The sequence below is a fragment of the Physeter macrocephalus genome, chromosome 4, assembly GCF_002837175.3.
Source record: "Physeter macrocephalus isolate SW-GA chromosome 4, ASM283717v5, whole genome shotgun sequence".
In the NCBI taxonomy this organism is placed as follows: Eukaryota; Metazoa; Chordata; class Mammalia; order Artiodactyla; family Physeteridae; genus Physeter; species Physeter macrocephalus.
In genome coordinates, this window is record NC_041217.1 from 144,510,850 (window position 1) to 144,568,820 (window position 57,971).

At 47.3% G+C, this 57,971-nt stretch overlaps 2 protein-coding genes across 2 annotated transcripts in view; one reads left to right on the forward strand and one right to left on the reverse strand.

The window, feature by feature from the left end:
- Positions 1-13,160: 13,160 nt before the first annotated feature.
- Positions 13,161-32,646, reverse strand: SLC5A9 (solute carrier family 5 member 9). The gene is given in 15 exon segments (XM_055083971.1): positions 13,161-13,369; positions 13,956-14,115; positions 16,708-16,923; positions 18,275-18,443; positions 19,983-20,133; positions 22,671-22,778; positions 23,676-23,811; positions 24,009-24,214; positions 24,542-24,622; positions 25,436-25,541; positions 26,701-26,898; positions 27,126-27,149; positions 27,151-27,270; positions 30,145-30,216; positions 32,485-32,646. Coding segments are annotated over 15 exon segments (2,118 nt in total).
- A 5,900-nt stretch (positions 32,647-38,546) lies between these two features.
- LOC102995597 (selection and upkeep of intraepithelial T-cells protein 8-like) overlaps positions 38,547-57,971 on the forward strand; it is a 48,681-nt gene continuing 29,256 nt past the window's right edge. The window contains 2 exon segments of the mRNA XM_024119962.1: positions 38,547-38,901; positions 39,720-39,812. Coding sequence (XP_023975730.1) covers positions 38,547-38,901; positions 39,720-39,812 — 448 coding nt within the window.

Here is a 57,971-nt window from a genome sequence, read left to right on the forward strand (position 1 = left end):
AAAAAAATATATATATATATATATATATATATAATAAATATATAATACAAGTAAATATATGAAGGAGATGTTTGGGTGGGTTCTTTAGAAGCATGGAAGAGGGAAGCAACCACGTCCTTAATGAGTGAAGGAAGGCATCACAAAGGAATCAGTCTCTCATCTTGATCTTAATGGACGATTTTATCAGAAGAGGAGAGGCAGGGCATCGGAGGTGGCATGGGCATGAAAGAAGCACAGCATCTTCAGGGAACTGCAAGGAGTTCACTGTGGTTAGAGTACAAGAGTGTAGGGTGAAATGGGGGCCCAAGATAAGGGGGAAATGTATGTTGAAATTATATCAAGGCACTTCTTCGTATGCCTTTCTATAGAATTTGAATTCTGTCCTCAAACCAAAAAAAAATATTTAGGGGCTTCGTTCTCATAATATCATTAGCAGATATATTTGACACCCCAAGGGTCATATTAAGACCAAAGGTAAGAGTTTTGTAGCCTGTGTTTCTCCAGCCATTTTTCATCTTTCAGCATATTTATTGAGCACTTGCATGTCAAACACTTTGGGTGACATAAAAAATACTTCTTAAATGTTCTCACGGAATTTTCAGTCTAATTTAACAGATGACATAAATACTTGAAAAGACCACAGCAAAGAGATAGGAATCTATAATTACTGAAGAGTCAGTGAGTAATAAAGTTTCAAAAGATGGAGAGAACTAGTCATTTGTCTGAAAAGGCTTCATGAATACAGAGGAAGGCTATGAGTTCAGTCTGCAGCATGGGTTGGGTTAGAATAGCTAGGAAAAGAGAAAAGTACTTTAAGTGGAAAAAAATTGAGCAGTGGCATAAAGGTGTGGAGATAAGGGTTCACGAAGTGTGTTTGAGGACAGCAAGTTGATCACTTGCCTGGGTAGAGTTTCACGAAGGGAAGGAGCATTGACGATAAGTAAATACAGCTTCAAAATGAAATGAAACCTTTAGAAAACCTCGTAAGAAAGGCTATTCCTGAATTTGCTTTTGATCCAACTTAAAGATATCAAATAAAACTCAAACCACAGCTGAACTTTAAAAAATAAATATTTTGTAATAGAAGAGTATTTCCTGGCATTAAGATGCTTTCAAACACTAAAATCATTGCCAGAGATTTTCCAGCTTAAACTCAGCTGTTCAAATGCATTGGAAAGAGCTTTAGATACCTTTTTATGTTTGGTTTAGACTTTTTTTTTTTTCAAGGAAAAAACAGAAAAGTGTAGCCATTGGCCCTGTGTACACAAAGAGCATAATTGTCACGTCTTTGTCTGCTAGATATCTGCATTTCGTTCATTGTTTGCCCATAGCCAGTGAACCTTAAGGATAAGTCTTTCTTGCCTTGGACCAAGAACAAAACTATAGATAAGTTCCACAAGTCAGACATCAAAGATTAATATAAAAACATTTTCCAATAAACTTATAATCATTGTTTTTATATCAATTTTTCTAGGAAAATATTGCAACTTTAATTGGACTTTTCAAATGTTATTATTTTCTGATCTTAAAAAGCAATACTGCATAAAAATTGGAAGATTTAGGGCTTCCCTGGTGGCGCAGTGCTTGAGAGTCCGCCTGCTGATGCAGGGGACACGGGTTTGTGTCCCGGTCCGGGAGGATCCCGCATGCCGCGGAGCGGCCGGGCCCGTGAGCCGTGGCCACTGAGCCTGCGCGTCTGGAGCCTATGCTCCGCGACGGGAGAGGCCACAGTGGTGAGGGGCCCGCGTACTGAAAAAAAAAAAAAAAAAAAAATTGGAAGATTTATAAAGTACTCATATGAAAGTATCAGTAAAAACTTGAGATAACTTGCAATATTTTTGTATGTTTTATTGCAGTATTCTGTGCATTTCTACAAAGTCATTTGTTTCTTTAAACAGATTTCATATCTTACTAGTTTAATGGTAACACATACACATTTCTTCATTTTTCTAAAATGATGCATAAATGTATGTTTAATAGTTATCTAATATTGCACTGATGTGCTGTGAATTAATTTAATCATTCCTCTGTGGTTGGACATTTCAGCTGTTTCCTAAGTGTGTGTGTCTATTATGTATTTAAACCAAGAAGAAACATGTTTGCACCAAAGGTAGGTTATATGATCTACTTATGCAATGTGCAAGCAGAAAATGGGTGACAGAAGGATTGTTCTTCCTTTCTTGTTTGTTTGTACGAGAATTCTCTATTGTTTACATACATTTTCGCCTCTGTGTCATTTTCAGAAGCTTTATTTTTCTCACTTACTTTTTGGTTTGGATAAGACTTAAATATAAAATCCATCTGCGAAGCATATTGTATATTCACATTGAAGGCTAAAAACCCATTTTTAATTAAAACTTTATTCAGCACTCGTGGTTCACTTTGTCCTGTTTTTATTATGAAACACTTCAGCCTTCTTCCTAAAACACATATGTCTTGTACATTTCAAGATGTTCCTTGTTACTCATGCAGAACTAGTTTCTTTATGCTGTCAGCTCATGCCATATGTTCTGGCTGTTCATTTTGCTTCCTTTTCTGGTATTTGTGTGGGCAGCATCTTGTATGTAATGCAAGTTAGTTTTATTCCCGTCTCTTTCACAAAACTTGTCAGAAGGTAAACTAGCAAACTGGAAACACCAAATATTCTCTGACATGTTAGGTTATACATGATGCTAAAGGATGTAGCCTTTCTTAAGTTCCTAATGTTTATAAGATATGAAAAGAAAATGTGTCCAGTGAGATCTGAAGTCTTGCCAGATGGGAATAATTACAATTAAGATACTACTGATGCTGCTTGGCAATAGCATACATTATATAGACTGCGATTCTTCAGTATTGATTTTTTTAAACCAAATGTGAAGATTGGGTGGAGGGGGCAGGAAGCATAAAAATCAGATTATTTTTCAGCCACACACCATCATGCTCTCATCTGAAAGTCTCTTTGCAGGATTGTCCGCACCATATAAGTGGTTTTTGAGATGACTGGTGTTACACTGCAAAGTAGGTGTAGTCAGAGATGAACTAAGGTAAAAAACAGTGATGTTTCAAGTTGAATCTGAATTGGAAAAGGGATTATCTCTGATGGCATTAGAAAGTTCTCTTTGCCTTTAAAGAAAACTATTAGTCAGGATAGGCTTTACATTCTCCGTAGTACAAAGTCCTCAAAGTGAAAACCTCTACTTTGAAAACTCAGAAACCACTCTAATGAGTGGTTTGTGAATATCTGAATTTTTCCAATAGTTCTTTTATACTTTAATTATAATATTCTTCTAACTATTGACTGGAACAGCTTCTAAATTTTTCACATTATTTCCTAACCTCGGCAAAACAAAGGATCCTGGATATATTTCAATGCATTCTTGACGATTTTGGCTTCCCAATCTGAACATCAGTTATTGTATCAGCCAATGTAAATGCAGGGCTATGAAGGCAGAGGAGAGCCATTTGTGCCAGCAGTGACCGCCTCCACACTATTCTGACTCTGTTTTGTTTAGTTTTTAGCATTTATGCTGCTTTGGTGTTAGTCCTTCCCTTGTTGACACTTTGTCTCATTATTTCAGAATTACTTTCCTCCTCAGATTTTCTGTTTATGATGTAGAGTGGGCTTGGGGACCAGGTTACCAGTTTGATATGATTGTATAAAACAAGAATGAAAATGTCCTGTTCGGGAGCTTTTAGGTACTGATCTTATGTCATCAACTTTGACTATTACGAGGAGTTGTTTGCTTCTTGCTCCATCCACACATGGATGAACTGCTGTGTCCAGAGTATAGGTGTTAGTGTAAATGTTAACAGTCTCTCCAAATCCGGTTGAATGTCTAAGGATAAAACTACTTTGGCCTAATGTTCTAATTTCACATAAATTTTAATATGAGAGAAGCATAAGTGCATTTAGACTACACTGAGGTTCCTTCATATGATGATTTACTATATCATACACCTTCCACCCTCAGATGGATTAGAATTCATGTTTTTAACTATGGTAGCACACAACCTATGATGCAAGATTTATCGAGTCCTAAGGAGAAAAGGACAGACAAGTGGGTTACACGTCAACAAGGAAGATACTATAGTAAGTATAAACAAGTCCAGTTGTGAACTCTAGAGGCTAAAGGAAGAGTTAAGAGAGAGGTGGGGGGTGGCGGGTGGGTAAAGGGACAAGAGAAAATGCTCCTTTCTTGTCTCAAGGAACAAGATAAATAACTCAGTGCTACAAATACTAGAGTTGCATTCATTAAACATTTTTGGATGCTCTTACTACCCTATCTTGGAAAACCAGAAAATATTCAGGTACAGAGTACTCTGGGGACAAAGGGAAGGTGTCATTCATTCTGCTACAGGAAAAGGGGGTCCAGGAAATTTTTACAGACACTTTCTGTGGACCCTAATGGATGCATGGGATCTTGGGAGGCAGAGATGTGCAAAAGGACAGTATAGGCAAAGGGAACAGCTAGGACAAAGAGGAAGTCGGATAACAGAGATGACACTGTCTCTTTTGCCACAATGAGCTCTTGTATCTTCTAGCAGAGGACAAGGTACAGTGTAATGTAGTAAGTAAGAGCCCTGGCTTAGCTAAATCAGCCTAGTTTGGAGTCCTATCAGTATCATACACCAATTGTGTGAGTTGGCGGCAAGGTGCTGAATCATTCTGTGCTTCCATGCCTCACTTCCTCATCAGAAAAAGAGAAGATGAACCTATCCCCAGGGCTGCCATGTTGTACAACTGCGGGTGGCATCATTCACATTGTACCCAGAGGCCCTACCTGTCTCAGGTGGGTAGGGGAATTAAACAAAGACAATACATATATAACATTTAGCATAGTCAATGCTCAATAAACATTTGCTACTGTTAATCAGGCAGCTACAATTTTAAAGAATGAATGCATTTGAAATCCCTTTTTTTATAAGGGTATATATATATATATATCTATATATATATCCTTGTTAATCAATCTATGTGTTCCTGAGATTATTTTAAATACAATGCAAGATTTACTTTGCTAAATTTACTGGGCTTTAAAATGTATTGTGAAAGAAGTAACCAAAGACCAAAGCAAAACAAAACCCCCCAAATTAAATCCCTCTAAGAGGTTTTGAATGAACATTTTTTTTTTTTTGTCTTCAGTCTTGGTTCAATTGATTCATATGCCAGATGCAGGAACGTCTCAACTATATTGATTTTTATTAATAAAACCTATAATCTGTGACGATCCAGTGTTTCCACTGGGGACTTTTTCTAGTGCAATTTTGTGACCCTGAAGTTTAAAGAGGTTTATTTTTTCTTCCTTCTTTATATCCAGGAGCAAGGCTGTTTAGAATGTTGATTGGAACATCTGATTCAGAACATGGAACAGCCATGAATTTGCCTGAAGATTCAGAAACATGGCTGGGGGACAATGATTCTTACCAGACTTCAAATGTCAGCAAACACTTCAGGGTTGCAGGAGAGAAAATAAAACACATTAAGGTTTAATGGCTTTTGCTATGGGGAGTCTTTGGGGCAGCCAGGATGGAATTATTTGCTGAACACATGATGGTTTTTTTGTTACTTGTCCAACTGGATTAATTGAAGCCTGCTAACACCATCTTATAAAAGAGAAAACAGCCATTAGCCAATCACCAGTACATGTGGAGAATCCAGAGTTAGGGGCTGCCTTCAGGGATCTAGTCAGCGTAGTTTGGGATTATAGTGAGTACCATAGTAGGTAAAGTCAAAGGAGCTGGGTTAGTCATTTGGACCTCTGTCTCAGGTGAGGTTCACGCTCTGACACTGGAGTTTAACGTGCAGGGTGTTTATGAGGGAGTGCCCTGGATCCATACCAGAGGAAGGGAGAGTTGGTTGAGCTGTGACGTAGACCTGATAGCAGCCTTGGCCAACCCCACCGCGGGGCTCTGGAACAAAATGACCCATCAGAGTTGTCTCACGTTAGGCTGACATGGCTGAAATAGCTGTGCCTTTATACTTATTAGTCACTGGGTACAGGCTGCCCTTGGAAGGGTGGGACCCCGGGCAAGGTGGCTGTGCAGCTGAGGCCATCCCTGCTGGGGCTGCCTGCCCCCAGAACTGCTAGCAGCTGGGCAAGAAGCCCTGTCCTTGTCTCTCCCCTCCACCTCCACGTTCTATTATAACATCTGTGAACCAACCAGTTCCCGGAAGCCTAACTGCACAAAGAGAGGTTCCACCCCCTCCCTTTCCCAGTTTCCCTCACAAAATATAGTCTCAAGTAACTCACAGTCTTAAAATTATTTTACACCGCTAGGCAGTACTATCACCCCCAACACAGAAGCCCAGATCTAATACTAGTTCTATGAGTTAGGTTACATTTTTCCCCAGCAAGAATTTTAAGGAAGTTTTAAGCCCTGATCTCTTCACCAAGCTCCAGATCCACAGATACAAAAAGTTCTTTGGCAATTCCTGTGGGCTATCCTGCAGATACCTCAACGTCACTGTTCTCAAATCTAAACCCATCATTTTACTATACTTGCTTTAGGATATCCATCCACCAATCCTTATTATTTTAATTGTGGTAAGATATATAACATAATTTTAACCATTTGTAAGTGTACCATTCAGCGGCATTTTATACATTCACATACTGTGTGTACCCATCACCACTATCTATGCCGACTTTTTCATCATCCCCAACATAAACTCTGTACCCATTAAACGATATCTCCCCATTCCTGCCTCTCCGCCAACCCTGTAACCACTATTCTATCTATGTGGTGTCTCTGTGAATTTGCTTATTCTATGTACCTCATAAAGTGGAATCATACAACATTTGTCTTTCTGTGTCTGGCTTATGTCACCAAGTATAATGTTTTCAAGGCCCATCCAGGTTATAGCATACATCAAAATGTCATACTTTTTATGGCTGAATAGTGTTTTAGGGTATGTGTATACCACATTTTGTTTGTCCATTCATCTGTCGATGGACTTTTCCTTATTTCTTCTCAGTGATACTGCAATAACCTCATAAATTTCCCTCCCTTAGCAGCCTCTGACCCTTTAAGTTATTCTCTTTCTGTGGCCATAATGCTCTTTCTAACACAAATAATAAGATGCTCCTTGGATCTATTCATTGCCTTTACTTGCCCTGCCTGACCCTATCCCATTCTTGGCTACACCACGTGCCCAATTCATAGTGACATTCTGTGTCCTCAGGATCACATCTACCTATTTCTCTGAGCTGATCTGCTTTATTCTCTTACACACCAGATGCTTCAGTCACACCGTGTACCTCAGTCTACCCCAAATACGCCATGCCCTTTGCCCTCCTTGTCTTGCTTTGTGCTGTGTCTTCTGCTTGGAATAGAATTTATTCCATTTCTCCACACGGAAATCTCTATTCGCCCTTCAAAATCCAAGTTCATTGTCATGTCTGTGAAGCCCTCCTCTACCAGGCAATTGGTTGCTCCTTTCTCTGTTTTTTCAAAGTACTTGATTCCTACCTCTAATCTCAGTCCTTATTGCAATGGACTGCAATAATTTACTTAACTTGTCTGCCTTTTTTATTAGATTGACCTCTGTTGGGACTGTAGACTTTTTGCACATTTATTTCACGTACCCAGAACCTAGAGTGGCATTTCGAAAGAATGCTGCCTGTGTGAGTAGCGCGAGGGGCAGAGGCCTGAAGGTGGAGACGGAATTCTGGTTTCAAGGACCAACGCAGCTGCTGCGCGGCAGGCCTCGGCCACATCACTTCACCTCTCTGAGTTGTTTCTTCAGTTGTAAACAGTTCAGCATCCTAGAGTGGGATTGAGGGCTAAATGAGACGATTGAAATGTAAGTGCTCTTTACAAAATAGTTATGAGGGTTTTTTAAATGACCTATTTTATGTCTTCATGTACTCCCCATCCCAGATAAATGTGAACTCCTGCAGGATGTTCCCAGTTTTGCGAATTATTTGTTTAAGAGTAAATCACAACTAGTGGGGGTGTAATTTTAGAGTAAACGATTCATTTAACATTGTTTGGTTTGTGGTATAAATGGTGGAAATTCAGGGATGCAAAGCTTAGGCAGCAAAAGGAAGAACTTTCTTATCGTCGGCGTCACCTGACGGTAGACGCTCTGTCTCTGCGAGCAGTCTGTTTCTCTTCATTGGAGGCGGGCAAGCAGATGCGGGCTAACCTTGCCTGTCAGGGAAGCTGTCAGAGATATTCTGACCTGGACTGAGGAGGGAAAGAGGCTAAACTAGCTGACTCCTGAGGGTCCTTCCCATTCTGGATGTATATTATCCTAAACTTTACATACAAACTATCCTGAGAGATGGACCAGGGATTTTGTATTCTATTCTGGGGAAGATATAATGGTGGTTTTTTTCCTTTCCTCTTTAAGTGAAAGTTGTAGAGTTTATGTGAGATCACAGTAACAAAAAAATCTGACATTTCTACTTTGTGAGTCCTGGCTAAAGCTGAGATTTGATCTTGAAATATGAAAGTAAACTGTAACTACCTCAATTAAGGTCTCTAGGATTTATATTTATATCAGCTTTTAAAGTTCTCCCAACTTTTCACCCTGGAGAAAAGAAGAAATTACAGTCATTTTACTTAGGGCTGGAAGTCTAGAAAGACACTTAGGTTGATGGAAAACTGACACTGTCTTGCCTGGGCTTCTGGCAGTTTCCACCCCCTTCTAACTGATGTGAACTCTCACACGCAGGGACATAGTTACTAGTCTCACATATTAAGTTGAGTGCTTTTGGAATCTAAGCTCAATTGCAAATCACTTGAAGAAACATTTCTTCGTGGTATTTTTAACACCTATTTGTTTTTAAACATCGTCCTTTCACGGTCCAAAGCTGCTTCTTAATGTTATTATTGCTCATGACAAACCCATTTCAATTCTCTGAAAACTGCTTTTCAGTTTTTCTCTTTGTGCTGTTTCCACTCAAGTGTGCCGGCTCGTGACTTGCTTTCCCTGTACCCCGTCTGCTGCCGCTCACCCCTCTGCACCCCGCCCCGAGGAGACCCCTGTGAAACTGAATCAGAAGCACACAACGTCAGCATTAGAAGGCTCCCAAGATTTCAACTCAACTAATTCAAACCCTTGCACCTCCCTTATTAAGGACAAAGAAGCTGAGGTATGGGACGTCCCAAAGCAAGTAGCAAAATTAAGCCAGGACGTGAGGGCCTTCTAGCCCCTAAAGACTCTCTTAGTTTGGTCTCCCTGGAAGTAGTACATGAAACCAAGCTCAAGTAGTGTATTTAGGAGGTGATCCCAGGAAACACAGCAGGGGGAGTGGGGAAATGGGACAGGGAAGGGAAGGCAACTTTTGGGGATGTGGTAATGAGCACGTTAACTCTGTGGGCACCTGGGGCTCAATCCCCCTGAGAACCTCTGGAGACGGTTTAAAACAAGTCTCAGAGTTGTCCCACTGGAGGGGCAAAGAACTAGTGGTTCCACAGTTACCCACCAACTCTTGTTTGTCGTTGGTTGAAGCCTGCTGCCAGGTTCTTAATTCCCCAGCACTTCCAGCCTGTTCTATGCAGGGGGTCAAGCATTTTTCTGCAGCTGGGAAAGCCCTCAGCAGAGTTGCAGGGTCTTTCAGTGGAAGTCACCCAGCACACATGTCTAAGGGGATATGCGTGGGGCAGTGACACCCTCTGCTGCACCGGCCAAATGCTCATTCTCTCCTGTCCCCGGTCAATAAGCGTTGACTGCCTTAGAGGTGAGAAGCTGAAACAAAAGCTGATTTATAAGGAGAAATGAAATGTTCAGGTTGGTATTCTCAAATGAGTAAATATTATCCCTATTTTACAGAACCCAGCATGCACTTTTGCATGTTCCCCACTTTGTACATGCTGTCCCTCTACCTTGTATGACTTCCTAGAAAACTCCTATTCATCCTACAAACTCCAGCTCCAATAAGAACTTTCTGTTATATCCTTTCCTGATGGCTCAGGAAGAATTAATTGCTCTCCCACTTTGCTCTGACGGCATGTCGTGCCAGCTCTAACATGACTGTGCCATGCCCATCTCACCTACTACTAATAGTGGTAATAATAGCTAATGTTTATTGACTTTAATTTTGTTCCAGGCACTGTTTTAAATAATTTATGTGAATTAACTCATTTAATCCTTTCAACAACTCTATGAAGTAGCTACAATCACCATCTCCATTTTGTAGAACGGAAACTAGGACAGAGATTAGCAACTTTCCCAGTATCATGTAGTTAGCAAGTGGCATAGCTGGGATTTGGTTCCAGAAGGTCAGGCTTCCAGGTCCCTGCTCTTAACTACTGCACAGAATAATCTCTCTTTCACTGGAATAGAGAAGGGGGACCAAGGACTGAACCCTGGGGGTATTTCTGGCAGTTTGGGTAGGGCCTCAGGCCAGGCTAGGAAACATTATCTACAGAGAATCTTAAACAGGTAGGTGACACAAGATTTGCGTTTTACAAAGATCACTCTCAGCACCCTGCATAGGGTGAATTGGAGGAGGACAGATTGAGAACAGAGATAACAGTATTTTGACTGGTGCAATAATCCAGGAAGAGATGATGAAGTCCCAAGTTTAGCAGGGATCCTGCTCCCTGGTCTAACCCCACTCACCTCCCCAGCCACTCCCCAGCATGGCAGGGCTACTACTACTGCACCTGGCCAGGGGCCAAGTGGGGGCAGAAATGCAGCCTGGGCGGCTCCGGCTACCACCATGAGCCCTGGTGAGAAGTCACAGATACAGAAAGGAAGGGTGGTGCCTTTTGCTTGCTTGCACAGAGAAGCCATGTAGACTAGCAGTGGCCCTGCCCAATCTTCCCTCCGATACAGACATTTTAAACAACTTTCTGTTTCCTACTTATGTCATGATTTTCCCCACCTCTGTTTTGAATGTTTGATTTCCTCTGCTAAGGATGCTCTTTCACTCATTCATTAATTCATTCCTTCACTTATTCACAACACATTTTTTTTTAGCACCCCACATGGGCCAGGCACCTTTCTAGGTGGTGGGGACTTTACAGTCTAGGGGATGAGATAAATGTTAATGTAATAATTATACAAATATGTCACTCTGACACTTTCTTTGGAGGTAAAGTCAGGGGACCATGAGACTAGATGTTGAGTGCTGGAGACTTATCCACTGTGGGATGCAGGTGGCCAAGGTAAGGTGGAAACTGGGACGACATAGCTTCCCTTTGCAGAGACATGACTTTTATGCTGAGATGTGAGGAAGGAGTAGGAATTAACCAGGCAAAGAGGGTAGGGAAGGAGAGCGGCCACCCTTCCTGAAGTCCTCCTATGTTTAACAGCGTGCTCATGAATCTTTGGGTTAAAGCAGATAGGTCTAGAGCCCGGAGGAGACTCAGCATAACGAAGGGAGGGGGAGCTGAGGGGCGGCACCCGACAGAGAAAGGGACAGAAGGACCCAGTGAGGGAAGCTGCAGGGAGAGGGGGCGGGGCACCGCGGCGAGGAGCGGGGGGGGGCGGGGCACTGCGAGACCCGTGGAAAGTTCTCAGAGCAGACCGCTGAGGAGCTCCGGGAAATAGGGGTGTTCGACACTTCATCTTAAATTGGGCTTCTGTGGTTTACAATCCTTCCCCTCCCCAGACCTTCAGAAGACTCGGCTGCACACAAATGCCTTATGTAGATAGTTTGGGGGAAATAGCTGAGTTCCCATGAAGGGTCACTGGGAAACAGTGAGGACTGCACAGCCATGTGAGGTGACACAGAACAAGAAAAGGTCAGTGGACACAGAAATGTGGAGGGGACAGCAGCAATAGGAGGTATTCATAGACTCAGATGTATTTAAACCCTCAAAACAAGAGTTTTATTTGTATTCAATTACGATGAGTGATTAGCATAAAGTGATGATCAAAGGCAGCATTAAAGAGGATCCCATGAGAGTAGGGACAGCCTAGACAGGAAGATAGAAAAAGGAAGGGACAGTCTCACGGATGACTTTGGCAATGCGACGAAGCTGTGGTTTTGTTCTAGACATCTGAGACTCAGCGTGTAAACTCCATCTGAAGGAGATTCCTCCCCACCGCTGGTTCCCAAGCTCACCACCCAGCCAGCTGCAGTGCAAAGCCTACCAGGACTTTGGAGAATTACCAATTCAACGTTTACTGTTACTAAAGCAACACCTGTTACTTTCTGGGTACAAAGTCATTTGGGATGCGGTCCTTGGTCCCTACCCCTCGGAGTGCTCAGTCTGGTCCGGGAGGCAAACCTCACAGCGCAGTGATCAGTGCTGCCGCAGAAGCAGGTCCAGAGGCTGTGCGAGCAGGAATGGGACTTTGATCCAGCTGTGGGCATCCGGCAGATTCCTGGAGGAGGGACACCCAGGCAAGGTCATGGTGTTTTCCAGAGTAGCCAGATGCCTGGCAGGCAGAGAGAAGGGGCACAGGCGCAGCTGTGGGGCCTCCTAGGCTGTCCGTGCTGCCCCTCCGCAGGGTTTGCTCATGGCACCGAGCAGCCCGTCTTGATTGCCCTTGTCTCCAACAAGTCACGTCTTTCCAGCTGGCCTCTGAGTTCCTCAAGGCCTGGAGACTTGGTGCATGTTTGGATGTGAGGGTAGGAAGAGGCAGATTTGAGTGGTGCCAAGGAGAAACAGTGGTGCCCAAATGCCATCTGCCACCATGTTTACCCTCCACCCTGGTCCCTCGCTCCTTCGGGTCTGACAGCCACCAGTGCGGAGCCACCAGTGAAAGTATAAGGCCTTCCTGGGGAGATTCTCGCTGGAAATAGGTGATCGGGGATTGGGAGACAGAGAGTAAAGGAGGGAGAAGGGGGACAAGCAAGGGAAAAGGGTGAGCAAAGATGCATGAGGATTTTTGCAACTTTCTTGCCACTCTTTTTCTTGTATCTTCCACGTTTTCGACCTCATGATACATGTAGAGTAAAAGCTCCTGGACAGACTCACCGGAGGGCAGAAATAGTGTTTTTGAGGTAGGAGTGAAAGGTACTGTAGTGGAGAAGAGTTGGAGTCAGGCGACCCGATGCGAGTCCTACTGTGTGGCCTGAGCAGACCCAGGGCCCTCTCTGGGCCTCCTGGCTCCACCCGTCAGTGTACTGGCTGGATGGGGTGCTCTTTAGGGGCTCCTGCAGTCTCAGCCTCTGGGGGCTCAGTGTGGACAGCGAGGTGGGAAGGGAGCCTGTCTCCGGCCGTCCAGGCCTGGCTGTGTTTAACCTGCCTTGGCTGATACCAGGCCTGCAGAGTCACGCAAAATAGCCCCAGAGGAAGATGTTGACGGCCAGCAGGAGGACGGCGTTGATGTTGCAGACGCTTCTCCAGAGCGGCTCCTCCTCGATGCTGGTCAGTTTCTGCTCCAGCGCGGCCTTCTCCGCGGGGCTCAGCGCTTGCTCCGGGGCCCGCGAGAGACCGCACAGCCAGCCCCAGAGCAGCTGTCCCCAGGACCTGCGTGGGGCTGAGGGACAGAAGTCAGAGGGGAGGAAGGCAGGGGAGCGGCAGGGTGAGCTTGGAGAAAGGAGATGATGAGAGCGCAGGGCCGGGACGGAGATGGTGAGAAACCCAAGAAAGGAATGAGGCGCACGGAAGGGTGCAGAGGCAGGGGGAACAGTCGGCTTAGCCTGGGTGCAAGGTGCAGGCTGGGCGCTGGGCTGGGGCGCCACGCTGAACCCCCAAACCGTCATCTAGCGGAAACATCCCCGTGTTGCAGGGAGAGGGGTGTTAAGGGGCGAGGATAACGAACACAGTTCAACCCAGTTCAGAGCGCACGTCCCGCCTGAGGACCGACCGTCTCAACATGAGTCAGCGTACTTCACAGTGATATAAACCGAATCCTTGCACTATGCTTTATCGGTAATGAGCGCAATGTTTCAGCTCTCATCTGCCTAACTCGCTTAATAGCCATCTGGGAAGGGAGGAGGGGTGATATTTTGGGGACTCCCTTACAGACCCCATCCCCAGTGACCCCCCCAGATGGGGTCTTCGGGACCCATGACCTGGTGTCCGTCCCCACTGCTTGCTCCCCCCATGTGCCCTCAGCCTACCTGCAGGCTGTTCCTGGCCGTGCCTGGGCTCCTCTGTCCCTCCGGCCCCTGTAGGACCCTCCCCAGATGGCACGTCCGCTGGCCCTGCTGTGCTCTCCCGCGCCTCCCTCTTGAGCTCAGAGTGAGGACAGTGCCGTGTCCACCACGTCAGGCGAGCGAGCTGGAGGAGAGCAAACAGCCTCGGCTCAGGGACCTTCGGAAGGAAGTGGGGCTGTAGAAAGAGAGGACTCCCCTTCCCGGGAGGCCGGCAGAGCAGCGAGGAGAACAAGGAAGGAGCGCAGGGCTGGAGGATGAGGCCTGCCTCTGAGGCCTGACTGCCCCGTCCTCGGAAAATCTGAACTCCCTGCCCCTGTTCCATACAGGGCTCGTGCCGGGGGCCGAAAACACGGCGGGTCAGGCTGGGCCCCTGACCTCCCGCAGCTCACGGGCAGAAGCAAGGCCGGACACAGGGAGGCAGGAGGCCCACAGCAGCAGCTCCCGAGGTCAGGCTGAGGAGCTGAGACTACGTGAAACTGGTAGGCACTGGAGAGTCACCGCACGCGGGAAGCAAAGGGAAGAGGCTAAGTTCTGGGCTTTAGGAAGATCTCTCGGAGTGAACTGATGAGATCCAGCCTGGAGACAGTTGCAAAAGTGAAACCAGAAAAAATGAGCATTTGAGGTCACGGGGCGGGGGGTGGGGTTGGGGGGCAGTCCCAAGGTTGAGGAGTGAGATCTGCAGGCCGTGGTGACTGACTGGAAGCAGCCGCCGTGGCTCTCAGGGCTGCCCTGGACCTTCAGATGGGTAGGGGTGCCCCTCATGGAGCTCGAGCCGGCAGGAGGAAGACTGGGCTTGGTGATGGCGGGAGTGAGGGGGGGGGCCGAAAGCCTGGGGGCGGGGGAGTGGTCATTCACACACACACACACACACACACACACACACACACACACACAGCAGGAGCTTGAAGAGCCTGTAGGACCTCAGAGTGGAGACGGGTCCCTACGGAACAATGATATTTAAGGGGCAGGAAGAAAATCCCATGAAGATGACAGAGGAGCAGCCAGAAGGGTCGAAAAACATACAGTGAGCAGAAGAGAGGTCTCCAAGGTGCAGGATGTGGGCAGTAGCGTGTGGTTCTCTTCAGAATTCGCTTAAGATGAAGATGGAGAAGTGACCAGTAGCAAGGCTGTTGGGACGTTGGTGTGAGCGATGCCTGAGTGCACTGGGACACCAGGCCGACTCAGTGGATTGAGGAGTAGATGAGAGGGAAGTGGAGGCTGGCGATGGACACCACTCTTCACAGAGTTTGCTGTTGAGGGTCAGAGAGGGAGACAATTGTACCTGGAGGAGAACAGGAGCCAGGGAGGGGATTTTTAACTGGGAAGGATTTCAGTGTGGGAATGAGACAGCAGATAATGGGGGCGCTGAAGGATCAAGCAGTGGGGGGAGATCATTTCAGGAGTGAGCCCCTGGGGAAGTCAGTCTCTTGGCTCACCTGTGAATACGCTGCTTGTTTGTAGGAATTCATGACACTAAGGGTATAGGTCATTTTGTGAACGCTAAAGGTAAGGAGTATTATTAATTATTTCCACCCAGTGTTTCAAGGACCAACTTCTGGCATGGGTTCTCTTACGGGATGAATACGGTTCCCCCCAGATTCATATGTTGAAGTCTTACCCCACCCCACTTCAGAGTGTAACTGTACTCGGAGAGAGGGTTTTTAAAGAGGTGATTAAGGTTAAATGAGGTCTGATGAGTGGGCCCTAAGGACACCAATATGACTGGTGCCCTTAGAAGAGGAGATTTGGACACAGACAGGCACAGGGGAAAGACCACGTGAAGACAGAGAGAAGATGGCCATCTATGAGCCAAGGAGAGAGGCCTCAGAGGAAGCAACCTGACCAACCCCTTGACTTCTGGCCTCCAGACCTGCGAGGAAATAAAATCCTGTCATTTAAGCCACTCACCCTGTTGTACTTTGTTATGGCAGCCGGAGCAAACTAATACCCTTCTGCTCTAAAGAAAAAAGCTTTCAAAAGACTGAGCATCAGGGCTTCCCTGGTGGCGCAGTGGTTGAGAGTCCGCCTGCCGATGCAGGAGACGCGGGTTCGTGCGCTGAGGAGCGGCTGGGCCCGTGAGCCATGGCCGCTGAGCCTGCGCGTCCGGAGCCTGTGCTCCGCAACGGGAGAGGCCGCAACAGTGAGAGGCCCGCGTACCGCAAAAAACAAAACAAAACAAAAAGACTGATCATCAGTGTCTGAGGACTGGTAAATCCATCAGCATGGGAGCAGTGAGGGCTTCAATTCGAGCTCTTACTCTGCTAGACTGTTTCTTTTCTCATAAACCTGTTTCTTCAAGGTCCAACTCAAGTGACATTGTCGGGGACCCTCCCCTTCCCCCTAGGGGTGACTACCTCTCCTTCCGCCCTCGGCCACTCCCTTTGAGCTTGGTCCTTCTGCACTTTCTCTTGGGAGAGTAACTGTTGGTGTTGGGGTCTTCCTCCTTCCCCTCCCCATCCCTGCTCCCCATGGGCAGTTGCTGGCAGGGACCATTCATCTTTGTAAGCCCAGTTCAGTGCCTGGCACAGAGTAGGTGCCCGCTGAGTAATTTTCCAATTGAATGAATTACTTTCACCTGGGAATTAACAGCCCAAGGAGCTCACCATCCCCAGCCATCTGTGATCGTAACTCAGTGGAGTGAAAGTCGATGGTGGAATACCAGGCACTGCGGGTAGGGGAACACTTGGGGGAGCCTCGTTCTGAACACTCCACTTGCCTTTTCCTCAGGGATGGGGGTTGTGCAGAGGCTGACAGTAACGATGACGATGGCCGTGAGCCCACAGAGGAGGAGTGCAAAGTAGAGGTAGTGGAAGTCTCTCAGCATGGCCGGCCTCGGGTCTGCCTCCCCACAGGCTGGGGCGGGGTACGAGAACTCCAGGATCATGCGCGGAAGCCCCACCCCCAGGCCAAATATGAGGCCCCAAAAGGCTCCCTGTGGAGAGAGGGCAGTCCAGGGGTGGGATCCAGTGGGGAAACCGAGGAAGCTAAAAGCCACGGTTTGGTTTGTCACCGTGTTTGCAAGTCTGCCTGAGTAAGTTCCACATGAATGCCTGCCGAGGCTTTGTCTTAACCTAAAGGCAGGCAGAGCAGTTTATTGGAAAAAGCATGGGTTCCAGAGTCAGACTAGGCTCCACTGCAGAACAATGACTGAAGCAGTGAGTCGACCTCACTCACATGCAATGATAAGCAAATTAATAAGTACTAAGGGTAGGTGCTTAATATTCAACTAGAATGGAATTTGCTTTTGTAATCAGCAGGGAAAGCCGGGATCTTCCTCCCCAGCTTTCTGTTATGATAAATCAGAAATCAGAATTAGAACTCTTCCTTTTTTATTTTTAAAGAAAAGCTCTGGCACCTCCTATATCTTCTCTGTTGGACCCTAACCTATACCTGTTCCCCATGTGTAAGGGTCAGAAGGCTTATATTTTCAAAAATTCTGGAATGAATAGAAACCTCCAGAATTCAACCGAGTCCTGGTATGCACTCTAGTTATCAGCAGGGGGGACTCGAGCTCTGCAAACAGTAGACCCAGCAGAGGCCTGGCTTAACTACTCCAGTGGGGGAGGGGTTTCTACGGTCTCCCTTATGATGACCCTGGGCTCTCACGTGGCCCCTGTGCAATCATGTCCATGATGCTCCTTACCTCCCCAAGGTACAGCCAGCAATTCGGACCTGTCTTTTCTAGGCCATCCTGGGGAGTGACCACGGTTACCCTCCTGGTACCTCCCAGGGTCTGTTAGATTTCAGTGCAGTTTCATGAACGGCACATGTGCAGGCACCCCTGTAAGCTCACCCTTTGTTTCATCATCCTCTTTGCTGTTATCTTGCCGACACGTAGAACCCTACCGTGTTAGAGAGCCTCCCGTCTGCTTGGGCTTTTACACACGCTGTTCCTCATGTCTGGAAGACTCTTTCCTCTCCCATTAATCCTTCAGATCTCAGCTCAGAAGTCACTTTGTGACCCCCTCCCAGGCGTCCCATAGGTTAGGTGTTCCTGCTCTTTGCTCTCATGGCAGCTATCATACTTTGCTATTATTGCATATCGAGACCTCTTTCCTCCCACTGGCCCAGTGATGGCAGACCTATGTGAACTTTGTAAACCATTGCATCCCTGGAGCCTCCATAGTGGGAATGATTAATGTTTGCTGAGTGAATGAGTAAATCTAGACCCGATGCTATGGCTGGGGAGACGGAAGCCTGGAGGGGGCAGTCCAGGTTATGGACAGACTAGCTCTCCTGACCCTCTGGTGTTCTGGGAGAGACAGGTACGCTGCTGTACTCACAGGCTCTGTGACCCTCTTGCAGAAGATGGCCAGCAGGAAGAGGGCAGTGATGGGCGGGGCCAGGTAGCTGGTGACAGACTGGATGTAGTCGAAGAGCTGCCCGCTGTTGGAGCTTTGGATGATGGGGACCCAGAGGATGCTGATGACGACCAGGAACACCACAAACACTCTGCCAGGAGAGAACAGGGCACTGTGAAGAGCGCTCAGCGCGGCATGGCAGGGGGGCAGGTGAAGGTGATGTACGGGAACCAGGAAGGGAGAAAGGAGGGGAACGCATGGTCGCTATGTCAGAGAAGACAGGATCACAAATGTAAAGATTCCAGAAAGTTAGACTCTTAAAATCCCAGAATATCAGAATTACAGAATCCAAAAAACCCAAAATTTTTCAATTAGATCCCTTTGAAGGGGTGTAGCCCATCTGCTTTCAGGAAGAAATCCATTCCTTTCCCCTTCACCGCCCACCTGAGTAAATTGGCCTCTGGTTGAAAAACTTTTCTTGGGTGTGTTGGGTGCAATGATGCATATTGCCAGGAGATGGCGCCCAAACCTCACTGACTGATGAAATCGGGGGCAGTAAGACTTGGCAGGTGAGCAAAGAGATAAAAGGATTCTGCACACCTGTCCTCTTCTCTCCTTTCCCTCCCATTTTCTCTCTCTCAGGCCACACTAGAGCAGCAGCCAAACGGCAGGAGCTACCGGCCGTTCACACCCCTCTTATCCCCCACCTCTTTGTACAATCTGTCCTGCGCTCAGATCCTTTGATGGGCGGTCCCTGTGCATAGGGCTGGAACGCACAGATGAGCGGGCCATAGGGATCCATGGCAGCCGTGGACAGAAGGCATCGTGACGGAAGGAACAGTGAATGCAAAGGCAGGGAGATGGAAAAGAGCAAGTTATCTAAACTCAAGTAGAGAATGAACACGTTAGTCCAGAAACCTGAGTTGTAGAGCCTTAAATTATGAAGCAAAGATTTCAGAAAGGGCCTCTTAACTTTTTGTAAAGTATAAATGCCCAACCCAGGGAGAAAAAGAAAAAATAGCCACCAAGTTATATTTTGAAAGGCATAAAATGAATACCTATGAGATAAAGTTCAAAATTTTCAGCTGAGTGTTCAAAGCCCTGCATCCTTTGGAGACAACCTTCCTATGAACACCTCCATCGATGTGGGCCCCTCACTGCATTACATGTTTCTGCTTTTCTCATTAAACTGTGTGCACCCTCAAGGCAGGACCATATAAGTCGCCCCTGTGTCACCAGCACAAAGGTAAGATGCAGGATGCGTGCTCGGGGTGAGACTGAGGGAGTAAATAGTCTTTCTGTTATCCTGGGATGACATCCAGAGCTGGTCTGGATGACACTGGGGGCGAGCTGCTTGCTAACTTCTTTCCATCTATACAGTTCATCTTTCACTAATTCGGTGCTTTGTCAGCTTCTCTCATTTACCCTCTTGATCAGTTCCAACATAAAGTTGAACAGGCAGGGAAGAGATTTTTTTCTCCTTATTCTGGAGCGAGGGGAGTGGTCCAGAGCTGGGGAGGAACTCACCTGAGGTCATGTAGAAAGTTGGCGCTAGGAACCTGGGTCTCTGACTGCCAGTGCAGGGCCCAGACCCAGCCGCATCTCCTTGGGGTAACCCAGGGCGGGGAGGAGAGGGGAGAGGGGTTTTGCCTACAGGGAGGGGGTGCTCCGGAAGGATGGGCCAGCGCACCTGCCCACCACCATCAGCTCCTGCTCTGTTGCCTGTCTGCGGAAGCGCTGCCACACGTCAATGGCAAACAGGGTACTGCTGCTGTTGAAGATGGAGGTGAGTGAGCTCATGAGGGCGGCCATGATCACTGCGATCATCAGGCCCCGCAGACCTGGGGAGAGATGAGGTCTCTGTGGACAGCCGGCCCGTTAAGGCCAGCTCGGCCAGCAACCATGGAGGCTGCCAGCATCCAGCAGAATCAGGAGTTTAGGGGAGGGGAAGGGATGGGGACGGTGTTGAATGAGGTGCCCAACCAGGAATCCTGGAGACCCATAGCACTAGAGGCCAGGTTCTGGCCACACTCTACCTCTGCCGCCCCCTGTGGCCTTGGCCGAGCCATCTGTCCTCCCTGAGCCTCAGTTTCCTCATCTGCACTATTGAGGGATGTGAGACTAGCTGATCTTTAAGGTTCTCTGCAGACTGGACATCTCGGTCTGGGATTTAAACCTGGTAGACACTTGGTTAGTGGGCCCTGGTAGGGAGGAGGGTGACTATTAATTATTGAGTGGTTTTTTTCAGTGTTTTGTACCTTTTTCATTGACGCTATGATACCAGGCTAAAAGCCCAGCTAGGGAGGCAGAAGCCCTGGAACTTTTTGAAGGTTTTATTTTAATTAATTAATTATTTATTTTAATTTTTAATACAAATTTTAAAGGTTACTTTCCATTTTCAGTTACTACAACACGTTGGCCATATTCCCCATTTTGTACAGTATATCTTTGAGCCTATCTTACACCCAATAATTTGTGCCTCTCAGTGCCCCACCCCAATGTCCTCCCCCTCCAGGAACCACTAGTTCCTTCCCTATATCTGAGTCCGCTTCTTTTTTTGTTATATTCACTAGTTTGTTGGGTTTTTTAGAGTCCACATATAAGTGATATTATACAGTATTTGTCTTTCTCTATCTGACTTATTTCATTCAACATAATGCCCTCCAAGTCCATCCACATTGCTGCAAATAGCAAAATTTCATTCTTTTTTACAGCTGAGTAATATTCCATTGTGTATATATACACCATCTTTATTCATTCATCTGTTGATGGACACTTAGGTTACTTCCATATCTTGGCAATTATAAATAGTGCTGCTATAAACATTGGGGTGCGTGTATCTTTTTGAATTAGTATTTTGGGGGTTTTTTGGATATATACTCACAGAAGTGGCATTGCTGGGTCTTATGGTAGTTATACTTTTAGTTTTTTGAGAAACCTCCATACTGTTTTCCACAGGCAGAAGCCATGGGTTTGATTCCCGGTTCTGCAAGGAACTAGCTGTGTGATCTTTGGACCAGTTCTGACCGTTTCTGGGCCTGTTTTCAACCTATAACAAGGGAGGGTGGGGCCCACTGATATCTCAAGTCTCTATGATTCTGATGAGGAAGCATCTAGAAACACGACTCCCTGGCCAGCCCCACCTCAGTCCTCTTTCCCCTCAGTCCAAATATTTAACCACCTCCTACATGCCTCCCTGGATGACTCAAAGTGTCCCAAATCTAGGCTAGCATCTTCGTCTGGGGCCCCTGCTTCTTCCTTTGGTTAATGATATGTTTCTGGTCTCTAACAAGACCCCTCTAGGTTATTCTGGACACCTTCCTCTGCCTTCCTCCCACCCCACCTGCCTCAGCCAGTTCCTCTGTGGCTGCTCTGGCATAGCTGGGCCTCCACCCCCATCTCCACTATTTCTTGGATTCATTTCTTGTTCTACTGGAGGGAGGGAATAACTCAACTTCCCTCCATAAACCTGCCTTTCTTTCTATGTCCCCAGTCTCAATATCATTGTAAACTCAAGACCTGCAAAGCCCTGTTTGGATCCCTCTGTCTTCCTTGTCCCTCAAATACAAGCAGTCATCAAGTCCTGTCAATTCTATCTCACAAATATCATCTAAACCCTTTCTGTCCATCCCTAAAGACACTGACCTGGTCCAAGCCACCACGACTGCCTTGGCCACTGAAAATCCCTGAGGATCTATCTCCCTGCCTCCCCCTAAGCTGAACCCTCCGTGCAGAGTGATCCTCTTCTAAAGCACACATCCAGTCACTCACGTTGGCCTGAAGCCCCCGGTGACCCTCCGCTGCCCTCAGAGTAAAGGTCACGCTGCACAGCGGGGCATGGCCACCAAGTCCTCCCCACAAAGACGGTCTTCATTCCTGCTGCATCTGAGCCCACACTGGCGACTTTCAGTTCAGATTTCACACTCTCTCATCCCTGGGCCTTTGCACATGCGGGCCCTCATCCCCGGAACGACATTTCCCACGCCCCTCCGCCTTTATCTGCCTAAGACGTTCCCCGGCGCTCAGGTCCATTGCCTCTCCTCTGGGAAACCTTCCTGCACGTTCCTCCAAACTGGGTCAGGTGCCTCCTTAGGGCTCCCGCAGCCCCACCGTGTCCCCACACTGGTCACATTGTATTGTGCCTTCTGCTTGGGTACCCTGCAGACTGCACTGAGCCCGAAGAGTAGTGCCCTACAGATGCTTGTGAAAAGTGTGTGTGTGTGTGTGTGTGTGTGTGTTAGGAACGGGGGTGCGGAGGTGAATGTTTTCATTTTCTCTTCCTATCCACGACCACCCTAATGCAATCCCTCTTGGGCAGTGGGGGTTGGATGAGGCTGGAAAGCTGGTGTGCAGCGTGGTATGGGGGGATGGGACTTACCCACGGGCATGAGAGCCATGACCAGCTTGGGGTAGGCAATGTTGGAACATCCCACGCGGGCCCCGCAGATCCTTTGGCAGACGTCAGGGTCCACGCAGCCCACTTCATCTGCAGAAGAAGTGATGGCAGTCAGAGCTAAATCATCCCGTGCCTTCTCTGGCTGGCCCAATACCTGCTTTCTGACCCCATAGGGAAAGGGTTCACTGGTGACTGGTGGAGTCAGCGGCTAGAGGGTCAAAGGGCAGGTGGATGTTGGGTCCTGTGATTTAGGAGTGTCTGGTAGACTTCTCAACCACATACTACCCTGCAAAACCTGATAGACTCCTTTGGGTTTCAGGCCTTATATCTTTTTTTTTTTTTTTTTTTTTGTGGCAGGCGGACGCGCAACCACTGCGCCACCAGGGAAGCCCCAGGCCTTATATCTTAATAAAAGGCAAATATCCTTGCAAGGCACTACGAATGCCTCAATTGGTCTTTCCCTTATAGAGAGAAAGCAGGATGTTAAAATGACATTCAGATACAAATTTCTCCTACTGATATACATACTGCATGTTTGGCCCACAAAGCCTAACGAACTTACTATGTGTTAATTTTTTTTAATATAAATTTATTTATTTTTGGCTGCGTTGGGTCTTCGTTGCTGCGCGCAGGCTTTCTTTTTAGTGGCGGGTGAGCAGGGGCTAATCTTCGTTGCGGTGCGCGAGCTTCTCATTGTGGTGGCTTCTCCTGTTGTGGGGCACGGGCTCTAGGCGCGTGGGCTTCGGTAGTTGTGGCACGTGGGCTCAGTAGCTGTGGCACGCGGGCTCAGTAGTTGTGGCGCACAGGCTTAGTTGCTCCGTGGCATGTGGGATCTTCCCGGACCAGGGCTCGAACCCGTGTCCCCTGCATTGGCAGGCGGATTCTTAACCACTGCGCCGCCAGGGAAGCCCTTACTATGTGTTCTTAATAGAAAGTGTGTGGCCCTTGCTCTGGTCCAGCTTTGCCCGGAGGGAGACTAGCTCTTACCTGGGTACAGGGCCCGGCTGATCATGCCAGGCATGACGATGAAGAACATGGGAAGTATCTTCAGGTAGCCCCCCAGCACGGAGCCCCCCTTGGCGTGGGACAGACTCTTGGCGGAGAGAGACCGCTGCACGATGACCTGAAAAGACAGCAGTGCAGGAGCGCCAGTCGGGCCTGCTCGGGTTCCGCTCAGCTCCAGCGAGCCCCAGCATGGGGACTGTGCCCCATACCTGTTCCCGAACCAGTCCCAGCCCTCTGTGCATCCACATGCCCAGTTTGCCCGCAGGAGCCACCCCAGTTTGTGGTGGGCTGGACCAAGCTTGGTTAGGGCATCACCTGGTCGGTGCACCAGCACCATGTGGCCAGCACCGTGAGCCCGAAAATGAGGCCTGGCCAAGGGATGTCCCCGCTCACAGGGTCCCGGAGCATGTGGAAGGCGTCGGGCTGGGGGAGGTGACAGGTGGTGTTGGGGACTGTGACATTAGGGATGGCTTGCCTGTACCTCTGCTCCAGGCCCGGGTACCAGCCCACCTCTTGAAAGCCTGCAGGGAGACACCACTGCGAGTGAAACAGCCCTGAGGCCCCACTGGGTCTGCCACATGCCCCAGCTCCCTGGATCCCAGTCCTATGTGGGACCCCTGAGCTTGGAACTCGTATGGGACTTGGGAATGAGAGATGGAGTGGCACTCAGGCTCAAGGCCCCTGGTTTGGAGTAGAGAGACTCCTGCTCTTTGGGAGCCCTGGGCCTGGAGGGGGGACATGGCTCTGTGCTCTGCAAAGTTCTGATCAGACGGTGATGGTGACAGCCAGAGAGAGATCAGAGAGGAGTTTACAGGGGAGGGTGGGATGTATTCTGGACTCTTCCTTACCCAGAAACATGAGGACCAGGGCTCCCCCCACCATGATCACCGTCTGCAGAGTGTCTGTGTAGATCACGGCCATGAGGCCCCCTGGGGACCAAGGAGAGGGGCTCATCAGCATGAGCAGGGGGTTTCTCTCAGGGCGCCCGCCCTGTGCTGGGCCACACTGGGGAGACCAGAGGACACACGGAGCCCTCAGCGGATGGACTCTGGCCGCTGCCTTCCCCGCCCCTCGTGCTCCATGGGCTCGCCCAGAAGGTAGGGGCTGGTACAGTCACAGGCCCTCAGGTCCCTCTCTTTCTGTCCCGACAGTCTCTGGCTGTTGTTTGGTAATATCCCAAGTCTTTTCCTTTACTGTGCTGTTAGCTTCACCAGGAGGCCTGCCTCCTTCCCCACCCCAATGCCCATTTAAACTCCCCCATCTTTCCAGGCCACCTCAGCCAGGAGTAAGTCTGCTGGAACCTGTGTCCCGGGAGCCCAGGCCTGTGTGAGGGGCTCTGGAGGAGACGGGAGAAGGCATGCTTGTGGCTCTTGTCTGGAGCAGCCTGTGGTGAGTCTAGCCCAGGTGACAGTGCCCCGACCTCCACCCTATTCCCTGCTGTCGGTCTTCCTCTGTATCTCCTTCTCTGGCTCTCTCGGGCTGTCTCTGTTTCCTCCTGTTTATGCCCTTCCTGTCTCCCCTTTTCTCTGTTGCGCTGAGTCTTTCCGCCTTTTCCTCTGCTTCTGCATCTCTGTCTGCCTCCCTCTTTGTTCCCTCCAGTTTCTCTTTCTCACTCTCCCGGTCAGTTTTCACTCTGTTCCTCCCTGGACCTCTGTGTCCCTGCCATCCGGCGCTTCCCTCTCCACCTGTCCCTGTCTCTGCTCCAGGCACCTGCACCCGACGTGACCTCCCCTCGGCCCTACCTGTGATGGTATAGACGGCTGTCACCACCAGCAGGATCACAGTGGAGAGGTAAAGGTTCCAGCCCAAGGCCATCTGGATGAAGAGGGCTCCAGAGAAGATGTCAGTCTGCAGAGACAGCGACCCAGGAGTCCAGGTCACCCAAGGCCCTCTGTGTGGTCACCGGGGTATGTCACCTTCCTACCCAGCAATACAGGTGCTGTCGGCCCTCATGGTGAGATGAAAATGAGCCTTACGTGCCATGCTCAAGAGGATGGGCTTGGCCTACAAACACTGAGGAGCCGTGGAGACTGTAAAGCAGAGGAGCACCGCAGACAACTCTGAGCCTGAGAACCGTGTGATCTGGCAGCACTGCCAAGGTCATGCGCTGGCGGGAAAGGGATGAAGTGGCACACGGAGGAATTGAGACAGGAGCTGGGGTCGGGCGGTGGGGGGAAGAGGCCACTGGGGGAGAGGGTGGGGACCTAGGGGGTCCCTGACTGCTCCCCGAAGGAGCACCGGCCCACTCAGCTGCCAGATGGGCCCGTGGCTGACCTGACGGGCAGGCGCCCCAGTGCAGATGACACAGGTCCTGGATACCCACAGGTTTGAGTTTATTGGAGGACTTGTGGTCGCAGCCTTTGCCTGAGCTGATTTAGGGTTATTTACAAGCATTGATGGAACAAGAGGCTGTACTTTTTCCAGCCCTGGACCTGGCAAACCTGAATGATTCAGTTCCTTTCAGGGCATGCTTGCTGGTCCCTTTGCATGAGTGTTTTGTGACCCATGACAAGGGCTACTACATGACAGAGCCTCAGGAGGCCTCAACTGGGCCACAGAACCCAAACGTTAGTTCCAGCCCCAGAGCTAGTGCTCTGTGTGGACCTGGGCAAATCGTTTGACCTGGGTTTGTCTTCTGAGTTTAGGTCAACAGAGGAAGAATAGGCCCTTTCAAATGGTAACATTCTAGGCAATTAATGCTCGGTGCTGAATGAAGAATCAATTAATGGGAAGATAAATGAGTAAATGAATTCTAGATTGTGAGTTCTTTGGATAGAGGGACTCTCATTCCCTCAACAAACATTTCTCATTCATCTCTAATTACCCTGCTGCTGAAGGGGGAGCACGTGAGGAAGGGGTGTGGATTTATCCTCCCTTTCTATTGTCCTTCCTCTTCTAACCATCCATGCATCCATCCATCCATCCATCCATCCATCCAGCAACAAGCCGTGCCCTCTCCTAAGCATTTTCGGAGAGACATGATGGCCACACGGGAGCAGGTACTCACTGAAATCTTGGTGAAGATGTAGAGGATGAGAGAAAGGACAGACATATACACCTGGATCCTCTGGCCCCCGAATCGCTTCTTCAGGTACTGCGGCATTGTGACCACACCGGCTGCGATGTACACGGGGACAAAGATCCAGCCGAGGGCCAGAAGCAGCCAGGTTGCCTGGGAGAGTGGGGAGAAAAAGGGATCCATGTTCTAGATGCAGATGGAGGGGTGGTCTGTGCAGAGGAGAGCCCTGGGCAGGGAGGTAAGGGACCAGAGGCCTGATCTCAGTCCTGTGTGACCTCTGATGAGGTCCTCCAGGCTTTGGTTTCCTCATCTGTAAAATGGGTTCTCGATTCACCATGCAGCTTCCCCAAGCACCTCTGAGGTTCCTCTTAGCACTAAGGCTGGGGATGGGGTGGGGTGGGGTGGATTAAGACCCCCTTTATCCATGAGAATCCTCCAGGCCAACTTCCTTACGTTCCACTCAAAGCCACCCACAGCAAGGCCTCCAGCGGCCCCTGTCCCAGCCAGGCCGATGAACAAACCGCTGCCCACATTGCTGGACATCAGAGATGCTCCGATCTGCAAGGCACAAGTGGGGCCAAGGGTCAGCGGTCAGTTTCCATTTGAATCGATCTGTAGTCAGAAGTATGAGCTTCAGGATCTGGGAAAGAGGCAGAGAGAGAGCAGAACCTGAACTCAGGAAACATGAGATCAGAGGGAGGAGATGCAGTGGGGCAGCAATGAGAAGAGGAATGGAACTGCTATTTATTAGGCACTTACTGTATGCCAGGCAATGTGCTAGGCATTTTATAGGCACTAATACACTTAATCTCCACAAATATTTCGAGGGATGGGTATTAATCTTTCCACTTTCCAGAGGAAGGAGTTAATGTTAGGAGAAATGAAGTCACTGGCTCCAGGCCACCCAGTGAGTGAGAGGCAAAGTGGGAAAGAAGAGAAGCCATGGGAAGCAGGGTCCATGTAGGGAGGATAAAGCTCTGCTCTGGGGCCATGGATCTAAGGGTCTCCAGAGAGAAGGAAGCTGAAGGGAGAAGGGGAGTCCCCCACGAGAGGGATGGGGGAGGCCCTCTGCCACCCGGTTCCAGCAGGTGCCAGGCCAGGGCCAAGCAGCGGGAGGAGCCATGGGGTTGAGCACAGCCCAGGCCAGCCCCCCAGTTAATTTTTCTCCAGGAGGCAGCCAACTACTCTGAGGCAATAGGAGGCGATGCCAGCTAGATAGATGATGTCCACAGTCATAGCACTCAGTACTTGAACGGCATGGCCAAGTGTCTGCTTCTGTTCTAAATATATTAACTCACCAACTCCTCACGACAACCCCATGAGGAAAGTTCTGCTATTAGCCCCATTCTACTCGGGGAAACTGAGGCACAGGCAAATAACTTGCTCAAGTTCCAGAACTGATAAGTGACAGTCGAAATGAGGATTTCGACTCTGGCCATCTGCCTCCTGTAATCACTGCTTGATGGGTGCTGGGCCTTAGTAAACATTCATTAGTGTTACCTGTTATTGTGAGATGGGAGCCTTCATTGGGAGGGGGGAGGGGCTGGGAGCTGGAGGGGAAGAGCCAGTCTTGTACCCTGTGTCACCTTAATAAAACGGCGGTGCTGGGCAGTAGAAAGTGAGAAGAAGGGAAAGCACCGAGACATTCAGAGAAGAGGCGGCACAGTGCAAAGGCACAGAGATAACAATCGGCCTGATATTGCTGAGGACTTTGAGCCACCCCTCCGCCCCCGCGCGCACACGACACATACACACACACACTCCCTCCCTCTCTTAGGTGGTCCTGGGGATGCTGCAGGCTGGGCTGGATCACTCAGTCACAGCAGAGAGCACGGGGCCTCCTCCTGTGGAAGAAGAGGCTCCCCAGGCTGCTCTCGAGGACCCTGCCCAGGGCTCCCAGTGCATCGCTCAAGGAGCCATCAGCGAGGTCGGCAGGGGACCCCACGGGCCCCTCTGAGGCGGGGATGCCGCTGCCCCTTCTCCTCTCGGGCCACAGGGAGGGGAATGAGGCACCTCTCAGGACTGGCTGAGTAGGGAAGCGTGCAAAGCTGTTGGACGATCATCGCAGACCCCAGACACACACGTTCCAGCGGGGCTGTGGGGCTGAGATTCCCTCAGCCACAGCTGGTTCTGCCCCGGCCTTGGGCTGAAGCTGCTCTCGGTGCAGGCGGCTCAGCTCACAGCCCCGTCCCCCTGAGGAGGGCGCCACCACATCCTCTTTCCCACGTGCACGTGCCCACGTCCCGCTCCGTCACCATCTCTGGGGCACCCCCTCCTGCTCGGAGGCCTCGGGTTTCCTCACACCCCAGAGCTCTGCTCTCCGCAGGACTGAACGTGCAGGCCGGCCCCCTACTGGTTCTCCTGGATGGACCAGAGGAGACCTGACCTGGCCCAATTCTGTGCCTCCCAATGACTCGTTTCCAGGGCTGTGATTTGGGGGTGGGGTGGGGGGACCAGATGATCAGAAAGGCCTCCGAGGGGTTTTCATTCTTCTGATGAGGGCTGTCTGACGGCACCAGCGACCCTGTCCCCGTCCCTGTGAGCTGCCAGGCCCACAGCCACCCGCATCCCTGGACATTCTGTCACGCTCCTTTGGTCCTCACCTCTCCCTGTCCCAGACACCTGAACCTTCCAGAGAACCCTGCAGGCTTCCTGGGTTCCTCTGCTGTTTGGTGAGTCTGTCGCCAGCGGTGGGCAGGGAGGGTGGCGAGAACAAAGACAGGGGCGTGCAGAGGGCCGGTGGTGTGTGGGTGCGTGTGCGCACTCACACGCCACGTGTGAGGTGTGCGTGCCTGGGCTGGTACGCAGCTTCAGTGGCCCCTGGGGCTGAGGACTCCGCTGTTAATTTGGAAGCAGGCCTCACCTCCCTCCGTCCTATTTCAGGAAGAGGAAGTTAGCTTTGAGGACCAAAAGGAACAAGTGGGGAGGCCTGATGGAAGGGACTGGGGTTCAAAAGATCAGTTCCTGTGGTGGGTGGGATTTTACCTCTAGGATTTCCCTCATTTAAATGCTCTTCAGTATTTATGTGTCACTTTCCCAAGAAAATCTTTCCTAATCCCACTTCCACTGTCTGCAGGTTAGAGGCCTCCCCCGGACATCCACAGGCCCCATGCTCCCCTCCAGCTCGGCAGCCGTCGAGTTGTTTATGAGTCTGTCTGCCCCGCTCAGCCCTGAGCTCCTCTGGGACGGGAACACTCTGAGTGGCTCTGTAGGTCCAGTGTCCGGCCTGGGACCCACACTTAGGAGGCGCCCAGGGCACGCAGGTCCCAGCTGTGGGTTTGCAAGCTCTCTCAGGTTGCCTGGTGCCTCTGGACCAGAGAGAAGGAGCCCAGAGCCAGGAACCCCCTTGGGGGCTGTAGCCTTGGTCCAGGCAGGAGTAGGTGAGGTGGGAGCTGGGGGATGAGGGGAGGGGCAGGAGGAAGGTCGACTCACTGGCCACCAGCTTATGGACCTTCCTGCCAGGAAGTAGCCGCCAATGGTCCCTCGGCTGGCACGGATGGACGACTGGAAAGGAAATGGCAAGAGTGAGGATTTCCCGAGCCTCCCCCAGGCTCTGCCCTCTGCCCCAGATTCCCTGCCCCTCGAGGCAGGCACGGTAGGGACACAGGGGGTGGGAACTGAGGCTGAAGCATTCGCCATCTTTAAGCTACGTGGCTTTGGGGGCGTCAGCTCCCCTCTCTGGGCCTTCCTGCTCATCGCCCAGGGCTGGTGTGAAGAACAAAGGAGCTAATGGGGTGTGTGTGTGTGTGTGTGTGTGTGTGTGTGTGTGTGTGTGTGTGTGAGAGAGAGACGCCCTCATGAATGTATGGCGCTGTTCTTGTGCACAGATTATTGCCATTGTGCACTCTTGTGTCCTATCCTGCTTCCCCGCCCCCGTCCAAACGTTGCTTCAGGAAATGAGTTGGGGTCTCATCCTCAGGCTACCGTGGCAGGGAGACTGGGCCTTCCTGCTCATCGCCCAGGGCTGGTGTGAAGAACAAAGGAGCTAATGGGGTGTGTGTGTGTGTGTGTGTGTGTGTGTGTGTGTGTGTGTGTGTGTGTGAGAGAGAGACGCCCTCATGAATGTATGGCGCTGTTCTTGTGCACAGATTATTGCCATTGTGCACTCTTGTGTCCTATCCTGCTTCCCCGCCCCCGTCCAAACGTTGCTTCAGGAAATGAGTTGGGGTCTCATCCTCAGGCTACCGTGGCAGGGAGACTGCCTTGTCCCCTCCGCCCAGCCAGACTCCCACTCGGGAGGCTGGGAGGATGCAAAGCACTCGGGCCCCAGACAGAGGCAGGACTCTTCTGGGGGGCGTCTCCTGCTCCGGCCTGATGTCAGATCACACCACTGAGGTCCACCCATGACCCTGGAGCAAACCCTCTCCTTCACTGGGAGGTGGTCAGTAGTGACCTGTTTGAGGAATTACTCTGAAGACTGAAAGGGGGTAGGGAATGAAAGAACTTTCTCTCGGATGCAGGGGGTGAGTACAGGGCGGCGGGTTGGGGAAGATAAATTTAAAGCCCTTTTTGGATGCTGAAGCCAGGCATCTGATTGGGTCTGCAGACAAGAGAAATACCTGAAGGAGGGGAAGGGAGAGGGAAATTGAAAGAAGCTTCTCTTGCCCCAAGAGAAAGTGACAGATTAGTCACTAGGCCGTGACTGGTGTGCAGGGCTTGCTGCTTGTCAAGCCTTTGCTTGGACTTTCCTGTGTCACCTCTGGTCCTTGGGGAGGACAGATGAACAGAAATAATTTACGTTACAGGTGAGGAAATGGAGGTCCCCTAATGGGAAGCAACTTGTCCAAAGTCACAGGGGAGTTTCTGCTTTTCACGGCTGTCCACCTCCAGGGAGCCAGCGAGCCTCTGTTTGCCCATCTCTTCCTCACACACCCTGGGAAGCAGGGACAGTTCATCCCACTTTACAGATGAGGAGACTGAGGCCCAGAGATGGTTCTTGACCTTGCCACAGCCTCAAAAGTGACCACCTGGGGCTCAAATCACTCTCTGCCTCACAGTGGAGTCTAAAGGTGCTGGCATTTCCCGCAAATGCTGCAGAGATAACAGCGGTCATTTATTGCTGCAGGCTGTGTGTTGGGCGCTGTGCCAGATCCTTAAATGTGTCACACTCCTAAATGGTCAGGGCCACTTTACCTCATAGACCTTTATACTCTCATTGTCCAGATAAGAAAACTAAGGCTCCGTATGGTCCCAGGGCCATGCGGCCCTACCTGTTGGAGTTGACATCTGAACTCAGAGCTCCCTGACCTTCAAGCCTGGCGCCCGTCCAGGGCATTGAGGCTCTGGTGAGCAGTGGAGAATAGAAGCATGTTGGGATCTGCCTGGCTCCCTTCCCGTGAGACACGCACCCCGGCTCCTTTAGAAAGCACGGCTCCTTGCCAAGGCACCATCTGGTGGAAGGTGTGATGGGTCCAGGAACCGAACATTCGCATAGCTGGGGATGCTGGCGTGTGGAAGAGGGCAGGAATGGTATGCGGGGAGGCCAGGGATGCATGGGACCACAGGAGCAGATGCACAGGGACAGGGAGTCGGGCGGGAGATTGGGGCTCGCTGTGTGAGCTCTGGCAGCTCACAGCCCTCTCTGGGCCTCAGTTGCCCATCTCTAAAAGGAGGGGTTGGAGAGGATGATCCCTTAAGGTCCTTCCACATCAGCCTCTGTGCTTCCTGGACACGCCTCCCATCTGCCCACCCCTGCCCCCAGCTCCATGACCAGCCACTGATGAGAGCCTGCCTTCGCCTCCCCTGCCCACCCCCAACCTCCGGGCTACTCACCCAGACCCCCACGCCAATGACGAAGACAAAGTAGACGACCAGGACCGCGATGTCGTAGGCATGCAGGCTGACTCCAGGACCCAGTGCTGAGCGTGGAACTGTCGCAGTGCTGGCCCCATTTCCCGAAGCTCCAGGCCCCATTGCTGCCAGCTCCATGCTCATCTGCCAGTCAGTCACCACCAGGCTGGACTTTGAGGCGCTCCTGGTTTCATTCCTTTCCTTTAATGATTAAACAGCCCCAAGCGCCACTGGCCAATGAGAAAGCTCTGAGCCCCCTTGGCACATAAAGTCCTGGCCCCCCTTTTCCCCTTACTGCCAGCTCCACCTTCTGCAGGCCTCTGTCCCTTTCCCTGAGCCCGCTACACACACACTTGCACACTCACACACACATGCACGCTCCCACCCCGGAGAGGAACAGGAACAGGAAGAGCAGAGAGAAAGGAGCAGAGTCTTGGCAGCCTGGACTGGGAGGGGCTTCAGAATCAAGGTGCTCGAGCTCCTGCTTGTGCGGAGGAGAAACCGAGGCCCAGGGAGGAGAGGGATGCAGGGAAGTAAAGGCAGAGCTGGGCCTGGAGTCGGGGTTTCTTAATGGTCAGATCCATGCACTTCCCTTGTGCCCAGTGGAAGGGACACGGGAGAAGGGGGTCTGCTCTGACCCGCGCAAAGGGCCCCTGTGTCACGTGCTCCCACCCCCTACCCACCCAGCCGTCACTTGCCCTTTTTTTACAACGTAGGAAACTGAGGCCTGGGCAGAGACATGGTTTATTCCAAGCTACAGAGCAAGGCTAGAATTCACATCTGCCGGGTCCACACTCCTGCCCTGTGCTGTGATAAAGGAGTGCTCCCCGAAAGGACAGAGGGCATCCTGGGCCCAGGGAAGACCATCCTCCCTGAGATGCAGATTCCCTGAGTCAGGGAGGAGGGAGACGGGAGACGGGGGTTCAGGCCTGGCCTGAGACCCGAGCAGCCTGCTTTTAAGTTCCACTTGCACATCTCGCCCAACAGCAGGCTGACCGTGGGCAGGTTGCTAAGTGACTCTGAGCCCGGTGTCCTCCTGAGCGTGGCCTCAAGTGCCATGGAGGTTGGCATGAGGTTGGGATGCACTCCTGAGACCCTCTGCAAACCCTGAGAGACTGCACGCTCTTGGGGTTCACACCGAGAAATGGACACCAACCACCGAGGGGCCGAGGCACCAGCCACACAGGCGTGCTCATACTGTCCTTCTAAAATTGCTGAAGTTGGGACATTTCAGTCTTGTGAGCATCTGCTCTGCATCCGGCTGCACACACACAGGCCAGGGGTCCAGGCAGGGCAGCAGGTCAGGGGGCCCTGCTGGCTGCCACTCCCCACCCCACCCAGCCCCCTATGAGGATTCCAGGCTTAGGTGTGGGGGGCCAGGCCCTCTCCCCTCCCCTTTTGGAGAAAGGGAAGTGAAACATAGGCTCTGGGACCCCTCTCCCCCGGACCCCTGGTTCCCATGACCCAGAACATCAGGCGCAGGCCATGCTGAGCTCCAGAGGAAGGCCAGGGTAATCCCAGCTTGCGGGGGGCTCAGCGGGGTCCAGCGCCCATTAGCATCAGATGCCAGAAAGGCAGAGATGTATCAGCTCCAAGTCTTTACAGAGGAAGTGTCCTTCATGCTCAGATTTAAAGATGAAGGAGAGTTTTTCAGATCAGCCAAAGGGGCAAGAGAAGTGGGAACAGCAATAGCCTCATTGGGAAAATGGGAAGGACCAGGAGCCTTAGAAGGTTGGCACCGTATTCTCTGGGGGTGAGCTGTGTGGAGGGGCCGTGGCTGCGAAGCTGGCCACATCCTTGGGTGTTAATCAGGGAGAGAGGGAAAGGCCTGAGCTCAGGGTCCTAGACCACAGTGAGGGCTCCTGGACTGATCACTCCTCCAGAGAAGGGAAGGTGAGTGTAGGCGGGGAGATGACCTGAGCCTGCCCTTCCTCCTACACCCACCTCCCAAAGGGCCCACCCTGGCCCTCAGGGCTCTGCTGTCCACGTGCCCTGCACCCCCAACCGCCCGTCGCAGACGCCCAAGGCTGAGCCCCAAACCCCTGAACATTTTACCCAACCCCAAACCAACAGGTTTGGGCTCACTTCAGCCACTCCCCAAGGCATCTGTGACCCATCTGTTAGCTCCTCAGGCAACATGGCCCTCCAGAGCCTAGAGAGTGCCAGGAGGGGGGCAAAAGGCTGTGAAACCACCCAAAAAGATATCGTAAAGCCTCTGCTCAAAGCTCAAGACTTTGCTGTCTCGCTGAGCCCGAGCCCCGAGCCCCCAACCTGGAACCCAGCTACTTTATAGCAGAGCTTTGGCATTTGTACTCCGGCTCACAGCAAAGAGGAAACAACAATTTAGCGGGAGAGGGGCTGCCCGAGGTGGGCAGAGCTGCACAGCGACAGCCGGGAGAACAGCTACTGATGGCCGCACGGTGCACCAGACGTCGCTAAAACCAGGCAAAGCAGAAAGGACGCCACAAAACACAGGCCAAACTGGGGTGAACAGACCTAGAAAATAGGGCAAATCAACCCTCAACCAAGGGCATTCTTCGACGGCAGCTGAGGATTCACTCTCATGTTGATAAACCAGAGTCACCCACCACGGGTTTCAAGGCATAGATTATGGATCCAGGCAGGAAGAGTTTCATTCAAAACGGTTTAACATTTTAGGCAGGTGTTGGCATTCAAGGAAGCAGCCTCATTTAGCCAGGAAATCCTCTCAGAGAACCCCCGAGATGGAAGGGTGTGTCATTCTTACCAGAGGTGGGTATCCTGGGAGGCCCGGGGCACCAGCACACGTGCAGTGCTTCCCAGCCCGGGAGCCCTCTGCACAACGCAGGTCACCATTCACCCACCCCTGTCCTCTCAGCTGAAGAGTCCCCAGCAAAGTCCAGTGGAGGAGGTTGGGCCTGGCTTCTAGGGCAGGGGGTGCTTTGAGCTAGGCCTTAAAAAATGTGTAACAGAAGTGTAACCGGCCAGCAAAATGGAAGTTCCCATTGAGGCACCAAGACACAACACACATAAAAATTGCGAAGTGAGGGGCCGATCTGCATAGGAAATACTGGACTGACAATTCTAAAGGCTCTATGAGGAAGATATAAAAGGATTTTGTGAATATTTCTTTGGATAAATCTTTGTTGTGTTTTCCCAACAAGAAGGGGAAAGGGTGTAGGGGGTTGCTTGCCACTTGCCCCAAGATTTTGGAGAGAGGGGCTTTGGCAGGGAAACTTGGAGAGTTTGGCAAGCGTCCCTGCAGTTGGGGTCACTGAGGATGGGGTCTGCCTCAGGCTGAATCCCATAGAGGGCAGGAGCCTGTGGCCGGCCACTCTTCCACATGGGGGTGGACGGGAGTTGTCGGTGTGGGATTGGCTGGCACCCGGGGGGTTGGGCAAAGAATGCGTGGATGTTTTCCTGGTGTGTGTGTGTGTGTGTGTACTAGGTGTGGGCCACGTGCATGATGCTGGCACAGAGGTTTAGGCAGAGACAGGAACCTAGTTGAAAGGGTAGAGAGGACAGGGTCCAGGCTGTTGTTACTGAACAGGAAACATGCAGACCTTTATGGCTTCCACTCCCTGGGGCCCCTGCCCTGACTGTGATGCCGAGGTCCAGGATCCTCCATGTCGGGGGCCCCCAGCACTTGGCAGTCCTTCCACTCAGCTGCCAGTACCTGCAAATACTCATCCCTGACACGGAGCCATGAGTGAGAAGCAGTCCTGGGTCTTTTCCAATCCCAAAGGGACTGACTCTGTAACCAGGATAGACATGGGTGAAACCTTTGGCTGAGGGAATGAAGCTCTAAAGATGAGATCTTGAACATGAGGATGAAATGCTGACAATACATAGGGGGACCTCAGTCCCCGGAGTGCACCCATCCATGCCATGGATGGGTGTGACTGGCACACACACACACGCAGGCACACACACACGACTAGTAGCTTACCTAGGAAGCGCTGTGGGGTAGTGATGATGAACACACAGAACTTTGAGCCAGGCAAGCCCAGGCTCATGTAGGCGCCTACGCTCACCAGCAGGGTGATGGGGGCAAAGCATTTTCCATTTCTCAGGCCCTTTTTTCTCTTCTATAAAAGGGAGACAATAACTATCTCAGAGGTAGTTAGGAAGATGGGATAAAATAGTGGCTGTGAAAATGTTCTATACAATGTAAATTACAATGAACCCAGGAGGCATCACTGTTCCCTGAGCCCCCAGGAGGAGTCCAGCGTCCGTGAAGTGGCAGAGCCATGACCTGGAGTCGGAATTTGAGTCCCGGTTCCCCTGCTGCTTACTAGCTACGCTGTGATGGGAAAATCATTTAACCCACCAAGGCCAAGATTCTGCATCTGTAAAATAAGGCAATAATACATACCTCTTGAAGAGTTGGGATTATTAAGTGAGATAAAGTATATGCAATGAGATGTTGAAATGGGACATTTTCTGTCTCAGTTTTGGCTGAGGTCGAATGGGTGAGGACAATATAACAGGTGCCTAGTACCCTGACCCCAATTCTAAAAGTGAGTCAGGACACTCAGGGAGCCATGCCACAGAGGCCGTGGCAATGGCTAAGCCCAGGGCCCCTGCTGCCCCAGCTGACCCCGTAGGTATTGAACACTCGCCCTGAAATCTCACTTGCCTGGCTGCTCTCGGCCAGTGACTGAGTCCAGCTGACGCCGTGCATGCCCTTTCCTGCAGGACATGTGGCTCACATAACAGGCATTTTTGGCTGGAGGACACTCCTTGGACCAGCCGAAATTTTCATAGAACTGCACTAGAGCCCCGTGGCAATTGCTTTGCAAGAAGTTGTTGGAGTGACCTGGCGACCCCTCTTCTTCCCCATCTGCAGGGTGAGGAGGCAGCCCCTTTCACCCTCTAGTGAAGCCAAGAGAGAAGAGTGTCAGAGGGCCTATGGCAGAATTTTATGTGTGTCCAAGGGCCTGGTGACTTAAGGAAAACAATGGTCTAGGCTGGGGACATCTCAAAAGGGGGAGTGACACCAGCAGAGGGTTAGGCCAAGGTCTGGAGCATGGAAGCTGGACAGCGCCCGTCGGGAGGCTGCAGAGAGGGTTCCTGCTCCAGCACACGAGACTAGGGTGTTTAAGGCCCTGGTTTCACTGCCCTTGCCCTTCCTGCTGCTGTTGGGGGGCCACTGACCAAGAGATAATTTCTTGCCTCCCCTCCTCTCCTCTGGCTGCTCTTTGCTGCCTTTCCTGGTGCCCAGGCTGGGGGCCGTGTGCTCCCCTTCACAGCAGTGACCACACTGGGCTGTTCCTGGCTGTGTCCGCAGCTAGGGCGGCAGTGGCTCTGACGGGTCCCTGTGAGCTAAGACCCCGAGCAGCCTGGGGGCTCCCCGAGGATTCAGGGAAAGGACCGCGGGAGGGTGGTGAGTGCCTGACATCGGCTGTCTTCTCTGCAGACATCACTTTTATGAGGAACCGGAGCTCAATCCAAGAGCAAACAGCAGATCACAAGTGGCAGAAGGCAGCAGTGGCGCAGAGGAAGCAGGTGTGGCCCGGGAGCCGGAGAGCTTTGCTTCTGCCACCGGCACGTTGGTGACCCCAAACGCATGGATGCACGTGGCACACATCACTGCGAGCGCCGTTCCTCACCTGTGAAACGAGATGTCTGGACTAGCTTGTCATGACCTTGGAGCGCTAAAGTGCCGCAAAGCGAATTATTGACCTGGTCTCCTCTAGCCTTTCGGATCTAAGAGTCCTGGGAGAAGTGGGATCCAGCTGGAGCTGTGATTGAAAAGTGGGAGAACAGTGAGGGCTCGGGTCCATAGCTTTAGGCCAGGCACCCCTGGACCCCGCCTGGCCCTGGTACTCATGAGTTGTGCTCTCAGCCTCCTTGTCCTTGTATGTGGAGTGGGGATAACGAAGTTGACCTCACAGAGGCATCCTGAGGTATAAAGCCTGAGGCGTGTGTGCGAGGCACGGAGCCCTCGGCCGGCGCAGGGCTGCTCTATCACGAGCGCTGTCGCTGGCACTGTGCTCTGTGTGGCGAGATGGCTCTGTGGGACTCTGCCCTGGTGTTCACCTAGAGCGGTCAGGTCCCTGGAGATGTCCTTGGTCCTGACAAATTCCAGAGCCCCAAGAGGCCCCAAGTGGGGTCGAGGGGTGGCTTCATGCCTGAGCCACTGCCACCCACCTTGCCACGTCCTCCTCAGAAAGCAGAGCCTGCAGCCACCCAAGCAAGGCTCTGGAGCGCTCGCCAGCGAACATCCGGATCTTGCTGGGGAGAGACTAAACAGGCGGCGAGTTCTCTGCCGCCTCACGCGGGAAACAGGCCAAGGAGATTCAGAGGATCCTGGGATTAGCAACTGGAGGCAGAGCCTGGGACCTGGGCTCATATGCTCCTCTTCCGCCGGCCCGTCCCCGCCCCCGCCATGTCCTTTTCTGGATTCTGGGTTACTTGGTACCCACGGTTGCCTTTCCCCCACTCCATTGTAACTCCTACCAACTGTGCTATAATTGCTTGTCCGTTGCCCCTGCTCGTGGGGGACTCCTGGAAAGCAGGGGCTTTATCGGGTTCACTTCTGTCTCTAGCACATGGCACAGGGCCTGGCACACCGTAGATCCTCACTACATTTTCATCAAATAAATGAATGAATGCATGTTACATCAGTTTCCTCCTTTCCCATGCAAGCTCTTCCTAAACTCAAAAGCTCAAAACCATGCCAGTTGTCACTAGCCATACCACATATATCAGCTAGGGTTAAGTTTGGCTGTGATATACTTGCAACTTAAAAGTTGCTTAAATAAGAAAGTTTTTTTTCACATTCATGTCTAGAGATACACAAAACCGGACCGGTAAGGTGGTTCATAATTTTTTAAGAGATCTCAACTCCTTTTTTCTTGCTGTTCTACCGTCTTCCATCTCATTGTTTAAAATGGAATTCCAGCCATTGCCTCTATACTCCAGTGTACATTTCCTGGAAATGGCACACGACACTTCTGCTAATATCCTGTTGCCCAGAACTTAGTCATGTGATCACACCTAGCTACAGGGAAAGACAGGAAATGCTATCATGCTTTGGGGTGTGCCTGTGCCCTGTCAAGATTCTGGGTTTTTTACTCATTAACAGAGAAGAATGGATTCTGGGGGGACATTAGGAGCCCCAGCCATGCCACACTTTATAGTCTAAATGGCACACCCTTCTCTTACTATCTTCACCCACTAGCCCTGCGTGGCACTTGGGAATAAGAGGCATTATCCCCACTTCACAATTGAAGGAACAGAGGCTCTGAGAAGTCAGCAAGTTTTCCGAGGCCACAGAGTGAGTTATGGCAGGGCCGAGATGGGCACTCAAGGTTGCCAGCTACAAGGTTAGTGCTCTTTCCTCTTCATCATCTTGCCCCAGGGCTTCTTGGAAATGGTAGAGCTTGGGCTCCTTCCTCACAATTCCCTCAAGAAGCATCCAGCAGACACCTGCTGTGTGTGCAGAAAGCACCGGGTACTCGGAGAGAAACCAGATCCAATCCCTCTTGAGGACCTCATGGGCTGTCTTTACACAAGTCTTAGAATATAGTGTGATGGCTGGAGGGTTGCTAGCACAGACAGCTCTCTGACCCCAGAGCCCGGGCAGCCAATCCTTCAAGGTGTGTGACGTTCCATTTCAGGTTCTTCCAGCCTCCGATTTTCTGTCTGGAACCAGAGATGGGGTTGGAGAATTCGGGCTGAGTTCGAACCTCAGACGAAGGACATTGGTGTTTATGTTTGATGGGATGTGGTAGCACAGCTAAAAGTGTAGGCTCTGAGATAAGAAAGCATTACTTCTTTTTTCATGGAAAGCAAGTTACGATCCTATTTTTCCTGTGGCAAAACTGAGGCTCATTGAGTTCCAGCGTCTGTCCAAGGCAAGTATGTATCGGAGCGAGACTTGAGCGCAGTCTCCTGATGTCTAAGCTGGACCTCCTCCTGCACGGGGTTCTGGGGGGCTCTCCAGACCACTCCCACTGCTCCAGACCCTGGCTGGGGCCCACTACCTTCCAGGCTAGACCAGGCCCCTCGACCTGGATTTTATTCTGCAGCTACAAGCCTGGTCACCTGTGAGGAGCTGTCGGCATCGTGTCTCAACAACTGGAGAGAGGGAGTCTCACCAAGGGAGAGATTTGCCCCTTGTAAGGTGTGTAATGCTTTCTCTGTTAGCCTCCACTGCGTGAAGCCAAGACTCTGCTCTGGCTAGTCTGTGACACTCATCCCTCCTCTCCTTTCTCTGCAGGAATTATCTCTGGAAGTTTACCAACTTCTGTAGGGCTCCTGGCTCCTCTGTATCCTGATGGCGGCAAATGGGATGGGAAAAAAATTGCCTTTGTATCATGCAGCAAATGGAGGTATACCATATCTCAGTGGCCTCCTCGAGCCTGTTAGGTTTCAGGAAAACCATCTGGCTTGTCTTAGGATAGCTTTCTAAGCAGTCACTGACCCCAATAAGGCATTGATCAATAATGATCAATTAATGATCAATCAATCGATCATCAATTAGTTTTTGCTTTTTAAAAGTATTTATTTATTTACTTTTGGCAGCGTTGGGTCTTCGTTGTTGCACGCGGGCTTTCTCTGGTTGTGGTGAGCGGGGGCTACTCTTCGTTGTGGTGCATGGGCTTCTCACTGAGGTGGCTTCTCTTGTTGCGGGTTTCAGTAGTTGTGGCTCGCGGGCTCTAGAGCACAGCCTCAGTAGTTGTGGCGCACAGGCTTAGTTGCTCCGCGGCATGTGGGATCTTCCCGGACCAGGGCTCGAACACCTGTCCCCTGCACTGGCAGGTGGATTCTTAACCACTGCGCCACCAGGGAAGTCCATCAATTAGTTTTAAATTATCAGCATTCACCAAGTTTATACTGTCTATCCAACCCTGTGCTTGGCCTGTGACTGGCAGAAATAAAGCGGAGCCTGGATGCCTTCCTTTAAGGGAATTCAGCTGAGAGATTAGAGGTGGAAACAGAGAAAAGAATGAGGGACTTGAAGTAAGACAGAGGTAGGTTTGAATGACAACACTTCAACTTATTAAGTGTGTGACTGTAGGCAAGTGCTCAGGATACCTGGCTTGCTTGTTGTGAATATTAAAGGAGAGAATAGAAAACACTTTGCTCACTACTGGATCCATGGGAAATGCTCTGTTGGTGGTTAAGTGGCAAAAGCAGGCTGAATGCACACAACTATAACTGTTTAAACTGAGATAGGAATTCAGAGAAGGGAGATATTCATGTGTGAATTATCTTTTAAGACCTAGACTTGTAGAGCAGGTAATTTGGACCCTGGCGGGTCTGGGACTGGGGCCCTGAAAGAGCCTACTTTTCAGAATGTGCAGTACAATGGATGGCCACAGGGGGGAGACATAGGACAAATTTTAGCATCTTCCATTTCACCGTCCCTCTGGGCAGAGAATCCAGTAGGTGACTATCCTTTCTTCACTCCCTCCACACCCATGTTATAATCAGAGGTAAACCTCCACACACAATATCTGTAGATAGATGAGAGATTCACGGGGCTTTTCAATTGCAGTAATATGTCAAAAGTTCTCTGAGACATTCCTGGCACATAGGAGCCAGTGTGTCAGAAAAGTCTTTCAATCTTGCTCTGATTTTCTTTTTTTCACATTCTCTGATCAAGTCTCCCAATATATCTCTGAAATATGCAAATATCTATAGCTTTCTGTATCTCTCTGAAACTTGGGACACCAATTATCTCGCTAAAATATTCTGAAACTCCTTGAAATGCTGACTTTCTATAAATCTCTAAAATTATAAAACTCTATGTGGATGTCTTTTTCTGACCCTCTCTACCCTTTGACAGCACACATTCTCTCTGAATCTCAGAGACTCTCAGTCCATCTGTCTCCAACAGCTTGTTATCATTTTGCAAGTGGATATCGGACAAAGACAGATGCAATCTGTGCTAAACCTCAGGAATTTGCACCTCCTAGCTCCGGGCTGCAACTGTCTTGGTTCCGAAGAAGGTGGAGATCAAAGCCCTTCCCACAGGAAGTTTCAGCTAGAACTGGAGCCAGAGAAAAGAGCCAGGCATTTGGAGTCAGTCAAACCTGGGCTTGATTCTCTATTCCTCATCTTACTGTGTGACCTTGGCAAATTGCTTTTCCCTCTCCAAGTCTCTCTTTTCTAATCTAGTAAAAATAATCCTGCAGCCTTCGAGATTGTTATGAGGACTAGCGGCTGTATGAGGTAGTCAAGGGTAAAATGCCTGGTGAATGCCCATGACTATCCTGACTTTAAGTGAGATGTGAGTCCGGAGGATGGAGAGATTCATGTGTGTGTTTCATTAGCCCTTGACATGGAAAGGAAGTATTCAGAGTCTGCTGCATTTAAGAAGTCGCTTTGTGTAAGCCCACATTATTGCTTCCTTTACAGATTCTGTGGGGCTGTGGACCTGCAAGAATTAGTCATACTTCCCCCCCCCAACTTTATTGATGTATAATTGACAAATAAACTTGTACTATATTTAAAGTGTACAGCGCAATGATTTCATATAAGTATACATTGTGAAATTTGTCCCACAATCAAGTTAATTAACACATCTATCACCTCACATAGTTACCCTTTTGTTTTGGTGAGAACGCTTAATATCTACTCTCTTAGCAAACTTCAGGTATGCAACACAGTATTATTAGCTATAGTCATCATACTTTATGTTAGACACTCAGAACTCATGCATCTTACAACTGAAAGTGTAGCCTTGACAAACCTGTCTCCATTTCCTCCATCCCCCAGTCTCTGGGAACCGCCATTCTATTCTCTATTTCTATGAGTTCAACTTATTTTTGGTTCCACGTACAAGTGATAGCATGTGGTACTTGTCTTTCTCTGTATGGATTATTACACTGAACATAATGCCCTTCAAGTTCATCCTTGTTGTCACAAATGGTAGGAGTCCCTTCTTTCTTGAAGAACAATATTCCCGTGTGTGTGTGTGTGTGTGTGTGTGTGTCTGTGTGGGGGGGTGTATCTATATATCACATTTTCTTTACCCATTCATCCACTGGTGGACACTTAGGTTGTTTCCATATCTTGGCTATTGTGAATAATGCTGCAGGGGACACAAGAGTGCAGATATCTTTTTGAGATACTGATTTTGTTTCCTTCAGATATATACCCAAAGTAGGATTGCTAGGTCACATGGGAGCTCTAATTTTAATTTTTTGAGGTACCTCAACACTGTTTTCCATAATGGTTGTACCAATTTACATTCCCACTAATGGTGTATATCCTCAACATCTTCAACAACACCATCTCATGTCTTTTTGATAATAGACATCCCATCAGGTGTAATGTGATATCTCATTGTGGTTTTGATTTGCATTTCTCCGATCAGTGGTGTTGAGGATCTTTTCATAAACCTGTTGGCCTTTGTATGTCTTTTTTGGAAAAATGTCTATTCAGGTACTTTGCTCATTTTGGGGGGGAGGAGGGAAGGAAATGTCTATTGAGGTCTTTTGCCCATTTTTAAATTGGGCTTTTGTGGGATTTTGGGGTTTTTTTGTTTTGTTTTTTTTTGTTTTTTGCTATTGAGTTGTAAGGTTTCCTTATGCATTTTGGATATTAACCCTTTAATGGATATAATAGTTTTGATATAGTCCTGATTATTTATTTTTGCTTTCATTGCCTATGCTTTTGGCAACAAGATTCAAAAATTGCCAAGACAAATGTCAAGGAGATTGTCTCTGTTTTCTTCTAGAGCTTTACAATTTTAAATCTTTCCTTTAAGGCTTTAACCAATTTTGAATTGATTTGGGAGGGGCATGATGTAAGATAAGGCTCCAATTTCACACTTTGGCATGTGAATATCCAATTTTCCAAACACCGTCTGTGGAAGAGACTATCCTTTCCCCACTTGTGTTCTTGGTGTTTGTCAAAAATTAATTGACTGTATATGTGTGGGTTTATTTCTGGGCTCCCTATTCTGTTCCATTGATTTGTGTGTCTGTTTTAATGCCAATACCACACTGTTTTCATTCCTATAGCTTTATAGTATGGTTTGAAATCAGGACGTGTGATACCTCCAGTTTTGTTCTTCTTACCCAAGAACAAAACTTTAACTATTTGGGCTCTTTTGTGGTTCCATATGAATTTTAGGATTTTTTAAATTTCTGTGAAAAATGCCATTAGAATTTTTATAGAAATTGCATTTAATCTAGAGACTGCTTTGGGTAGTATGGACATTTTAACAATATTAATTCTTCCAATCTATTAACATGGCATATTTTCCCATTTGTGTCTTCTTCAATTTCTTCTGTCAACGTTTTATAGTTTCCAGTGTACAGATCTTTCACGTCCTTGGTTAAGTTTATTCCTAAGTATTTTATTCTTTTTGATACTATTATAAATGGGATTTTTTTCTTAATTTATTTTTTCAGATAGTTCGTTTTTAGTGTAGAGAAATGCAACAAAGTTTTGTATGTTGACTTTGTAACCTGAAACTCTACAAAATGCATCTATTATTCTAATAATTTTTTGGTGGCATCTTTAGGGTTTTCCATATATAAGATCATGTTATCTGCAAACAGAGGCATTTTACTTCTTCCTTTCTGATTTGGATGTCTTTTATTTCTTTTTCCTGTCTAGTTGCTCTGGCTAGGACTCCAGTACTATGTTGAGTAGAAGTGGTGAGAGTGGACATCCCTGTCTTGTTCCTAATCTTAGAGGAAAAGTTTTGAGCTTTTCACTGTTGAATACTTCTGTTAGCTGTGGGCTAAGTTCAAGGTCTTTATTATGTTAAGGTAGAATACATTCAATTTTTACCTGATTTTTTTTTCTTTTTTTTTTTTTGGTATGCAGACCTCTCACTGTTGTGGCCTCTCCCGTTGCGGAGCACAGGCTCCGGACGTGCAGGCTCAGCAGCCATGGCTCACAGGCCTAGCCGCTCCGCGGCATGTGGGATCTACCCAGACCAGGGCACGAACCCGTGACCCCTGCATTGGAACCACTGCGCCACCAGGGAAGTGCTTTACCTGATTTTTTGAGGTGCATTTCATTTATATCTAACTTGTTGAGAATTTTTATCACAAAAGGATGTTGAGATACATTTTTATCTAGACTTGATTTGTTGAGAGTTTTTTTTTTTTTATCATGAAAGGGTGTTGAATTTAGTCAAATGCTTTTCCTGCACCTATTGAAATAATCATATAATTTTTATCTTTTATTTTGTTAATGTGATGGATCACTTTTATTGATTTGCATATATTGGATCATCCTTGCATCCCAGGGATAAATCCCACTTGATCATGGTGTATGGTCCTTTTAATGTGCTTTTGAATTTGGTTTGCTAGTATTTTGCTGAGGATTTTTGCATTTATGTTCATCAGGGATATCAGCCTGTAATTTTCTGTTATTGTAGTGACCTCATCTGGCTCTGGTATTAGGGTCATGCAAGCCTTGAAAAATGAGTCTAGAAGTGTCCCTTTCTCTTTGATTTTTGGGAAGAGTTTGAGAAGGATTGGTAGTAATTCTTCTTTAAATATTTGGTAGAATTCACCAGTGAAGTCATTTGATTCTGCTGTTTTCTTTGTTGGGAGATTTTTGATTATTGATTCAATCTCCTTACTCATTATTGGTCTGTTCTAATTTTTTGATTTCTTCCTGATTCAGGCTTTGTAGGTTGTATGTTTCTAGGAGTTTATTCATTTCTTCTAGGTTATCCAATTTGTTAGCATATAATTGTTCATAGAAGCCTCTTATGGTCTTTGTATTTCTGTAGTGTCTGTTGTAATGTTTCCTCTTTCACTTATGATGTTATTTATTTGAGTCTTCTTTCCCTTTTCCTTAGTTATTCTAGCTAAAGATTTGTCAATTCTGTTATCTTTTCAAAAAACCAACTCTCAGTTTTGTTGATTTTTCTATTGCATTTCTATTCTCTATTTAATTTATTTCTGCTCTACTCTTTGTTATTCCCTTCCTTATAATAACTTTGGGCTTATTTTGTTCTTCTTTTTCTAGTCACTTGAGGTATAACATTAGATTCTTTACTTGAGATTTTTTTCTTAATGTAGGCGTTTATCACTATGAATCACTTACTATGAATGTGCAATATCAAGAGTTGGACACAAGCTGGGGCAATAGAGCAGATTTCAGCATCTTCCACTGTAGTTTACCTTTAGTGATGAGGAGTAAAGCCTTTGGTGGCACTTCATACACTATCTTATGTGTGACCCCATCTGCCTGCAGTGTTTAGCATCGGTGGGGATTGTGTGGGCAGCTGGAAATCTGAGCTGTTGTTTGACAATATGTCTCTGTATTTAGCATTTAGACTAGTGTGTTCCAATAGAACTTTCAGCTATGATGGAAATATTCCAAACCTGTGTTGTCCAAAATGGTAGCTATTAACCACATAGGGCTATTGAACACTCGAAATGTGACTAGTACAACTGATGAACAAATTTTTTAACTTAATTTAATGGTAATTAATTTGAATATAAATATTTAGCTACATATGGGTAGAAGGTTCTGGATTGGACAGCACAGAATTCCAGACAACTTCAGTTTATCTAGGAATGAATGAACACTCTCCATCCCAGCCTCTTTCTGAGGCTGAGCTAAGATTAATTAGTGAAGTTGTCTCCCAAGGAGCTCACAGTGGAGGAGGGGTGGGAAGTGGGCGAGGAAGCAAAGATGAATTCATAAACACTATAATATAGGCAAGCCTAATTACTACAGTAAGAGATATAAATCATACTGATGGTTGCTTCCACTTTTGAGTGCCTAACCAGTGGCAAAACACTTTATAGTGTGATTTAGGTCTCAGGGCATCCCTATGAGATTTTGCAGATGAGGAAACCAAGATGCAGAGTGACCAAATGGTTTATTTATGACAATTTAGATGCCAACCTAGATGGATGCCTTACCCTAAAATCTTTGTATAATGCTTATGAGGAACTTAAAAGAGGACTATATCACATCGAGTGAGGATACTATTCAAGCTTTCTAAAGGAGTTTGGGTTTCAGCTAGCAGGAAGAATAAGTAGGGTTTTAGTAGAAAAGGAGAGAAGACAGAGTCCAAGCAAAAGGATAGCATTAATCAGTGAGGCAAGAAATCTTGGGGGCTTTTTCTGCTCATTAACATTGTAATTAACCAAAATTTGGGTTTGGCCTCTCCTTTGTAACAGGTTTGGCTGAGACCAAGAAGAGGGGATTGGAACAACATCATCTAAAACCACTGGTCTGGGAGGGAGACTAAAGAGTCCCCAACAGGACTGGAGGGATGTGGAGCCCAGGTTGGAGGGCAGCAGGGGCGGGAGAGAGGGTGTCTCCCTTCAAGGTGGGTAAATTCATGGAGTGCAAGCATACACCCTTGTACACATAAATATCAAAGGAGACTGACTCCCAGCTTCTTAAAGATGAACTGTGGATACTGGGAGAGAGACATGGGGAATGATGGGAACCATGAAGTTCAAGTCGTGTTAGACTCACTCTTTTGCCTGTATTTTCAACAGATGTAAGAGAATCTACTGATGGAACAATCAAGTTCTTTGGCATCAAATATGTGGTGGGATCAGCAGACAAAGTTTTTCATGTTGGAATTTCAAAAACATTTTCCATAATCTCTTGGAGACACGATGGTATGTTTGGTGGGCTTGTGATAGTTGATGCTACTATGACAACCTAGAGGCAGGTCTCTAGCGACTTAACCATTCAGCTCTATTCTTGGCCATGTTCCTAACAAATGTACTGCATGATCTAAATAAAGACATTGGCTAAAGGGTTATTCTATTTGGTAAAGAGAACTAAATTGCTATTCAGAGAATCAAAAGCCAAGAAGTTATTGTCTTCTGTAATTGATTTGACTCTATCAAGACTGTATTTAATTATGAGAGCTATAAAGTGTAGCATTTAGCCTCAGGAAAACCAAGTTGAAAAGGAAAGGAATGTTTTACTTGGTAATTTCAGTCTCAGTCAAACTTATTTAGTGCTTGCTGTAGGGATTTTATGGTGAATAAACCACTGCTCTCACTGGTCATACATTCCCCACATCAGAGCCGATAGAATCACTTTTACACTTGCTACTTAAATGGGTACTACAAAATCTACAGTGACTTATGGTGTGAAGTGGAGTCCTGGCTGTGAATAAACCCAGTGGTAGCCTGGCTTTTCTGCTGGAAATATAGAATGTTTCTTTAAAAACTGGTTTAGCATTTTTTTTTTTTTTTTTTTTTTTTGTGGTATGCGGGCCTCCCTCTGCTGTGGCCTCTCCCGTTGCGGAGGACAGGCTCCAGACGCGCAGGCCCAGCGGCCATGGCTCACGGGCCCAGCCGCTCCGCGGCATGTGGGATCCTCCCAGACCGGGGCGCGAACCCGGTTCCCCTGCATCGGCAGGCGGACGCGCAACCGCTGCGCCACCAGGGAAGCCCTGGTTTAGCATTTTTAAGTTAAAAAAATTAAATGTGATGGGGGTGTGTGGGGGGGAGGTGATTGTCCTGTACTATTTTCCCCCTAAAGGCAGATCGCTGCTTAGAGAAATGAACAGACGATTATGAAAGCCAGGGTTTATTTATCAGGCTCAGTCCCAAGGGGTGTCTCCCCAAAGCAGCAGCAGATGGGCCAAAGACACACGTGGACAGAGGGAAAGACCTAGAGCTGCTTGAGGGTGAGGTCAAGTCCTCACCTCAGCTATGTCCTGCCGAAGGGTGTGTCCTGGAGCAGGCCAGAGGGAGTGTTTTTAAGTGACTTAAGTGCTTGCAGTTCCACTGACCTGGCCTTTCTTCCCTCCACCAATCCGTTCTCCACACTAAAGCCAGAAAGACCTTTTCAAATGTAACTCTGAGCATGTCATGCAACCTACTCTCTGCTTAGAACCTACCAGTGTTTTTCCAGGAATGTCAGCACAGTTCACTGGTGCCTATGTGGTTTACCCTGCAGCTTCATTTGCCCCAAAGCTCCCTCTTTTTCACTCTCCACTCACTGTAGTCTTTTGTTTCCTGGCAACATGCTATGGCCTTCCACTGCGGGGCCTTTTCACATGCTGCTGCTTTTGTCCAGTGAACTTTCCTGTACACACCTTGCTTTGTGCTCTCATAGATTCATATTCTTCCCATAAACTACACAGAGGAGGGACTGGCCTGATTCTGCTCATCATATTATCCCTAGCATAATGCCAGACATATAGTCAATAACTAATTATTGAAAGAATGACTGAACTTTCTTTCTAGAGTGAAAGACTTTCATGCTATCAGATTTCGCTTCTAGGAAAGTATGTCATATTGATCTTCCATTCCCTTTTAATTTCTCAGGGTGGTGTGGGAGGGAAACCTTGAATCATGGCTGGGAAGGCTTAGGCATTGGCAAAGGGCAAAGGAGTAGGTGGAGGAGGTGGGAAGGCTTTTAGAGTGTCATGCAAAGGGGGACGGAGGACTTTTTCCAGGCTGTCCTAAGGAGCCATCTACTTTGCCAATGACCATGTTCTCCCCTGCCAGGCTACCCTGGGTCCCAGGAATTTAATCTTAATGAGTAGATGATAAGTGGATAAACACATAGAGCCCTAAAGGAGCTGGGACTCTTCACCAGCAGGATTCTCATAGAACCTATGCCTCTTATACCTCACTTGACTTCAAGCCATGATGTAATCTCTGTAAATCTCTTTTCAACCCAATTGTGATCCAAAGCATGATGAGTGGAGTCAGAGGAAACTAAATTTGAGTGTCCACTCAGCTACTTACCAGCTGTGTGATTTCAAACAATCCTGTTTGAAAACCTGTTTTTGCCACTGTAAAGTGGTGTTAATAATAGTTTCCATTTCACTGGGCAGCAGTGAGTATACATCAAAATAATGTTTCTAAAACACTGAACACCAGTCTCATCTCACTGGTTTGACACACAGAGGTTTATTTCTTGCTTACACTGCAGTACTGTGCCATGAGTAGTGGTGGCGGAAGTGTAAATCTCTACATCCTTTCTGGAAGACAACTGGACAATATGTATGAAAAGCCTTAAATTACTAGCCCAGTAATTTCACACTTCTAGGAATTATTCCTAGCCAAATAACCAGAGATGCAGATATACCAGTTGAAGTACGTGGATATCCTTATAACCTATTGACAACAATGGGCCACTGGAAAGACTTAAGTGTTTACCAGTATTGGGGGAGGGCAGGAGGGATGGCAGTGGTGGTTGTAAGGGCTGTGATTCTCCCAACAGCTGAGGTTTACTTCCTTGTTAAAGCAGCTTTTTCTGTTACTAGAGTAATACCTGTGGCCTCTCTCTACCTCCTCACTTACTACTCACTATGCTTCCATGGTATAAATTTGGGATCAGGAACTGAGATGTGTCTTCCTGAAACTTCTTCCCACCTATCTAAGGAATAGGCAAACCCTAGGAAACATGTGTTCTCAATTGCTTTCAGCCATGAAGCAAGTTTAGCAGTTAAGTCTCTGTCTCAATGGGAGCAGGCTATCACTGCCTGTAATTGGGCAGATAAATCAGCCCAATACTGGAATTCATCATTAGATTGTCCACCCACCCATTCACATATGCTAACTTTATTTTATACCAATGATTTATAAAGATGACATTTTAATGCACAATCTGCCTTCATCTTTTATTTCTCACTTAGTTTAGTTTTATTTAGGAGAATATAATTATGGTGTTTATCACTTATTCTAAAGGTGTAGTCTCTATCTCAATAGTATCAATGTTACCTGGGAACTTCTCGGAAATGCAGATTCTTGGACTCTACTTAGATCTACTGAATCAGAAACTCTGTGGGTGGAGCCCAGTGGTTTGTGTTTTAACAAATTCTCTAGGTGATTCTCATGCATGCTAAAGTTTGTAAGCACTCATTTTTTAGCACACATGCAATACTGGATGAAAATATACCAAAATGTTACGGATACCGAATCAGGACTGGCTGCTTGCTGCTGGTACAACAATACCCGAGAAGTAGTTGTTGGTAGAAAGGAAAGTTGCTTTTAATCAGAATGCCAGCAATCTGGGGAGATGGTGGATTCAGTGTCCCCGCAAAACCACCCCCGAAGATCCTGCCTGGCCATGAAAGTTTTTAAAGGGAAAAAGGGAAGTAATCTCAGTTCATCATTGAGATAGGGCCCTGGTCAGTGTAGTCTCCATCCCCCACTGTGTGCAGGCTTGTTGATATCTTGTACTTTTTCTTTAGATGCTGTCTTGTTCATACAGTTTGTTCACCAGGTTACTGAATGGGAAGCTAGGGAAGAGATCTGGTCATCTGTTAATTACTTATTCTTATTTCTACTTCTTTGATCTACAGAAAGAACCAACAGATTAGACAAGGTATTGTGTGATCAAAAGATGTGAAAGGTGTGCTGGGGCTGGAGATGGGGGTGCCTGGTTTAAAGTTAGTGACAAGACAAAGAGGCCTCCCGTAGAGAGCTCTTTCCTGCAAAAAGCTCTTTCCTGCCAAAAGCTACTTACATTACCAGTAATTTTCTTTGAGAGGTGGGGCTGCAGATGTGTGTGTTTCCGTATAAGTTAATTTTAAAATAAATTATCTTATTTTTCAGATATCTTTGTGGATTTCTTGGCTTATGTCCCATCAATAAATCTCATAGGGTGGAGCAGCAATTCTTGATGTCATTCAATGAATTATCAGCTTTTAATTTATCAAAAGTAGGCAAGGTTACAGATATTTGTAGTTTATGAGAGTAGATAAATTTTTCCACTTAAGAATTTTTATTTTTAAATAATTACATATTCACAGGAAATTGCAAAGATAGAATCAAAAGCAATTGATTTCTGTATATTAACCATGTATCCTACAACCTTGTTATAACTGCTTATCAGTTCCAGGGGTTTTTTGTTTTGTTTAATTTTTGCATTTCCTTGGGATTTTCTTTATTGAGAATCTTTTCATACGTGAACAACTTATCGTGGTTTATTTTTGCTTCTGGCCAATGTTCAAAAACAAAATTCTCTAAGCTTTCCCCTAGTCAATATTTTCACCTTTATCCTTTGTATCTTTCCCACTCATACTTCAGGAATGGGTTCTGGTAATTGTCAAGGAAATTCTAACGTAACATAGAGACAGGTAAACATCCCCAAGGGAAAGAAAAAATTAGTGAGAAGTGGAAAAATTCCTGTTCTGAGCCAACTGATTATCAACGAATTTATCTTTCCCCACCCCTGAAAAATGGGGGTAATCAGGAGAATCATTCCCGTGTTTATAATCAAGGTATAATTTAATACTACAGTGAAACAAGTAGACAAAAAATGTGCAGTTCAATGAATTTTGAAAAATGCATATGCCTGTTAATTGTGTCCTATAGCACATTTCCATTATCCTAGAGAGTTCTCTTATCCCTTCTAGTCAACCCCTCACTCCTCCAGTGACTACCACTCTACCATTTTACAACGTAGATCAGCTTTGCCTGTTCTAGAAGTTCATACACTTGGAATCATACTGTACATCTTTTCTGGTGTCTTGCCTCTTATTCAGCATAATGTTTTGACATTCACTCACATTGTTGCGAGTATCATTAGTTTTCCTTTGTTGCTGCTGAGTAGTATTCCATTGTCAGAATACACCACATTTGATTGTTGATGGCACCTGGACTATTCCTAGTTTTTGTCTATTATGAATAAGATTACTGTTGGTTTGCGTTCTGCAGGCCTGCAAGGTCTGTACTTGCCCAGCTTCAAGACTGAAGAAAGAGCCTGGAGTCAGCAACAGACACATCAGTGGTTTAATGGATGGGGGAGCTTACACGTCTGAAGCAAGGTCCTGGAGCTACACCCCACCATGCACTGTGGATGACAGGGCAGGACATGTTGTCAGTCTTCGCTCCCAGGAGGCAGGGGGAGATTACCAGTTATAGGGGGAATTGCTATCAGGTGGGCTCATTGGTTACCAGGGAAACCAGCAGAGGGGCATGCCCCTAACCACCCCTTTGATAAGCATAGTGGAGAGTTCTGACCTAAAGCTAGAACAATCATTAGCTGGGGCCTGGGCAAGTATGTAGGAAGGTCAGCCATGTGAGTAGGGTGTAGATGAAGCAGGACCTGATGGAGCAGGGGATATACAGAGAGCAGGAGGACAGCCGTCAAGTGGCCTGACCATACAACTACTATGAACATTCTTATACAAAGAGATTTGTGGATATGTTTTCATTTCTCTTGGATTAATGCCTGAGAGTAGAATTTTGGGGTCATTGGGTAGATGTATACTTTATAAGAAACTGCAAATCTTAGACACAACAGCAGTGTATGGGAGTTCCAGTTATCACATCCTTGGCAACATATCATGTTGTCAGTGTTTTCATTTTAGCTATTTCAGTGACTCTGAGGTGAAATCTTGATATAGTTTTACTTTGCAATTCCTTAATACCTAGTAATGTTGCTCACATTTTAGAGTACTTACTGGCCATTCATACATCTTCTTTTTTGAAGTATTTGTTTAAATTTTTCTAAATTGGATTGTTTTAAAAATTATTATTGAGTTATAAAAGTTATTTATATATTCTGAATATAAACCCTTTGCCAGATGTGTGTGTTGCAAATATTTTCTTCTGGTTGAAGGCTTTTCCATTTAGTTTCATAATGGTGTTGTTGATAAGAAGTTTTTAATCCAAATCCAATTCATCAATTTTGGGTTTTTCTAGGATTGGGTTAGATGCAGAAGACAGTAAACTCTAAGTAATCACGGCTTAAACAAGATGGCAATTTCTTTTTTTTCTCTCACTAATGCAGGAAGTCCATTCCACAATCACCAGTAATTTCTTCAGTTTTGTTTTTTTCCATTCTTAGTATATGGGTTCCAACTTGTGGTTCATGAAAGTACCCAAACCAAGGTAAAGTGAACACATCCTCTCTCTGTAGATACTTCCTTGGAGCAGGACCATCATTAACGCTTATATTTAATTGGCCGGGACTTAGTCTCATCAGTCTACAAGTCTACAAGTGATGCTGAACGATGCGGTTTATATTCCATTTAGCTATGTATTCACCTAAAAAATCAAAGGTTTTAATAAATAGAAGAAAAGGATAACAAATATTGTAGAAAAATTTGTAGTCTCTGCCATAATGAGTTGATTCTTGCTTATGAATTTTCTCATTTTATCTATTTTCAAATATATTGGTATGCAATCATTGTTTCAATCTTATTATCTTTATTTTTTTCTCTGATTTTGCAATTAAATTGTGATTTTCATTCTTAGTATTGTTGATTCGTACTTAGTTTTTTTTTCCCTGATCAGTATTGTCTAAGGTTCCTCAATTGTATCTTTTTGAAGAAATAACTTCTGTCTTAGTTTATCTTCTCGAGCAGAGTTTTAGAAACAGAGTGATATTGCTCGTTTCTCAGAAACTTTTATCAGCATTTATATCTGTAAATATACAATAAGAGATGTCAATCTCAGGTTCCCAAATGACCAACAGAGAGAGAAACTGCTAATCCAGAAAATGGAACAAGGTTATTTTTAGGGTTTTAGGTTTTGGGTTCAATGATTTTAAGGTGGGTCTTTCCTGGTGATAAATGGTGAGGTTTGAGAAGAACTCTGGAGTGATGGGAACAGTGAGGTAAGAGTCTTAAAGTCTTGATGAAAAAGTTGTTAGTCTTGATAAGTAAACTATCTTTGTGGGTTCACTGTCTTAATTTTAGGAGCAAAGATTTCCTTAAGCACATAGCTATTTTTATGTGATCTCAGTATTACTTAATACAGGGACAGAAAAGTGTTCCCAATCCTTCTATTATTTGGGTGAAGGAGAGGTAATTATATTAATTTCCATTTTTGATATGTATTGGTCAGTCTATCTATCTGTCATCTCTTCAAATATATATATGAATATATGTATATAAATATATATATTAGAGGAATTGAGTCATGAGATTCCCATGAGTCATGGGTCTGGCAAGTTCAAAATCTGTGAGGCAGGCCAGCAGGCTGCAGGTCCAGGGAAGAGTTGATACTGCAGTCTTGAATCCAAAATCTGCAGGACAGGTCAGCAAACTGGAAAGAGAAGCAGGGTTTCTACATTACAGCCATGAGCCAGAATTGCTTCTTCTTAGGGAAACCTTAGTCTTTGTTCTTAAGCTCTTCCACTGATTGGATAATGTCCACCTACATTGTAGAGGGTATTCTACTTTTCTTAAAGTCTACTGATTTAAATATTAATCACATCTAAAAAATACCTTCACATCAACATCTAAACTGGTGTTTCACCAAATAACTTGGTCTAGCTAAGCTTACACATAAAATCAGCCACCACAGATACACACAGAATTGCTGCCAAACCCTGTTTCATTCTAGCCATAAATAATATTAATCCAAGGATAAATTTATTTTTAAAAACAGTCTAGTCATCTTATTGAAAGGTATGTTTCTAATAAAATTTTACTTTCTATGTTTGATATTATCAATATTTATCAAAATTGATAATATATTTGCAATGTTTTATCAACTGTGTTCTGATAAAAATTATAATAATAAATTAATACAGAATTTTTAATCTTATGGTCATAAGTGTAAAACTAATTTATAATTTTGTTGCAGAAGTTATAATAGGGTTATAAATAAAAAATTTTCAAAACTAACATATTCATATTGATATAAAATCTTCTGGGGAAGCCTTATTTTAAAATATCAATACTTATAAAACTCTAGAAATTATACCTCTTGCAAGTATTTTAACTTGTATAAAATTTTAGATATTAACATAAATGATTAAGGGATTATAGGGATTATACTCAAATCCTTTTAGAGGATATGTAAGCAAAATATTGAAGACCGCTGGGATTAAGTACCAAACTCTCTCTCCAAGGAAACCACCATGGTACTGTTAGAGAAAAAATATTCAATGACACTTCTTAAAGATGGTAAGACAGAGTTTATTCAGGACTATCCAGTAGGATGGAATGGAATTTTAAAGTGAAGGAGAAAGATTGGGCTCAACTCCAAATATAACATGGGCAAGTGGGAATTTATAACCAAGGAGCAGGATGGAAGTCAGTGAATAGAAAATCTCTAAGAGGAAATATCAGGAGTAAGGGGGATCCTGGCTAAACCAACTAACTGGATTTTTGCTGAATGAAGACAGGTCAGGGTGATCAGGCATCATGTTGGGGATGGTGGAGGATGAGGAACCTCATCAGATATTGAGGATATCACATATCGAGGGTGGGGGTTTTTGGTTAACTGATTTAGCAGGGTTCTTGCTAAAACTGGATTTTACAAGGACGTGCACACATGGGTCTAGGAAAGGCTCAAGACCCTGACTAAAGTTTGATCAAGCAAAGAATCTTTGTCAGTACCAAGAGGCAACATTTCTGTCAAAAGCTTTGGGGAAAGAGAACTTGTACTTAACTATTAACTCTTTTTTTATTATTTTTTAACATGTTGATTGGAGTATAATTGCTCCACAATGGTGTGTTAGTTTCTGCTTTATAACAAAGTGAATCAGCTATACATATACATATATCACCACACCTCCTCCCTCTTGCGTCTCCCTCCCACCCTCCTTATCCCACACCTCTAGGTGGTCACAAAGCACCGAGCTGATCTCACTGTGCTAGGCGGCTGTTTCCCACTAACTTATCTATTTTACATTTGGAAGTGTATATATGTCCATGCCACTACCTCATTTCGTCCCAGCTTACACTTCCCCCTCCCTGTGTCCTCAAGTCCATTCTCTACATCTGCATCTTTATTCCTGTCCTGCCCCTAGGTTCTTCAGAACCTTTTTTTTTTTAGATTCCATATATATGTATTAGCATACGGTATTTGTTTTTCTCTGACTTACTTCACTCTGTATGACAGACTCTAGGTGTATCCACCTCACTACAAATAACTCAATTTCGTTTCTTTTTTTTTTTAACCTCTTTATTGGAGTAAAATTGCTTTACAATGTTGTGTCAGTTTCTGCTGTATAACAAAGTGAATCAGCTATACGTACACATATAAGCCCATATACCCTCCCTCTTGCGTTGCCTCCCACCCTCCCTATCCCATCCCTCTAGGTAGTCAAAAAGCACTGAGAGGATTTCCCTGTGCTATGCGGCTGCTTCCCACTAGCTATCTATTTTACATTTGGTAGTATATACATATATCAATGTCACTCTCTCACTTGGTCCCAGTTTACCCTTCCCCCCCCGTGTCTTCAAGTTGATTCTCTATGTCTGCATCTTTATTCCTCTCCTGCCCCTAGGTCCTTCAGAACCTTTTTTTTTTATATTCCATATATATATGTTAGCAGACAGTATTTGTTTTACTCTTTCTGACTTACTTCACTCTGTATGACAGATTTGAGGTCCATCTGCCTCACTACAAATAATTCAATTCCGTTTCTTATTATGGCTGAGTAATATTCCATTGTATATATGCGCCACATCTTCTATATCCATTCATCTGTCAATGGACACGTAGGTTGTTTCCATGTCCTGGCTATTGTAAATAGTGCTGCAATGAACATTGTGGTACATGACTCTTCTTGAATTATGGTTTTCTCAGGGTATATGCCCAGTAGTGGGATTGCTGGGTCATATGGTAGTTCTATTTTTAGTTTTTTAAGGAACCTCCATA